This window comes from Balaenoptera borealis (assembly GCF_965194805.1).
Source record: "Balaenoptera borealis genome assembly, chromosome: 12".
In the NCBI taxonomy this organism is placed as follows: domain Eukaryota; kingdom Metazoa; phylum Chordata; class Mammalia; order Artiodactyla; family Balaenopteridae; genus Balaenoptera; species Balaenoptera borealis.
The window spans coordinates 80,341,481-80,413,569 of record NC_138869.1 but is presented as its reverse complement, the minus strand read 5'-3'; the positions used below and the strand labels follow the sequence as shown (position 1 = coordinate 80,413,569).

The window sequence follows — 72,089 nt, the reverse complement described above, 5'->3', positions numbered from 1 at the left end:
ATTTTACGAGTCAGAAGGAAGGGAAGATTTACTTCCCTCTTAACTGGAATGAAAGTGTAAATTGCTTCAAAGGCAGGGCTACTGGGTTTTGTTTATCTTTGTATCCTCTGTCCCTGTCTGAGTGCCTAGAACTTGGAGGGCACTCCAAAAATATTTATGAAGCTGAAAATATCACCAGGTTGTTAATAAAACTTCAGAATGTCCCTCTGCCTCTCCTCTCCCATTTTTGCATTAGAAGAAATATCAGACCAACAGCATGTGAGACAGTTCTGCTTCTGGTTGGGTTAAGTAGCCTCTGTTGAGCCAACCCTCATGAAGATAAAAACTATAAACTGTGGACAAAACCTACTGAAAAACCCAGTTACTTGAAGGCACTAGAAAGTGAATAAAAGCACGCAGAGACTGGAAGAGAGTTGATTCATGCACAAAGTGGATAGCACTGGGTACACTTCCCTTTATTTTTAATTTTTAATTTTTAACTTTTTTTTAATTTACAGCTTTCAGCCTGAGAACAGGCCCCAAACTGTGGCCTGGGAAGGTGAATAAAGCCAGTGGAATACTGTATCCTTCTGGCTTGAAGAACCAAAAGACGGAATCCAGGACAACCAAAGCTGCTGGAAAGTGAACAGAAAATCCTGAAAAGGAAAGAATCAGAGGGGAAAATCCCCAAATTCTGTTTCCAGGCTCTGCCTAAATCACTAAATGATCTCTGAATCATGTGTGCACAGGAAACTGACTTTTAAAAAAAATCAATACTCTTCAGCAGAACATAACAGAATCCAGAGTTTCTATAACATATTTTTCATAATGTCTGAAATATTGATATAATCCAAAATTGATTGATGTATGAAGAAACAGGAAAACATCACCTATACGTAAGGAAAAGCAAAAATTGTAACATTGTCATATGGAGTTTATAATGTATGTGGATGTAATACATATTAGAACTATCATATAAATGATGTGAGTTTCTATACTTTACATGAAAGTAGTACGGTATTACCTCTAGACTGGCTGTGAAAAATTAAGAACGTATATGGTAACCCCTAGAGCAAACTCTAAAAACCTAATGCAATAGGTACAACTAGGAAGTCAATAAATAAAATAAAATTCCAAATTATTTTCATTTGAAACCTCACAGATATGCTTCCCACTGCAGAGTTTCAGGCCCACCCAACAGCAGTCTCAGATTATAACCACAACATAAAAGGGCGCTCCCCAGAGACCTGACCCCCTCTAGCCTTAATGAGAACAGGAAGGAAATAAATAGAATTCAGAAGGGACATCCCAGATTTAGGAACACAAGCAAGACTATGGGCATGTAAACAAAAAAGTGCAGGGTCACTGGAATGGAAGGATGGGAAATGTGTAAGAAGCTCAGGGAGCTTTTATTTTGAGCCTGCTTCCTGCAGCTGGTTGACCCAGGCCTGAGAGAGGGAGATGAGTACCAGCGACAGCCAACCGCAACCGACACTGTGGATGAATTTGGGTAAACAAGTGGCTAAGTATATTGCTAATTATGCTTCCAAGATATTGCAGAGGAAGGAAAAGAGCAAAACAACATTTTGCCTCTCTTCAACCTGGTGTTTTTGCACCTGCGTTGGTGTGTCACAGTGTAGGGACAGTTGCATAACCTAGTTGCCATCGATTCCTTGGTTTATTCCCATACTGCATACTCCCTTAGGCTACAGTTTCCAAGTAGGTGTTGGCTATTTCAAAATCAATAGCTGTGGGGAGATGAAGGTATCAGAGAAGTCCATACTAAGCCAGCCCCCCAATTCTATATTATTTTTTTCTAAACAAGGAATTACAAAGACTGAAGAAGTCTTAGGGATACAAGTTAAACCGGAAACGCCAAACCATCTATGAACATATTGGAAATGCCTTCACATAGTTTTCTGGAATCTACATATCTGACTTAGTTCTAATGATAACCAAGTCTTGCGCCTGTTCTGATTCAGCATCCACAGGAAAAGGAATTGGTAGAAGGAGTAAAAGCAGATCACTTTCCAAATGGAATTATGATTTGAGAGAGCATTCTTTTTTTTTTTTTTTTAAATTTTATTTATTTATTTATTTATTTTTGGCTGTGTTGGGTCTTCGTTTCTGTGGGAGAGCTTTCTCTAGTTGCGGCAAGTGGGGGCCACTCTTCATCGCGGTGTGCGGACCTCTCACTATCGCGGCCTTTTTCTTGTTGCGGAGCACAGGCTCCAGACGCGCAGGCTCAGTAGTTGTGGCTCACGGGCCTAGTTGCTCCGTGGCATGTGGGATCTTCCCAGACCAGGGCGCGAACCCGTGTCCCCTGCATTGGCAGGCAGATTCTTTTTTTTTCTTTTAATTTTTTTTAATTAATTAATTTATTTATTTATTTTTGGCTGTGTTGGGTCTTCATTTCTGTGCGAGGGCTTTCTCTAGTTGCGGCAAGTGGGGGCCACTCTTCATCGCGGTGCGCGGGCCTCTCACTATTGTGACCTCTCTTGTTGTGGAGCATAGGCTCCAGACGCGCAGGCTCAGTAGTTGTGGCTCACGGGCCCAGTTGCTCTGCGGCATGTGGGATCTTCCCAGACCAGGGCTCGAACCCATGTCCCCTGCATTAGCAGGCAGACTCTCAACCACTGCGCCACCAGGGAAGCCCGGCAGGCAGATTCTTAACCACTGCGCCACCAGGGAAGCCCCTGAGAGAGCATTCTTGATGTGGAGCTGAGTGGAAGGAGAGGGCTGAGATAAATAATAAAGTAATGTGGGTCTCCAAGATTTTTAAGGGGGACACAAGAGGTAAAATAGTGGCTGACCATATGGGCTATTGTATCCTCAGGTTCTATACATAAGACGGGTCTGGGAAGCCCTGCGATGGGTTGGAGCTGTCAGACTGCACAAGTGAGCAGCAGCGCTGGAAGTAGGGTCAGGCAAGTGAAGCAGGAAATTTAAGGGAGCACCTAAAAAAAAAAAAAACAAAAAAACTCAGTAATCAAGAATCAAGTAACCAAGATTTTTTCATCAAAAATAAACATTGAATGCAATACTTAATAAAAACTCATGTAAAAATCCCTGATGAACAAAATAGCAAAACTTTACATATAAACAAGCTATTACTATTTTTTTTAATGATCCTGTTATACAGCCATTTCCAATCCGCCCTTGGTTCCTGGGTCTGCACTGACGTTGCGTCCTCTTGGGTGTGTGTATGAGGGTTGATACCGGTGAGCAAACCAATTGGATTATCACCGGACTTTATATATAGATACGTTTTTTTAAATCGTAGAGCTTTCACGAATGTTTTCCCTTGGCTCCAAATCTGGGAGGAGATTTCAATAAGTGTATATAGGTGCACACACTTTTCCTTTGCCTCAGGTTCCAATTGGGCTCAGCCTGATACTCAACTGAGCAAGATGTGCCGTAAGTAGAAAGGAGTAGGGAAAAGCCAAGAACACTTGGACTGAAGCCTTGCTTCCCAGAGGGGCTTTGGAGAACTCAGGATGAGTTGATTCACAGCTGAGGGGCCAGGGGATAACTGGCTGCAAATTCATGAGAATAAGAGCCCAGAACAAAGGAGACAGGTGGATTCCGAGTGGTGATGGAGCCCAGGTAGCGGGGAGAGCTTTGGCCGAGGAATCAGCTACTCGCCCCAGTCCTGCCTCTAACTTCCCACGGTCCGGCCACGGCAAACCCTTTCTAAGCCTCAGTTTCTACACCAGTAAAATAGAGTGTTTTCTGACTTGTTTTAGCTGGGGGCCCTTTCTCCAAATAAATTTAATGTGACAGCCCTAGTTAGAAGTATGGCTGATTTGGTTGAACTTGGGGTGTGAAACCAAGACCCTGACCTGTTCAACTTTTCCTGACTCCACCATCTCAGGGCTCTTCAGAGCACAGTTTGAAACACTGTATTAGGGGATCATTGATGTCAATTCCAGTCTTAGCCTTCTATACAAGCCGAGAAGAAAGCCCTACCTGTATTTGCATGTTGACATTTTGACAATGAAAGTTTACTCACATCAAAAAACCAGAGGAGCCTCCAGCCTTTGGATTGCACTTCTGGGTGTGCCCTGTTCTGTTTCTGGGCTCTTCAAACCTGCAGGGCTCATGGAATTAGCAGAAGCATCAAGAGAATTTAGTCAGCCTTGCCATGGCCAGTACAATTATACAATGAAATGAGGCATGCTGTCAGGATTTTAACATGAAGCAGGCACCCCTGGGGAACACTGACAAGTGACCAGGCATTGTCTACCCATGGCCAAGAGCCAGTGGCAGCCAGCTGGGCCTTCCTTTCTGATAAATATGGCAGTTCCAGACCTGTAAATATTCCAGGATTGAAAGGGAATGAATTCTAGTGGTATTCAAAACAACAACAAGGTCCTTGTCATCTTTACTAGAATTGTTATCCTTTTGATTACTGTGGCTGTTATCCAAGATGGAACTCCTCAGGTCTACCTCTTACTAGCTGTGTGATTTCGGTCTGTTTTTTAAAACTTGTCTGAGCTTCAAGTTTCTTAGTTCTCCAATGGAAATAAAGTGCCAGTAGAGCTGTAGTGAGCTCCATCGATTGAACAAAACTCGTACAACCTAAAAGGTTTGAGTTATGCTTTATTTGGGGACCTTACTGAGAGGACTACAGCCCAAGAGACAGCCTCTCAGATGGCTCTGAGGAACTGTTCCAAAGAGGTAAGGGAGCAACCAGAGTATATAGAAGTTTTTGCTGAAAGAACAAACAAACAAAACACGTAAAAAACAAAAAATAAGCCATGTAGTCAAACATCAAGAGATTACTGCTAATCACGGAAATGCCAGGCACTTTCTCCTTCTCCTCTTGGGATGCTCATTCTTGGAATCCAGAGTAGGGAGGAAGCCCAGTAGCCTCCCAGAGAAGCCATGGGTAGGAGTTCCAGCCAACAGCCAGTACCAACTGCCAGTCAGGATGAGTCTTCAGATGGTCCTGGTCCCCAGTCAGGTCACTTCCGGTTTTCAGGCTACCCCAGCTGATACCATGTAACACAAACTGTCTCAGAGAAACCTTGCTCAGACTGTAGATTTGCAAGGAAAATAAATGTTTTCAGCCACTTAGTTTGGGGTGGTTTTTAATGTGGAGCCTGAATCCCTCTTCCCAAGCCGGTGTATCCATCTTCCAGCTACTGTGAGCGTGGGCTACTAAGAGCTTGCGGCCACGCCCTTCCACATAGACTTGCCCTGGGCTGGCTGGGGTCACAGGGGAGGTTATGTCCACCACCCTGCAGCCAATGACTGATTGCCGCAAAAGGTGGTCCCCTTGCCTCAAGGCAGCATTGGTTCTGGTACAATTCACACTCTGGTGGTCCCTGTGGGATTAGGCTAAGGCTAGATCTCCAGTGAGGCCACATCCTAGGCTAGCTCTTTCCCTGCCCCATCCCCTTCTCTCCCCACCTTTCTCCTGAGAGTGCCCTCAATACTTCACATGTGTTAGAATCCCTGTCTCAAGCTCTATAGCTAGGTACCTGACCAAGAACAGGCACTAATGGATGTTTTAACTAGTGTAGGGGAGAAATCTTTCCATGCCATCTCCTTGTGCCTCCACTACCCAGAGATGTTAATATTTTGGTGTACGTGAAATTATCTAATACTAATGATAGGGCATTTAGTACATTCCCTGGCAGACAGTAAGCCCTCAATAAATGCTAGCCATTATTATCATATCCCCCAGTGCTTTTTTCTATATTTAATAATCGCATTTTTATTGAGCACATATTATGTGTCAGGCACGGTTCTAACATATTTCATGTATAACACACTTAGTCACACAGCAATCCTATCTAGTGGGCATTACCATGAAAAACGAGGCAACTGAGGCCCAGAGAAGTTTAATAACTGATCCAAGGATACACAGCAAATAAGCGACAGAGTTGGATGAGTTATATATGTCTACATTATATTTTAATTATCATTTCAATGATTACTTCTTTGTGGCAGATTGCTTCAGTGTGAGGCTGGATACTTTGCTGCGTTTTAAAGGATTCAAGTATGCATAGTAATTCACTCCAGCTGTGACTGTCCCCTCCCTGTCCTGGGAAGTACTCTGCTCATAATTTCAGATGGGTCTTTCTTCCTGGAATGGCCTCACCTCTTCTCTAATTATCCAGATTCTAACCTTCCTTTAAGAGCCACATCAAATCTTATCTCCCCATGTAGTTTTTCCTGATCTCTCGCTGTCCTTCACCTCTTCAGTTACGAACTCCTACAGCTTTTATTGTATGTCATTTCTGCTCCTAACAATTTCCTGCCACCACTGGCCCTGACACATTTCCTTTCAATAGAGGTTATGCTTCCAGATGGGTCTGTTTCCATCAGCTAGACTGAAAGCCTTTTAAGGACAGAATCGAGACTTCTTTGCTGTTTCTCCAGTATCTCCTGTAGTGCCTGGCACAAAGGAGATTCTTCACAAAAATTTGTTGATTGGATGAATGAATCAACAAACTATTTCATGTATGTGTGTATGTTTCTTGTTTTTTTGTCTGGATTGTAAGGCGCTTAAGACCCAGACCCGGTTTTCGGTTTCTTTTAAGACCCTCATGTTTAGCAAATGGTAGGACCAGGACAGAAATATTCATGGAACTGAACCAGAATAGTCTGTCCTAAAGATGGGTCACACTGTGGTCTTGCTCTGGGAAAAGGACAGCTCTCTATCAAAGGGAAGCAGTCCCATGTGAAATCTTACATGGAAATAAGACAAATTTTTAATCTCTGAGTTTGGTGCGTGGCCGGCCCATGTTGCGTGCTGTTTCCATAACTCTGCATGTGACCGAATGTCCTTGACTTGACCTTGTGGGAATATGTAAACTGTGAGATTCAAGGGGGGGATGTTTGTGGGAGGAGGGGACCATGTGATGTAGAGCAAATTTTGTTTGTAATTCCCTGACTCAGGAGTGACTTCTGGGCAGTAGCAAGAGGTGACTCCACGAAGAGCCTTGCCGGCCTCTTCAAAGACAAGACGTTTTACAGAGAAGGCCCCCTGCCAGCCTGACCGGAAGTGGAGGACAAAGGGGCAGCTGACTGCAGGTCCCATCCTGACCAGCACCAGCTTTTCTAGGTTCAGTTTTAGCATGAATTTCTCCTTCAGGAGGGGAAAACCTGAGCTCAAGGAATACTGCTGTGTCTCTTCGTCCTGCAAGACCAAATTCATGTATCTCTATAAATAAAAACTAATTTTTAAAATGCATCAAAGAGCTGGCAAGTCAAAGTACCCCAGTGCACACTGTTCCAACATGGACCATCTCACCCTCCCCACTTTGCAAGTTTATCTATTTTGCAAGCATACATGATCACATGATCAATGTTGGGGCTTTTTCAAAGACATATAAATTTATCTTTAAAGAATAGGGAAAAGGCCGTGAAGTACAGGGGGTTAGGAAAGTTCATTATGCTTTGGAGAATATTTCAACCTTGATCTCAAAGCAGTGCCCAGAAAGCTTCACATTCAACCTCAAGGTCACTCGCTGTACCACGCTGCTTTAGGCCAGAGAGGATGAGAGCTCCTTGGATTGGGGTCAGGGTTGGGATAGGGTAGGGAGAAATTCTGGGCATTCACAGCTGTAGGAAGTGCTTTTTTTCTCTTAATTTTGTTTTGCTTAAGAAGAGAAAAGAAGTTCACGTCTCTTTGAAGCCCCATGGGGCTGTTTTCACTGTGAAGGCACAGAGAAAGCCCATGATTGTTCCTGGAATGCTGGTCTCACCATTTATTGTCCTTGGATTTAATGCCTGCTTTGCATTTGGAATAAAGATTCATTCATTTCTGTGCCAAGAAGTAAAGAATTCTATTGTCTCCCTGCCCAAATCGTTTCAAGACCATCTTTTTTTTTTTTTTTTTTTTCTGAGGCTGACAGGGCCAGATAGCATCTTGCTTGGCCCCATGATCTGGTCTCCAAAGGAGATGTTGTGCCCTTCTTGGTCTAAGCTTTGCTACCATAATAATGTTACACAGAGCAGATCTGTCCCCTCGGTACCAGGTACCTTGCCCCTTTCACGAGGATCCTTAACAACCTCTGCGGGTTGCCAAACCAGACTTACACTAATTCTCCACCGTAAGGACAGCTATGTCACTTGAATTAGCAGGGTGATGATGAGCTTTGGGTGGCCGCTAATTCGATCCATGGGGAGAAATGAGTGTAGCGGATTTGCATGCTGTAACATGCTCCATCCCAGAATATTCTTTGATGACTCACCAAAATAAAGGCCAATTTCATTAAAACGAACACAGAAGTGTGAAAACATAAAGGGCAAAAGAAGTTCCAAGGAAGCTGGTTATCTCTTCGGAGGAAAACTTCCTCTAGGGGCTGTAGCCAAAATAGTTTTTAACAGAGTGTTCTTAGGAAGTTTAATTCCAAGCATCATGACAAAGGTCATGTTGCCTCTTCCACATCTGCTCTCCTAAGCCTTCCTCCCTCCCCTCAAGCCTCCTCTGCCAGCAAACCTCCTGGCCTCTAGCCTGGGGGAGAAGATGAAGCCACCTGGAACCCTACACTTGGCTCTTTTCCTCCGGTTTCAGACAAAGGCAGCCTCTCTCCAATTTACTGCTGGTGTCTCCTGTTGTGGTCTTCATCCAAATGTCTCCTCCAGGAGCTGGTTCCAAGGTATGTCTGCTCTGCACTGAAGTGTCCTTTTCTTAGTCACCTGGCTCCATTTCCATACCCTATGAAGATGCTCAAGTCTCTCTCATCTTTTAAAAACACCCTCTCTTAACCTGTCTTTCTCCCCATCTCCCCCGATAGCTTCCCTTTCTCTTCCCTTCCCAGATAAGATCTTTCAAAGGATGCTTTATATTTAACACCTCCACTTCTATCCACACTTTGCCTGCTTCACTCTTCACGACTATGGTTTCCTCCTTAAACCCTCAAACTCCCTGACAACAAGCTTCCCACTTCCAGGCCCCAAGGCCACGAAATGATTGGAAGAAGACACTAAAGACCTAATTGTCAGAGGCCAAGAGCTCATTTTACCCTCAGCTTGTTGGATTTTATGTAGCAGTTGTCTCCATGGTCACTCCTTTCTTCTGGAAATTCTACTCTCCATTTCTAAGACACCACCACCTCCTAATTCTCCTTTTCCCCCTCTGGTGATTCCTTTCCACACCAACCCTCAACTGTTGAAGTTCTTCAGGATCCTTGGATCTTATCCCTTCTTAGTCTCTCCTGGTAATTTCCCTCATGTCCATGGTTCACCTCCTACCTGCATACTGGCGACCCCTATGTTTGTATCTCTACCCCACGTTTTGCCCTAAGTTCCAGCTGCTTCCGTCAAGATCTCTTCTCCTGGAATACCATACAGACAGCTCAGACTCAACATACTCAAAATTGCACTTATCTTTCCTGTAAAACCTGTTCTTCCTCCTGTACCCCAATCCAGGGAAGAGCACCACCATTCATCTACTCACCCGAGTCAGAAACCTGGGCGCTCATCCCGGCTTTCTCTCTTTCTCTCATCTCCTATGGCTAATCGGTTACCAAATCTTGTAGACTTGACCTCCACAGCACCTCTGATATGTATCCACTGCCCTCCTTTTCCGCCGTCCTTGACTTTTCCCTGGATTATTAAAATGCTCTTCTTGCCTCCCGTTTGTTTCGTCTGCAGTCTACCTCCTACAAAGCATCTGGAGTGAACTTCCTTCCGTGGCTCTCTATTGCTTTCAATATGAGGCCCGTACTCTTTAGTGGGACCAAGAAATCATGCAGCCCCCACCTACCACTCAGTTCTCTAGTTTCATCTCTCACCTAAACCTCTTGCACTCCACTCCCCACAGAGACATGCTAAACATGCATTCTCGGGCTTCCCTGGTGGCACAGTGGTTAAGAATCCGCCTGTCAACGCAGGGGACATGGGTTCGAGCCCTGGTCCGAGAAGATCGCACATGCCGCTGAGCAACTAAGTCCGTGCGCCACAACTACTGAGCCTGCGCTCTAGAGCCCGTGCTCCGCAACAAGAGAAGCCACCGCAATAAGAAGCCCGCACACCTCAACAAAGAGTAACCCCTGCTCTCCGCAACTAGAGAAAGCCCGCGCACAGCAAGGAAGACCCAATGCAACCAAAAATAAATAAATAAAATAAATAAATTAAAACAAAACAAAACAAAGACATACACTCTCTTTTCACTTTGCCCAGAATTATGCTGTTCCTTTTCTGACTTTCCCAACTTGCTGTTGGTCCATTTCCCTCCACCCTAAACCCACTGCAGTGCCACATTATCTACATATCTGTTTCAGACCCAATTCCAGACTTATTTCACCTCTAATCCCTAGGAGACTTTTCCTGACTACTAACCCATCCCTCACCTCCAGGGGCCACCAAGGGTACCTTCCTTTGAGTTTCACAGCACTCTGTACACGCTTTCACATGGACTCATAGTCCTTTATTACCAGCATTGCTCATTTCTGTTTCAGCATTTATCACAGTGCCAAAACTGAATGAATGTTTCTCTGAGTGAGTGAATAAATGAATGAAGGAACGAATGAATGAATAGACTCTCAACCATTTCCAGTTGGACAGGTGTAACTTACAGGTCTCAAGTATTAAGCACTGAAGAGCTTTGCCTGAGAGGATGTATGCTATGAGAAAGGAGATAAAGCCATTTGGCTTATCCAGTATTTTTAATAATCAAGAGTATGAATTTTCTCCTCCTTAGCATTTGTGGAGTGTTTACTGAGTGTTAGCTAGCACAAAACATTCCCTGCTGTTAGTCAAACATTAAAATGGCTAAGCGCTTTTAATGCATTTTAATATTTTGAAGATAAAATTACAGTTTTGGGTCAGGGAACACTTTCGCAATTTGGATTTATGACTTTTGCAAATGGATTTGTATTTGACTGTCATGTACTAGCAACACAACTAATTTGAATGTGTGTTCTGCTATTTTATTTTTCATAAGCACAGGCTCACTGAAAGCCTGTGAGGCTGTGAGGAATGCATCTTCAGGTTCATCCATATGAAATATTTGCCTAAAGTTGGCAGCGGAAAGACACATCATACCTGCGACTACTTACTGAGCATATATACTCTGCATATACTCTGTACCAGGCACTTTCATTCAATCATTTCAATAGCCTTGGGATGCAGGGGTTCATTTACGAAAGAGGCTTTACACATGCCATTAGGTAGAAGGATTCCTGTTCAGCAGTGGGTTTTTAATCCAGAGCCTGCTTTGCTTTTGGTGATGTCTTTGGACAGAGTGTGGTAAGGAGGCAAAGGTGCTTATCTGTGAACCCTTGCCAATCAATGGCCTTCGGTACCTGCCAATCACCTTGGGTATTGCTCTGCCCTGAGACCTCCATCCTTCTCTAACCACCCAACATAAAGACCTGGTTGTGTCATTCTACCCTGCTTCTTTCACCACTGGTTTCCATGCTTCCTGATGACCTAAATGTCACTTTGTTTCATCCTCTGAAATTCAACACCTCTGAAATTCAACTTGAGCCAGATGTTCTTTTCAAGATCGAATAAACTTATCTTCCAGTCTTATAAACTAATCTATGTTAACGGGTAATGGGGGAGGGTTAGAGAATCTCTACCTTTCTCATTCATATAGAAAATTTGTATTAAATGCCTTCTTGAAACGATGTCACACAGTGTCAGTGTCATTTAACCAAAGGATGAGTCTTTGAGTAAATTTCAAGGTATGAAGTGGGAAAGGGTCATGTCACAGTTGGCTGGAAGATACACTAGCGTAAGGAAAGTGTGAGGCCTGGAGGTGAGAAAGTGCCTCAAATTAGCTAGAACAGTGCTGTCCAATAGAAATATCACGTCAGACACAGTCACCTATGGAATTTAAAATTTTCTAGGAGCCACATTGCAAAATCGTAGAAAGAACCAGGTGAACTAACTTTTAATAATACACTTTATTTAGCCTAATCAATTCAAAATATTGTCATTGCAACATATAATCAACACAAAAGACATTTATGAGATAGTTTACATTTTTTTACTACTATGTCTTTGAAAGCTAATAATATGTATTTTATACATTGGATGAGCCAGATTTCAAGTGCTCAATGGTTAGTGGCCATCCTATTGGATAACACAGCTCTAGAATCCCAGGGCAGAAAAAAGACTCAAAGTCATTAAATCCTACAATTCTTTGAGGTTCAAAAACCCCTATAGAGCATCCAGGTGAAGTGTCTGTTCTGTCCATGGGTGAGCACATTCCGTAACAGAAAACGGCACTTTCCAACATTGGGATGTTTTGGCCTTTAGCAAGTTTTTGGACTCTGATCCCCCAAGTTCAGAGAAAGGAGAAGGAGAATCTTTCAACTACCTTAAGGCCCTTGTGATCCTTGAGTTTGTGCTTTAGGTTAAGCTTTCCTAATGTTTTCAACTGCTCTCTGTATGAAGGGGAGGATTTCCAGAGTCAGAGGAGGTAGGGCACAATGATCTCTTAAGTGCTTTCCAGCTCAGATGTTCTATGACTTCAAATATTAAGCCGCCACCTTAAAGACTCTGCATAAAGTAGAAGTGAAAACATTCAAAGGAAGAAATAAGGCAAGTCAATGGATGAGTCATGTGTTCCTGTCCACATGTTATAGGACCTAGAACCAATTAAAGGGGAAAATTGTGATGTTTCTGACCCCATCAACAGGTTGAATCTAATTCCCCTCTCCTTGAGCATGGAATGGTGTTATGACTCACTTGGAACCCACAGAACTGGGTAAGAGTGAGTTTGCATGGCTTTTATTTTTTGTTTGTTTTCTTAAAAACTTGATACTACATTTGCCTTACATTTTAAAAATTAACCTTTTTATTTTGAGATAATTATAGGATCACATGGGTTATAAGAAACAGTACAGAATGATCCAGTGTACTGTTAACCCCTAAGAGTAACATCTTGGAAAACTATAGCTCAATATCACAACCAGGATATTGACATGGATACAGTCAAAATATAAAACACTTCCATTGCTACAAGGGTCACGCGTGTTGCCTTTTTATAGTCATATACACTTCCTTCCCATCCACACGTCCTCCTTAGCCCCTGGAAACCATTAATTTGTTCTTTGTTTCTGCAATTGCGTCATTTCAAGGACGATATATAGATAGAATCATACAGTATGTAATTTTTTTATTGGCTTTTTTTGTTTTTGCTCAGCATAATTCTCTGTAGATTCATCCAGGGGTTGTTGCACGTATCAATAGTTTTTTCATTGCTGAAAATAGTCCATGGTATGGGTGTACCACAGTTTGTTTAACCAGTTACCTGTTGAAGAACATTTGACTTGTTTCCAGTTTGGAGCTGTTATGAATAAAGCTGCTATGAACATTCATATACAGTGCTTTGTATGACCATATGTTTATACAAATGCCCAGGAATACAACTGCTTTCATATGGAAATACAACTGATTTTGCATAGTGATCCTGCAACTTTGCTAAACTCACTTATTAGTTGGAGGAGGGGTGTGTGTGTGTGTGTGTGAGTTTTAGCTTCCTTGGGATTTTTTAATGTAGATAATCACATTATCTGCAAAGAGGCACAGTTTTAGTTCTTAGTTTCTGATCTGTATACCTTTTATTTCCTTTCTTGGCTTTTTGCGTTGGCAAGAAGTTCTGGCACCACGTTGAAAAAGAGTGATGAGAGTGGATGCCCTTGCCTTGTTCTAATCGGAGAAAAGCGTTCAGTCTTTCACTACTAAGCATAATATTAGCTGGAGGCATTTTGTAGATGTTCTTTGTCAAGTTGAGGAAGTTCCTCTTTATTCCTAGTTTTCTGAGAGGTATTTTAAAAATCATAAATAGATGTTGAATTTTGACATGTTTTCCTGCACCAGTTAATATGATGGTGTGATTTTTCTTCTTTCGCTTTGTTGACGAAAAATTAATCAGTGGATCTAAGAAAGAAATGGAAAATTTTATTCGAGCCAAATTGCAGGATTATAACCCAGGAAGAGCATCTCAGAAAGCTCTGAGAACTCTTCTGCCCCTTAAAAGTCAAGGCACAGTTCTGTAAGTTTTTTGAGACAGAGGGCTGTACATCAAACGACCTATTACTGACAGTTTATATCGTCCAGATCTGAGCGCCATTGTGGTGGGTCATGTGACCCCTTACGAGATCCAGAAGACATGTTATCTTTAAGGAGTTGTCTTACTGATGCTAGGAGAATGTTGGTCTTTATGGTTGAGCAGGTATTTCTGCCAACGGGGGAGGTTTGGTCGATGCCAAATGCAGATACACAATGCACAGTGGGGGGAGGGGGGAGACCAAAGGGCAGAGAAGAATTTTTGTTTAAATTTTTCTTGTCTTGCCATAAAAATATGAATTTTTGACTACTGGTCACTGTCACCAGGGACCTTCTCCTGCAGCGTCTAGGCGAGACCTGGAAGCACATAGGCCTTGCCTGGTTACAGATAGGGTCAGGACTCTTTGATCACAAATCTCTCCCTCTTCTCCAGCCAAAGGAAGTCTCCAGTAGCCTCCTCTGTCTGTGTCTCATTCCTCCTTGAGATTTGTCACCAGGTCCGTATTAAAGGAAGCAGAGAGCTGGCTGTCTCTCTCAGCACCCTTCCCATTTACAAGAAGTCTAAATGGCTGGGGCTGTCCTGTCCTTGCTGGTTATTTCCTTTGAGACAGAAGCCAGAGGAAGGAGTGGGAGTCAAGGCAGGCAGGAAGAAAAATGTTGTTGAACACAGCCCAGCTCAGCAGATGAAAGCCTGCAGGCCTTTGGCTGCAGATAGCATAGAAAGGGACAGGCAGAGCCAGAATTCAATCATTCCTTCTCAGTGTTTACATCAGTGAGCTCTGGGCACTGCCCTGCTGGCATCCTGGGTATTAGTAGTTGTTGGCTCGTGGCCTGATTGGAAAGAGATTCCAGATTTCGGAGGGAGTTGAGGGAAACACGAACAACATGTCCTGTTCACTCAGAGGGTATGGAGGCCTCTGGGGTGGTTGTATGTACAGGGCACTCAGCTGGAGGGTGATGTAGCGTCCAACACCCAGGGCCACACATGCCAGGAGAACCCCAGATCTGGAGCTGGAGGAGGTCCTACGTTCGGATATGGTTCAACTCTCTAACCTCAGCTTGGGAAAATGGGAGCTTGCCCAGTTTACAGATAAAACAACCAAGGCCTGGCCTTATCTTGGGATATACAGCTAGAAAGTAGATTGAGGGAGAAGGATGGTAAAGTAGAAATGCAGTCTGTGGTCCCCTCTGTCCCCTCCTGGGGACATTCTGGCAACCTGGCCAGCCTGGACCAGCATGAGCGACACTGGGGAAATAATGCTTGCCTGTCTGCCCCATATTTACCCCAACCCATCCAAATGCCACCACCTCCTTTTCAGGCATTGCCTGCATCTAATAAGCCTATTATCCAAGGCTTAAGTGTGTAGTGTGGGTTACTTAGGGGAAGTCATTCCCGTAAGAGCTGGAGTAGTCGGGGAGAAAGTAGCCAGGGAGAAGAGAACTTGATTCAGGCTTGAAAGTTGTCGACTGAAAAAAATGCACACTCTAAAAGTTGAGAATTATGTTTGATTCACAGACTTGGACTTGCTGAGGACTTAAGCCCAGGAGGCAGCCTCTCAGATAGCTCTGAGGGACTGCTCTGAAGAGGTAAGGGAGAAGCCAGGATATAGGAGTTTTGACAACAAAAACCAGGTAGTTGGAACATCAAAAGATTACAGTTAATGAAGGAAAACCAGACATCTCAAGTTAATGAATTTAGTACTTTTCTATGTACCGGGAAGATACAAGAGTCTGGGCTTGTTGAAATCATTCCTTTGATATGCACCTTAATTATCTAAGGCCGGTATCCTGTTTTTCTCCATCCTGAACCCCTCAGGGTACACAGCCCGGGTTGGTTGCAGTGGCTGATGGCTTGATGGCTGCAACATCCTTTGTTTACTGATATGGCAGGTGACATTCTTCATCCACAAAGTCTCCGCAGGACTCGAGGAGATGGACAAGAGGGAAATGGGCATCCAGGAAGCTACTTTTTAAAAGCATTTATTAAATGTTAATCATTAACAAAGCACTCTACACACATTATCTCATTTAATCTTCACAACAACCCTATAAGGTAGGCATGAATTTTTCTAGGTTTATGAATGAGGCTGCGGGAGGGAGGCAGTGAAATATTTCATTCAGCATCATCAGATGATTAACCCAACGGATGTCTCCCTGAGTCCTTATTCTTGACGCCTACCCTATACTGCTTCTCATGGTGGAACAGGAGAGACAAGGGGGTGTCCTGAGATGAAATGGGGAGTGGAGATTGATTGGCAGAGTGGGTGCAATTGACATACATTTTCTGTGATCAGACATGGGTTGGGTGCTCAGTACTCTCTTGGGCATCTGCTGATCTAACATTTAGCCATTATATTAATGCTATAGAAAATCCTGCTGTAACAATGTAAACGGCATCCTCCAAATTCAGGTTCAAGTGATGTAGGGTCAATTCATTGGGAGGCTAACAAAATGACCTGGATGAATCTGCTCATCATCAATCCTATTAGACCCGAATTCCTGCTATAGGTGACGCGGTATCACCCTTCTGACTATTTGTTCGTGCCCTTTTTTAAATTGTATGTTCCTTGAGGATGAGGATTGTTAGTATTTAGCTCAGTAAGTCCCTCAGTAATGGAAGGAACTCTCCATTGGCTCTCAAGTTGAATTAATTAAATCAGATTATTTAGTGGTAATAATTTCACAATATATGCGTATATCAAATCATCCCATTGTACACCTTCAACTTACACAATGCTGTATGTCAATTATATCTCAATAAAGCTGGAAAAAGAAGAAAACACTTATTTTCAGCCATATGATTTTGAGTAGAGTTACAGAGAAGTTAGACTCAAAGCCTCCATTGTCTCCTTCTCAAATGGTCGAGCGCCTTTTAAGGATCTAAAATCCTTAAAGGATCTAGCAATTTAAATTTATATTCTGGGACCCAAATAAAACCTCTGAAGTGATATCTCTTTTAACCAATAGGTCCACAAACTTTTATGCATTGTGCATATTGGAGAGAAACTTCATCCATTGAAATGTCTCAAGACTTCTTGTAAAGTTTGCTTTTAACCATGTACTTAAGGCCTTGTGATTCCTAAATTTGGACAGAGAGGCACTAAGGCATGATTTCAAGATCAATCATGAAAAGCTTAGGAACCCAAAGGTGGATAGACCTGACTTCCAGGGTCAGCTTTTCCACTGATTGTGTGACCTTGGGTGAGCTGGCTAAACTTTCAAAGCCTTGGTTTCATCCTTGTGCAAGGGAAGAAAAAACAGAACCCATCATAGGTTGTTGTGAAATTTAATTGAGAAAATATATCCAAAGGATTCCCTGGCACTAGGCAGTGTCCCATAAATGTGAAATTAGAAGGTGAAATAAATTAGTGGTACTGCCTCGGCTATTTTCATTCAGAGACTATTTGCGTCTCCTAGGAAGGGGTAGGTGGCAAAGGAGGCTGGGTGGGTGGAGGAAGTGTTGTGGTGTGTTTGTTGTGGGACAACGGCATGGAAAACCGCTTTAACGGGTTGCATGAGTCGTTGGGGGAAGTGCACAGATGCTGTTACGCCTGAAGATATTCACTGCCTCCAGTCCCCAAACCCCGCCCCAGAGAAAGGGAGAATCCTCACATTTTTGCCGAAGGACAATTCTCCTTGTTCCTTAGTACAGAAACCTGTTCTGTGAATCATTACACCTCTTTCCCAAAGGCCACCCAAGATGGTCTACCCTCAGCCAAAAGCTTCTTTTCCTTGGATTTTGTTTCTGGCATCTTGTATGCAAGCCAACACCTGAAAGTGCCCTAATGTCTAGAACTGATATGAGTACCTCTCAGTGTATTCCCCATGCCTAAGTGGTCCCTCTGAAAAGATGTTGCCCTTGGAGACCTCTTGGGATGCTGGATCATGGTGAACACAGTAATGATGCTTGGTGAGTGAATCTGAAGGGTCCAGATGTTGTTTAGCTAGTCAGAGTTGTTGGGGGCAGTTGGACGTAGTGTTGGGCCCTTCATGTGCTGTGTGGCCTCTGACTGAGGTCGTAGGAGTCATCTGTGGGATCAGGGTGGCTAAGATGACGCAGGTGAAGTGCCGGAAACTTTCCATACCATTGACAAAGGATAGCAGACTTTTGATCTATTGATGGCTTCTGTGTTATGCCTGTACCTCCTTGATTCTTGTCTATTTCTGGTGGGTTAACTAGATGGGTCTCAACAAAAGAGTATAATTTTACAATTTTTAAAGAACGTGGTAAAAATCATGTGGAGCCCTGGAAGAGCAGCATGAAAAATCTGGAACTGTAGACTCTGGGCTGGACCGTCTATGGCTAGTTAGCTTGGTGCAACAGTTCATTTTATGTGTCAAGTCAAATGGGAGACAGCGTCCCCAGATATTTGGTCAAACATTATCCTGGCTGTGTCGATGAGGGTGTTTGGGGATGGGATTAACATTTGAAGCGGTAGACTGAATAAAGCAGATTGCCCTCCCTAATGTGATGTGTGGCTCTCATCTAATCAACAGAAGACCCGAATAGAACAAAAAGCCTGACCCTCCTGTGAATAGAGAGAACATCACCTGCCTGATTGATTGAGATGGGACATTGGTGTTTTCCAGACTTGGACTGAAACATCTGCTCTTCTGGGATCCTGAGACAGCCAGCTTTTAGACTGGAACTTACTTACACCATTGGATCTCCTGATTCTTAGGCCTTTGGACTCAGCCCGCAGCTACACATTGGCTCTCCTGGGACTCTGGCTTGTCAACAGCCCATCTTGTACTTCTCAGCCTCCATAATCACGTGAGCCAAGTCCTTATAATAAATCTCTTTGTATCTATATAGTTGTATACATATTTCCTATTGGTCCTGTTTCTGTGGAGAACCCTGACTAATTACACTTGGAAAATTATGCATGCTTTTGTCTGGCTGTGTTAGTATCTTCAGGCATTCAATGGGTCACTTAAATTTGCTTTCCTGCATTTAAGTATCTGCACCCCAAACCCTGGCCTGCTGCCTAACAGTGAGCTGCTGTTATGTGAAGGAACCAAGAAAGGGAGTATGGATTTATAAAGATCAATTTAGACCTCCTCCTAAAAGCTTCTAAATTTATGTGGATTTTTTTTTAAAGTTTTTGTTACAGGGTTTTGCATATGACAAATTACAAATTAGGTCGCCAGCTTGCAAAGTGTAAGCATGAGACTGTGTCCAATCAAATTTATGAATAAAGGCATACAGAATATATGAAAGAAGCACTAAATTGGAGACTATTCTGCATAAGAGTGTGCTTTGAGGTCTAAAAATTAAAGTTAAGGCAAATTAAAGGAACTCTTTTAAGAGGGGTTTAAATTACTTCCATGAGATGCTGCCACATGCTGAAGACAAAATAAGTTCAGCAAAGGGTTAAAAATTTAATATATGATAACACTGTGATGGTTTACTAAAATAAGCAGGAAAACCAAAAGTTAGAGCCCCAATCTGTGGAAGATGACATCATAGGGCAAATTGGCTGTCCCTCCACGTGGAAGTGAGAGGGGACCCACAAGTGTGGCATAGCTTAAGGTTTTGATTAAGTTCTTATGATATTGAGGTTATTATTCTGCTTGTTGCTTTTATTGAATGTAAGCAGGTAACAGGCATTAGAAATGTTCACTGTAATGTATAACATTGTTCTCAACTTTTTTAATGCATTAGTGCTCTTTCCCATGCAAAACTGTCAGCTCCTTACATCCTGGGACCTGGTTTATTTCTTATTGTGTCTCTAACAGTATTTAGATATTAGTACTTTGTGCCAGGCTCCATGCATAGAGGGTCTCGGTAAATACTTGTTGAATAGAATTGAGTTTATCATCCATTCAAACAGGCACGGAGACACTATAATTCAAAGTAGGAAGAGTACAGATGTAAACCAAGGAAGGCATACCTTGTATTTCTACAGCATTGTTCTTGCACAGAGCACAACTTCCTTGTTATACCTTACAGGCTCAGATATCATGCTAAGAATGTTATATATATTCTGAGTAGTATTCCATTGTATGGCTGTATCTGAATTTGTTAGTCCCTGTGCCTATTGATGGAGATTTGAATTGTTGTCAGATTTGAGCAATTATGAATAAAGCTGCTATGAACATTGCATACAATTCTTTGTGTGGATAGATTATTTTAATTTCCCTTGGGTAAATAACTAGAAGTGTATTATGAAGCTACAGCAAATAGTATTGAGCTGGTTCTTGAGTACATTCAGATGAATGCAAAGAATGTAAAATCCATAAATAGACACAAAGAAACATGGGAATTTCGTACTTAATAAAGGTGGTACCTCAAATCAATAAGGAAAAGATGAATTATTCAATCAACAGTGTTGGAACAAATGGGTAAATAGCTGGAGAAAAAGTTACTAGCTTTAATTGCTTTGGCTGGTTTAGACTATGCATTATAAGAAAAAGATGGCTGTTCTCAAAAAGGAATAAAAGGACAAAAAAATAAGTCCCCAAACTCCAGGATCTGTCGCACAGAAGATGTGACTAATTCCCATTTCTAACTGGAAAAATATAAAACCGAGATGGCCTTTGAGTGATTAAGGCCAATTACTACTAAGCCTCATGACAAGGAGCAAGTCAAGGGTATGACCATCAAAACCTTTTGCTTAAACATTTGGAATAATTAAGGTGGTTCTAAGTAAATCCTTTCAGTTGGACAAAATTGCTCCGGGAAAATAGACCAAAGATACGGTTCTCCCACCAAAGCCTGATATGCTCAAGATACCTGCCTGGAAAAGAACTGGGGCATAACGATTGGCACATAAAGCTAACTGAATAAAATAGATAAAAAGCCAGCTACGTTTTTAAGAGAGTTGCACTGTCAAGAGAGCCACTAGCTGTGCTAAAAGGGGTTCTAACTTCTTTATCTAAGACCACAAGTTTATTCAGCATATTATTATCTACCAGACAAGTTCTCACAAAAGTTTTACTGCATTACATAGATTGCCTTCAATTTAGTCTCCTGTAACAGTTTCTTTGCTGCCCATTAGCTAGACCAGAAGCAAATGCCATTAATTTTCAAATTTCTCTTATGGAAGTTTTTGCCCCACTCTTGGAACTAATTTCTGTATTAGTCAACTAAGTCAATGGTGGTAACAATGAAAAAGAGTGAGTCACTTATTATATACATACAAAATATTTTCCCAAATAATTATGTATATTTGGATGCTATTTATTGTGGTTTTTTGCCATGAAGAATCCCCCCCACCTTTTTATATAGTCAAAAAATGTTTGGTTCTCTTTGTCATTCTGTGTTATGGTTTTACTTTGAAAAGTTTTTGTCATTAAATCAACAAATTAAGGGATATAAGAGCAACAGCTCCTTGTTTTCTTCTAGTATCTTTATAGTTTCATATTTTAACATTTTTAACCCGGATGAAACTGATTCATGGTAGTAACGATTTCAGATGCTTAAAACAAAAAAGGTTTATATTTTGTGCATATAACATATTTTAAATAAATAGAAGCCACGACACGTATTGATGGACTTTTATATTGCTTCCAATTGTCACATATCACAAGTAATTCTGCATTGGACATATTTGTACAGATATCATTCTGCACGTGGGCAAGTATATCTGTAGGTTCTATTTCTAGAAAATAGAATTGCTAGGTTAAAGGATATGTACATTTTAAAATTTGGCATAGACTTATTGATTTATACTCCCACTAGCTATATATGAGACTGCCTATTTCCTCCTACCTGCAACAATAGTATTAACCTTTTTGATCTTTGCCCCACCTGAGAGGTGAAATGTAATATTTCATTAATGTTTTATTTTTCATTTTCAAGTCTAAGTTAGATTAGACTTTTCCTTGCTTTTCATATATTTCAGAAGTCTTTTTACCTCTTTTTTTGTTTTTGTTTTTCATATCCCTTTGTCCATTTCTCTCTTTGGTTGTATTAACAATGATTAAAGAAGACAATTTAGTTGATCCAAACAAGCTTTATTTAACCCTTCATGAAGTAGACAGTCTCCATTCAGAGAGGTGCAAAATGGGGCAGAAGGCAGGAAGCTTTTATATGTAAAGAATAAGGAATAAGGAAGAGAAAATAAAAACTATCTGATTGACTGGGGCTGCAGAGTCTACCTTGTTTGGGGTGAAAAAGAACAAGGAAATAAGGTAGAGCCCAGAGCTGGCTTGGTGTTTGGCTAACTGGATAGACTGCGTTTCATGTCAAGTGGAGCATTTACAAGGACACAGAAGTCACCCAAGTTTGAGTTTGCTGATGTGGCATTCCAGGCAGATGTGGCTCCATTTTGGGCCCAGAAATTTATTTCAACAGACATAACTTTTTCTTATAGATTTATAAGAACTATTTACATAGTCAATAAAAGACTCACTTATGACATACATTGGAAATATTTTTCCAAGTAATTATTTATATTTGGATGCTGTTTTTTGTGGTTTTTGCCGTGAAGAATCCTCTCCCACTCCTTTTTATATAGTCAAATACCAATTGTTTCTCTTTGTCATTCTGGGTTATGGTTTTACTTTGGAAAGGTTTTCTCATTAAATCAACAAATTAATGGATATAAGAGCAACAACTCCTTGTTTTCTTCTAGTATCTTTATAGTTTCATATTTTGTTTTAACATTTTTAACCCAGATGAAATTGATTCTGGTGTAAGTTGCTAGAGAGGGATACATATTTATACAATACCTAACTGGTGAGGGTGGGTGTTTTTGTAGATGATGATCTGTGAGCTGTGGAACAAGAGTTGTAGAAGACTAATTTTCCAATGAATATATTTTTGTAATTTTGAGTTTTGTACCTCGTTCATGTAAAATCTACCAAAAATTCATTGAACTAATTAAATTCTTTGCTGTGATGAAAGAAAGCAACAGGAACATGGACAGTCTCTGCTCAGCTTCAGTTAAATGTCACCAAGGCAGAAATATGGAAACAGTATTGTCAGACCTGCCCATTTTTCAAAAGAAGCTGAAATCTGGATTTTCATGTGAAATCCCCGGATGTTTAAATGTTAACAACTAATTCAGAGTTTTAAAAACATTGCCTGGGCCAAGCAAACACATCTGTGAGCCAGATGGGGCCCTCAGGGTGCCCGTTTGAGACCTGTGGTTTAGACATGTTTTCCTCTTTCCCTCAAAGATTCATTTAAGTGCCTCTTCTAGGAGCAGCCATAGTGTGGTTAGCCCATATCACAAAGGATTTTAATTGATTGTTGGTGGCCTAGTTTTTCTATTAAGCTCAAGCCTTTCTATTAAATTATAAAGTTAGAAATATTTATAGATTTTGAGATCCCCAGGGCCTAGCACAGTATCTTGTACCTAGTAGACATTTAATATGAATGTATGTTGAATGAATAAATAGATGAATGAATGAACTCCACTGCAAATAGAATCCCTGCCAAATATTTGGACAAAGTAGCTCAGGTTCTCAGAGGTTACCTCCCTCCCACCCCCCAAGTCCCCCAGTGCACTCGTGGCAAGCTGAACGTTTGTACCCGATTTTGTTTACAGGTGGCCTCTTCCACGTTGTGAATCTTGGCCACTAGATGTCTCACTTTGCTTAAAAGACATTCTGGAGCCCTGGGTTCAACTTGTGGTTTGCTAAAAAGAAACAATACTTAATTAAAAAAGAATGCCTTAATCTCAGGCCACATCTTCTACATATGTTTGTCCTCTTGAAGAAGCTGAAGACAGCCACAATATCAAAGAAAAAATGCCTAGGGATGGAATCAGATTTATTTTGTTCTGGGAGAATTTTTTATCCACAGGAATGCACCCTTGGGGGCACTGAATGACAGTCTGTTGGGTTTTAGCCTCTAATCCAGCAGATTCATGAGCGTTCTCCAGAAGTCTCGTTGGTGTTACTTTTCTCTGCTGCTTTCGGCTGGTGGAGAAATGCATCTTACTGGTAAGGGTCTGGGACTCTAGAACCTGTGTAGTAAAAGCAGAATTCTTGTAAGCTGTATCAGGACAAACTTCTCCACTGAGGCTGCCCAGATGCTCATCTGAATTCCTGAGTATCACGTGAACACAGGGGATATGTTGGTGCCTGTTGTTGTGTCTTTCATGTGCCCAGTGAGGGTCTGCTGAGCTTGGAAAGGTGGGCTGCTTGGTGCTGTATAATTCTTATTTCTTCTTATTATTATTATTTTGGCCACACCCATGCAGCCTGCAGAATCTTAGTTCCCTGACCAGGGATCAAACCTGGGCCCTGGCAGTAAAAGCACTGAGTCCTAACCACCGCCATGGAATTCCCTTTCTTTTTTTAGTGCTCTGTAATTTGCATTTTAAAGACAGGCAGAGTAAGGGGTAAAAAAAAGCTCAATACTTTTATAGTCCATGGCTTTCTCTTCTCAGTGTTACCTCTGGCATTCAAACACAGTACATTCTGAACTGATTAAGGGCAGTGGATGGAAGATTGCCCAACCCTGTTAAATGCACCCAGAGTCTTGAATTTAATGACACTTGAAGCTACTTGAATAAAATGGAACTGTGGATTCTGTGGGGCTCTGGTGGCTCTCTGACTTATTATGGAAGGTTCAGATGGTAAGAACGCTGTGTCTCATTAGCACCTGAGACATAGCCTTGCCTTTATCTTTTCTTTGGTTATTTTGCAAGTGTTTGACACTTCTTTTTGCATTTCTCATCTGTCTTAGAGAAGCAATGGAGTGTAGGTTCAGAAAACAGACTTTGAAGTCAGGCTGTGTTAGTGTCCTGGCCCATCATTTCCTTCACTGCTCTGTGCCTCCTTTTCCTCATCTGTAAAATGGGAATGATAGTGATCACTGCCTCACAGGTTGCTGAGGATATAAAAGCACATGGAAATGACTCAGAACAGTCCTTGGGACATAGTTAGTGCTCAGTCAAGACAGCTGATACTTAATGCTTGACAGGTCATCTTGTTTTCTCCCTTGCTGTCCAGGCCGGCTCCCAGGTTTGTAGATTGTTACACTTGTCTCTGATGTAGTTGGGAAAGGAGTTCCTACCGTTTTGTGAACCCTCCCCTTGTTTATTTGAATGTCCTTTATTTTAATGCTAAATAACAATTCAATTATCATGCAATAACACTGCCTACCCCCAACAGTTCCCCATAAGTCACACTGACCAAGTTTTGTCCTCATACAGTCCAATAAGTCCCCAGCTACCTCTCTTTAAGTCCTAGTTCTGAGTGTTAAGAGACTACATCAATTTTGATTGTTTTACCATATTTGTAAGACTTACCATATTACTCACTGTAATTTACTTTTTTTTTTTAATTTTTTTAAAAAATTTTTATTTATTTATGGCTGTGTTGGGTCTTCGTTTCTGTGCGAGGGCTTTCTCCAGTTGTGGCAAGCGGGGGCCACTCTTCATCGCGGCGCGCGGGCCTCTCACTATTGCAGCCTCTCTTCTTGCAGAGCACAGGCTCCAGACGCACAGGCTCAGCAATTGTGGTTCATGGGCCCAGTTGCTCCGCGGCACGTGGGATCTTCCCAGACCAGGGCTCGAACCCGTGTCCCCTGCATTGGCAGGCAGATTCTCAACCACTGCGCCACCAGGGAAGCCCTGTAATTTACATTTTACAGTCAACTCTTCCCCTCTTTACTTCTCCTTTCAGTTTCTTTTTCTAATTATACCTGAATTTTTAAAATTGCATTTAACCCTTTCACAATTATGGAATAAAGCCACTGGAAACAGTTCAGGACCTATCCCTCCCTTGAATCACCATGTCATTCAAGGTGGCCCTTTGTGTTTGCAGCCCCTGGATCAGAGCTTCTCAAAGACCAAACGCAAAGGATACCCAGCACTTCTGATGGAAGGACACTCCTCAGCGTGGGTACATGTCCTTCGCAGGTCCACCTGCTGATCAAATTCAGATATTTGTCTGAATCCTTCAGATATTCAGATATATGTCTCAACCCCACAGCTGTCACTCAGGGAAAGATTGTTGAGGTCATAAGAGTTAGATAACTAGTTCCAGTAACACGATTCTGTTTGCTATTTCCTTTCTCCTAAGCCTCAGTCTCGTTGCTGCTTATTCCTGTGACTCTACTCTTTTGCTGGGAAACCAAGCCATCAGACCAAAACAAACAGATCAAGTTAGGAGGCCTGAAGCTCTTCCTCAGCCCCAGGTCTTCCTTCTTGTTCTTCTTCAGCATTTGCAGGATGCTGGACCCAGACTCGCCAAGGAAGCTCTGTGGTCAAGTTCACCAGAGAAAAAAATGTCAAGTTGACCAGATGGACCAAAACGCATTGGTTTAGCTGCCTTTGTACCCTCAGGTGAACAACCTTGTTTCTGCTTCATAGGTTAGTGAGTGAGATTTGGGGGTAGAAGGAGCATTACCATCACACCAGAGCAGCAACACTTTCTCAGCTCTGCCTTCGCAGAAGGTGGCTCTTCTTGGGCTCATAACAAAGACATGTCACAATGTCACCACAAGGCTCAAAGCATGCTTCTTCCTTTTGCTCTTTGTCCTCTGCAGTGATGGGGGAGCCCCATCCCCTAACCAGGAAATATTGAAAAATTCAGCATCGCGTGTGTTAGCATATTACTAGGAGGAAGCTAGAAGGGGTGATTAAATGGCTTGGTGGTGAGTCATCGGTAACCCTTTTTGTGAAACCACCTAAATATGGGGCATACTATGATCTCCTTCTATAAAATATGGAATTAGCTATTAAACACATACATTTATTTGAATTCAGGGTTTCACCAAAATCAATGTACTCATGAAATCACTGATGTTTATTGGTTGCCTAATTTTCTAGTATCTGCTAAATGGTTTTGATCTAATAAGAAACTGTAGGGGTCCCTTTGGTTCTGAGGGCTATACACCAGCCCCTAGGAAGCTGCTGGGCTTCATGATAAAAAGAGCTGGAAGTGAATAACAGAGCTGCCATACGAGCTGCCAGCCCTCACCACGCTGAGCTCCACACTGATCGGCCACTTAGTCTGCTCTTCTGTCGTTTCCTTACCCCTCCCCCTCGCCCCCCACCCAATTCCATAGCTACTTTCTCCCTAAGTAATTAATAAATTATTAGTCCATTTTATAGACACATTCCCACTGAGATGTCAGTGACTTATATGTTCCTACAAGCTCCTGCGTTTTCATACAGACAATAGGAAAAGGGCAGCACTGAACTGAAAATATGGTACCTAATCCTAGAATGTTAGACATTGGATCAACTGAGTAAGAGTATATAGTTCTAGAAGTCCTCGACCCTTCGTATTGAATGGAAATTTGGTCTCCACGTACCATTGGTGGATCCTGAAAACAGACAGAACCCTTCAGAAAAAGCACATGAGGAGAAGAGAATTAACTTGACTAAATTATGAGATCAGCTTTATTCCACCCAGGCTGGTGGGGGACACAGGAGAGATGGTTGATGCCCTTGAACTATTGGAGGTTGTCAGAATGGCTTTGTTCTCTTGACAGCTCTTCCACTGGACCAGATCTAGACCTGGTCATGAAGAGACAGGATGAGGACCAAGTGGCCCAGATGGTGTTGGAAACAAGAGGATCACATTGAGTTTAGGCCTGATTGGCACTAAAGGTATTCAGAATGAAAATATGGACCCTAATATATTGGGAATATTGTTCACTCTAAAAAAAAAAAAAAAAGAGAGAGACTTCTGTTAGATTTTAGTGCCCTGAAGACCATTTTGTCCTTCCTGAGAAAATGTATGCTTCCTCTTTTCTGATAATAAGAACAATGTATCTGACTAGCTTCCTCATTTCATTGCTAGGAAGCTCTGTCCCTAGAGTTACATTTTAAATTTACAAAACACTGTAACTACCTCATAGGTTTTTATTTACATTCTTTTTCTTAGTTGACTCTCTTTTTTTTTTTTATTGGAGTAAAATTGCTTTACAGTGTTGTGTTAGTTTCTGCTGTACAATGAAGTGAATCAGCTATATGTATACCTATATCCCCTCCCTCTTGGACCTCCCTCTCCCCCCCATCCCACCCATCTAGGTCGTCACAGAGCACCAAGCTGAACTCCCTGTGCTATACAGCAGGTTCCCACTAGCTATCTATTTTACACATGGTAGTGTATTTATGTCAAACCTAATCTCCCAGTTCATCCCACCCTCCCTCCCCCCCCCACCATGTCCACATGTCTGTCCTCTATGTCTACGTCTCTATTCCTGTGACTCTCCACTCTTATAGCTTCCCCTTTTTATAGTTCATGTACATACATATAGTTTATGTATAGAACTTTTATAGTTTATGTTTCTTTATGTCTATTCTAATGTAATTTTATGCATTAGTATTGTAAGCCGCCTCAAATCATTTGTAAGTTATAGAGTGGTTTAAAGTGTCAACTACCTCAAGTCATTGGTAAATGTGGAGTGTCAGCTTTCAAATCGGATGACTCCTTAGAAAGAAACTTATGAAAGAAGTTAGGTTTAGCACGAGGTTTTCTAAGGACAAAGAACATACCGAAAGCATTTGCCCTGGGCATGCACGCCGTCGCTCTCTTTTGCCCACCCCCATTCCATAGTATTCCACCCAGAAGTCCGAGGTGCCTTTGTCTGGGAAAGTAGCAGGTTGATTCTTCAGCCTTGAGTGAGAAGGTGGGAAAAGGAAAAATAATATCTACCTCTCCCCCTCCCCTTACCTCACTGGAAAGACCCACCTCTCCCCAGCTGAAATTTATGCGTGAAAGGCTACATTCCTTCTGCTTTATGGGCTATGACCCTGGGTGTCGAGAGGCTGGATGTGAAAGCTTGACAGAGTGGCATCGTGTGACACATGAATCTAGGACAGAAGTGTCCTGCATTCCCCTAGAGCATTTTCCTCCCACTTTCCTTCTGTGATTTCTGTGTGCTGGGAGAATCATTAGGTCTTGGGCTCTGAGCTCTTTCCTCTTACCAGGCCTGATAGGGACTTAAGTGGGAGGGAGAGTCAACATAAAGGTATTTCTCCCTTCCTTCTTGAAGGGGGTGTGTTCTGGGCTTGTCTGCCTACTGGGCAGCAACGTGCTGCAGGAGTTGCTGGTGAATCAGTGGCCTGTACGCCTGCCAGCGAGCTCCTGTGGCTCAGATATTACGATTATCTTTCCAAACAGAACAAGAAGTGATTGAGCCACGGTTACCCCAGAGGAAGGGCTCACTGGGGCTGTGATGTGAAGAGAGGAGGAATCACAGGTAAGCCCCAAAGCTGTGATTTGATTCCTTAGAATGTGTCTTACTATCATCCTTACTACCTGTTAATCTGAGATGAATTTTCCCCTCCCCATGGGGAAAACTCTGATTTCAATATCTCATTTCCTAAAGAAGGGTAACTAAAGGAACAGAGAGTGGAAAAAACAATGAGCAGATACAACAGAGTTCAGCTTCTCGGTAATTATATAAATCGAGATGTTTGGTGAGTCTCAGACTAGAGGTTTGCTGACTCAAAGCACAGCCTTCTCTCTATCGATTGCAACACGGTAACCCCTATTCTTGGGGGTGTGCCTGGGAGATGGATTGACTGGAATAAAGAAGGCTCGGCCAAGGGTAATTGTTAAAAATGTCAATCTCGCGGCTTCCATGAATTAGTCATAGATTTCCCCTAGCCATCTCTTGAAATAAAAATATTCTTGATAAGATCAAGTTTATTTTCACTTTAGGATGAATTAGTTTAAGCTTTGACCTAATTGGTATATTTCCAGGAAGTGCTTCCCTTCCCTTAACTCCTTCTCTGGACTCTAAAAAATCCACAAACTGACCCTTTTAATCCTTTCCTCTGCTCCCTCCCCAAATAAATATAAAGCGATACACTATATTTTCTGACAGTCCTTGAAAATTAGTCATTTTTCTTTTCCTTTTTCTTCTTTTTCATGAAGAATTAATTTATGCAAACCTGATATTCTATGTACTCCATCCAGGCCAGATACTAAATAATGAGAAGTTACCAAAGGAGGTATAGAAAGAAGGTCAGGGTGGAGAAATGTGGAAAAATGATGACTTTGGCATTTCCATGGAGAAATCCATTAAACTAAACCTGATAATAACACACATAGGCTGGAAATTACAGAGACAAGAGAAGTAACAAAAACAGATAAAAGTACATTCTATAATTTATCAGAGTATTAGCACAAGCCTTTTGTTATGTTCTTAATAAAACCACTATTAATTATTCAACCATAACCCAAATTTAAAGGGATTGTATATTGTATAGCCACATATAGTACTTTATTCAACCATTAACAAGTAACATAACCTTGAGCAAATTATTTAGCTTTTCTTATTCTGGTCACTTGATTTGCAAAATGGTAGCCATGAGCATGAAGTGTTCAGATGAGAACCTGCCTGTGTTGAGTCTTAGAAACTTGACTTTCAAACACTCCTATTCTGTGCATGACCGCAAGTTGATGGAAATTGTTGCCGACAGGCCTCAAAGGTACATATGTCTTGCTTCTCTAAAAAGACAGTGTATTTCTTTATTCCTTTTTAAAAGCAAGGACAGGGTTCCCATCACAGGGTTTATCTCTTGTGGCGCTGAGGGTTAGGCGAGCACAATACTGTGGCATCCATATGCCCTCTGGTGTCATTCATTCCACAATTAAAGGGATACAAATATCCTCCTAGGAAAAGTAAGTGAACACATTCATTCAAACTAGGGTGTCAGTGACATTTTTTAGCACTTTGGCTGGCAGCAAGTGTGAACTGGATGAAGCAAGAGGGTACTGGGTACGGAAGGACATGAGCAGGGGCAGCGGTGTGTCCCCAGGGTGAACGACCCAGAAAGTAGAGGGATGGCATCCCTAGGACAGTGTCACTGAATTCAGAGTTTTGCTTACGGCCGCTCTTTAAGAAACCACGTTCTACCCAATCTAAACATATGTCTCCGCCACTTTCACAACAGTCTGCCTTGTTCTCTTTCTAAAGGTCTTTGGCAGGGAATACCCATAGCTACATAGAGTGTGTCTGAGCAGAGACATGCTTACAGGATGTCAAGGTCTCCATAGTTCTGGACTGGATACACGGTCTTGAGAGCTATGAAAATAATCTTAGGAACCTGGAGGGATGGTGCAAAAGATCTAGATCATCATCCTCTCTCCCATGCCCAGCTGGTTCTAGCCTTGCTGAATTCCACCACTGTAGTACACAGAACCGGGCGGGGCGGGGGGGTGGGCGGGGCTCCTTACCACGCCCCCTCCCCAGCAAGCCACAGATAATCTCATCAAGGCTCCAGTTCGACGGCAGCTGAAAACCTGGGCTCTGGCATGTTGAGGCCAAAAATCCATAAGAATTAATAAGTGTGAAAGTGCCCTGGCATTTCCTAGAATTATAGTAAATTTCCCATGCACAGTCGGTTGAAAGAATGAAATGCAAAGAGGTGAACAGCCATGAGGTATGTAGCCCTAAAATGTGCAAAATATAGTTAAATCTTGTTGAAGGTTATCTGGTCTTCATCGTGTCTCTGGGTTCTCAGTGAGAACGTCAGTCTTTAATCCCCAGAGGCCCACAAACCATGGAAACGCTAGTGGTTTTTTTTTGTTTTGTTTTAAAGAAAGTCTTTTAAATTAAAGACTTTAAATAAAGTCTTGAAGATAATTTCCTTATCAGTTGCTTCTTTCTCATAAGACAAAATTTTTAAAAACCTGATCATAAGAATTCCTTTATTATTAGGGATAAGCAGGCATTTACTCTAAATTTGTGGTGTTAGGACAGCTTTGTCACAACAGAACAGATTCACACCTGCAAAGTTTTGGGTAAAGAGGTTTTGTATTAAGCAGATTATATTTTCCATGACGACCTTTCACACTTGTGTTTGTACGTTAGCCTAATTTCGCTTAAAGACATTCCTATGCTTAATCTCTTAAGAGAATCGGGCTAATTATTTCTAAGAAGAGAAAGACATATTTCTTAGGCGTATAACACTCTTCTACATTGTCGACCAAGATGCCAATTAAGCAAGTAACTAGCAAAAGAAAAGACACAGCATAGAATTTTAAAAATATTTAGGTTAGAATTTTATTATATGACCATGTGCACCTTTAAAATTGATAAAGAATTTTACAGGTGGTCTTGATAAAGAATGGTTTAGTCAAGGAATGTAGTTAGTGTAACTGGTTATTCATTTGGAGGAAAATGAAAGTAAACCCCTATTTTATACTGAAACCTAAGATAACTCCAGAAGGACTGAGAATTTAAAAGTATATAACAAACAAATGAACTAACTCCCTTAAAGAAGTGTTAGAAGATAATATAGGAGGATATGTTTACCATCTTTTTATAGAAAAAAAATTCTTAGCCTGACCCCAATTTAAAATCCATAATGGAAAGGATTGACAGAGACATTCATTGACGAATGTCTTAAACTTTTGTGCCGAACAGGACAACGTAAAAAGTTAAAGACCAAAGACAAATGATAAGGGCTTCCCTGGTGGCGCAGTGGTTGAGAACCTGCCAATGCAGGGGACACGGGTTCGAGCCCTGGTCTGGGAAGACCCCACATGCCGCGGAGCAACTGGGCCCGTGAGCCACAACTACTGAGCCTGCGCATCTGGAGCCTGTGCTCCGCAACAAGAGAGGCCGCGATAGTGAGAGGCCCGCGCACCGCGATGAGGAGTGGCCCCCGCTCGCTGCAACTAGAGAAAGCCCTCGCACAGAAATGAAGACCTAACACAGCCAACAATAAATAAATAAATAAATAAAATTAAAAAAAAAAAAAAAAAAGTTGAGCAACATTCATCATGGCCCTTTAAAAAAAAAAAAAAAAAAAAAAAGACAAATGATAAGCACATATTTATAACACAAGTGACAAAGAGCTGATATCCATGCTATGATGAGCTCCTAGAAGCAGTTCTTAAGAAATAGGTGAACATTCCAATAGAGACACTTAGGACAATGACTTAAATAGTCAAGCCAGAAAAAAAAATATATAAATGACCACTAAACATCTGAAAAAATGCTTCATTTTATTAATAATCAAAGGCATAAAAATTAAAGCAATTAGATAAATATTTGCCTGTCAGTTTGGCAAATATTAAAAAGATGTTGGGGCCAGTGTGATGAAACAGGCATTTCTACACCTTACCAGGGACTGTAAATGGTACAAATTAGGAGGGCCATTTGGCCATGTCTATCAAAACTCAAAATGTAATAACCTGGAATTAAAGATGCACAAGAAGAAGGTTAACAGAAGGAACATTTGAGGCAGATTATAGGAGTCTAAATAACAAATTTGCCCTGATAATGTGTTAGATTTTTGTCTGTACATAACGTGAAGCCCAGAAGGTTTTTGAGTGTGGATTGGCACGATATTTGCAGGATAGGTAGAATGCCAGGCAACTGGCTTTATTTCTAGAAAAATCATTTGGGGAACATGATTGGAAAATGTGCTTTTACTTATTAGGAAATGATGATGAAAACACTGTTAATATGCTTAGGGAAGCTTAAAGAATGAGTGTTTTTTGGTAGATTTGAAACAATTGAGGTTTAGCAGTGTGAGCACTGAATGAAAAGTCAGATATTGTTTTACTCTTATTTAAAAATAGATCACGCAAGAACAGTTTGTAACGTCCTTAATCTGACCTTTCACCCATGAAGACCCCACAAAACCTGTTCTGTAGGTTCTTTCCAGTAGGCCTGACGAATTGTGCTTTCTCCCTTGAAGAGCTGAGTTTCCTTGGACACTGGTGACACTCACATTGTTAGGAGGATAGCTTTGAAACATATATTCTTCTTTTTCCTGAATAAAGAAAGCTTAATTGTCAGGAACTCAGATGGGGATCATGTTAATAATCATGACTCTATTAAAATCATGGCCCAAGCAACAAAATGAACTGGGCCCAGAGTCCAATAGAAATAACAGGTTCTTTGGGGGAGAGAAACTTAAGGAAATAGTCAATACATTCTTTTTATTTAGAATTTAGGTTTACCCTCCTCATTTTACACAAGTGTAAAACCAAAATAATTCCCACTTAATTGCCAAAATAATTAAAGCAATACATATGAAAGCATTTTGTAAATGAGAAAGAATTATCCTATTTCTTCTTATGTAAATATCCCCGCCCTTGAGTGCGGTTCTGGTACTTTTTTCAAGCAAACAGTCCAAGAGGAAGGTCAAATTCTCTGGGCTTTACTGATTGTCAGTAAGCAAATTCGAGTGGGGAAGCTGGGAAACAATGACCTGGGGATTCCAGGAAGGCTGGGTCCCCAGTTGCTAAGCTGAAGTCTTGGCTGAAGAAAGAGCTTGGCACCTTTTCTGGAATGCCGTTAATCACGCTTTAAGGGCTTGGTGGTAACTTGTGTTCTACTGAACCATGAGTGACAGGAGCAAATCCTCAGTTACAGGGGGTTGGAATAGAGCCAACCCTTGAGGCTGGCGGTCAGGCTTTTTACAACAGAATTGAGCTAGACTTGTCTGTGAGTGATAAACTCAACCAGTACACCCGAAGCAGTATTGGGTGACGAGCTAAGAATGACAAGTCATTCTGTATCTCTTCTAAGAAACAAAGCAGAGATAAATGAATTTAAAAAAACCAGAATCCTTGTGAGGAGGAAGCAGACAGCTGAGCTAGGCTGACAGCACCAGCAACAGGAGAAATGCTCTCTAGCTGAAGTTCCGATTCGTGGCAAAGGACAGAGGGCCTCGTCAAAAATGTATCTCAATTTTTGGATGGAAAAGAATCAGATAAGAGGCATGGTCACAAACTGGACTCCGAAGGGAGATCCATTCAATGAAACATCGGAGAGTTTAAATAGGGCCCTTGGAACAGAGAGACTCCAGCAACCCGGCAGTTGTTTTCAAAAGTAGGTCTGATCATGGCTCTTGGAGTTTCCCCAAGTGGGTGGCACGAACACCCTGCCTGGGAAATTGGAGGCGCTCAATACACAAGGCTCTCGATACACAAGTGATTGGACAAATCAAAGTTTAGCAGATTGGTAAAGTGTCGCAAGGAAAGGGACAACTTAGCTAAGTAATTCCTTTTGTCTCTTCCAGCCTTATAACTCCGTAGTTCTTAAAAAACCTACCGCTATTCTCAACCGAAGGGCTTAATTCTTATCAGGTTCTCAGCCCATCTCAAAAGATGTTCAGGAATGAGAATAATCAGTGTGAGGAGGACACAGGAACAGAGTCCAGTAAAAAAAAAATTTAATCTTTCTAGGCTCAGATGTGATGACTGGCAGACACTAATGAAAAGAACAATTACATATACAAATAGAAACTGGGAAATGGGCATATAATAATGGAATCTGAATGTGAACAGATCTGAGTGCACCCTATTTTCTTGCTTACTTTATAGAAAAGGAAACTGAGTCCAGCAAGTTTTCTTTTTAACTTTCACAAATTCTAGCAGATAAGGGACAATGCTGAAGTTAGGGTCTAATTCATCTAGGTCTCTTCCCACTAAGTTTATTCAACATGAACACACTAAAAACATGCTGAAATATAAAATATGTGTTTAAAATTTTACTGGGAACACATGTTTGTACAGACACTCACTGAACTTTTAAATAACTTTAGAGTCCTTCCAAAAGAAGTTGGTCTAGCTCATAAAAATTACCAAACCACCAAACATTTTTCCATATATGACACTGGTTATCTTTTCTGTCTCCCACCTATATTCCCACCTGTCTTCTCTACCATATCTGCCTACTGAAAGGAATGCAAAGAAACTCTTCTCAAAGGCAAATGGCCCAAGGACTCCCATACAAAGGCAGATCCCAATGAAAATGTGACCAAAAACTTATAAAATAAGAGGTAAAATAACACCAAGATTTTAAAGGTCCTCTGCCTATTAATCAGTTCTATTTGAATCCTGATTTCTTTCAGATCCCAGCTGGAGATCTGTTCTTTCCATTTGTGTGTGTGTGTGTGTGTGTGTGTGTGTTATGCATGTGTGCACATGTGAATCCAAGGCAGAGAGGAGGGTGACAGTTCTACTGGGAATTCTTCTATTTATAGAGGAAGAAACATAATCCCATAAATATTGATGCCAGGAAAACAGCCCAAGAGTTTAACTCTGCCTAAGAATAGAATGTTGCTAAAAATGCTGGAAAATGTAGGTGAGAGCAGTGCCAGTTAAGCACCACTGTTGATAAGGAGACAGCTGTTGATATAAATAAATGATATTTGGATCCATAAATACATAACTGGAAGATTGAGGAGACAATGGGCAGCTGTCTCCAGAGGCGTAATAGCAAATTCTAATGATTGTTCTCTAAAAACTGAAGGACAGGGATTATCAGGAATGAATTCACTTGAATGAATTCAAGGAAATGAGGGGAGTCCCACCACGGCCAAGCCTTCCCATGGACGCCGGGGCCAACACAGCTGTAGGTCAGGCTTCGCTGGCCCCCAGCTGCACAGAGAGACGTGTGTTGTAAGCAAGCACACACACTCTGATGACAAAAACAGCTTCTCGTCTATGGCAAGGGAACATGGATTCTGAGGATATTTTTTTAGATAATCAGGACCCTTCCAGCTTAGAAGGGATGTGCTGAAAATACCACGGGGTTTGCCTCTAGTGAAGGCAAAGTTAAGTTGGATTTAAGATTACACCTCCTCAACACACACACACACACACACACACAATATTTCTTGACCCTCTTTAGAGTCAGATAACTGAGTTACTGTAAAAATGTATTTTTACTACCTCGAAGCTGGGATCCCTCCATTTATACAGTGCTAGCCGTCAACCCAGGAGCACCTTTTATTTGATCAGTTAATTTGACTCAGATTGAAGTCAAATTCTGACACAATCCAACAAGTAACTACAAAAACTGGTGGTGAGATTGAAATGCTAGTCGTACTAATATTAGCAGCTATCGATCGTTGAGGCTCACCACCTGTCAGGCGTTGTTCTGAGTCCTCTATACTCAATTACTCATTCAATTCTCCGAAAAACCTCTGAATTAGATACGACTTTCCCCATCTTATAGATGAGCAAACCGAGGCATAGAAAGCCTAAAAAAATGTCAAAAGGCATCTGGTTGATAAACTCCAGGACCCGAAGCCTTTGCAGGCTAGCCACGGAGCCTGTTTTGACCCATGACCCTGGAGATACGATTTTCCTCCTTTTGATTAGTTGTCAAATACAGCCCAGTTAAATTCGAATTTCAGAAAAACAGCTGTAATTCTGGACAATGAATAGTGTCCCAAATATTGTGTGGCACATACTTACACTAAAAAATTATTTGTTATTTATCTGAAAGTCAGTCTTCCAACCCTACCCCAGAGGGAGCTGAGTGCACCAAGGAAGCAAAGAAAACATTTTGATAAATTTGACGTTTGGTCCCAAACTCCAAAGGAGAATTCAAGTCACAGTATTAGCCTCGGGGCAGAACTCTTTTTCCCTCTCCTAGAAGCAGTCTAGAATAACAGCTCTCAAAGCTGTCTGGGGGTCAGCGTCACTTGGGAAGCTTTAATAAAGCACATGGCTGTGCCTGATCTGCATAAGATTTAGTAGGTTTACTGTGGGATGGGGGCACCATTATTTTCAAATGAGCCCCTAAGTGTTTCCTCATCTCCTTCCCAGCTCCTCCTCCTCCTTTTTCATAGCCCGGCTATTCATGACTGGGAATCACTGGTCTGAAACCCTGATTCTAAGTTCCACTTTACCATTTCTAGCCAGTCCAAGGAGACAGCCCAGGCTCCACCCTCCAGTATGGGAAGAAGAGAGAATAAACAGGCTGAGAGGATGAGAGTTTCCTCACAAAGCTTGGAGCTGTCACCCAGGCCTCCTCACGTTGGGTTTGCAGCCTCAGGCCTGGATGCCACATGCGAGAAGGAGATTTTTCAAAGAGAGAGAGATGGAGAGAAAGAGCCATATGAGGGCCAGGCCTCCCGTTTGGAAGCAGGCCCTGGCACAAGAGAGGGGGTAGATCATGTTAAAAAATGGTCCCTGGAAGTGGAGGAAAACTGAGAAAGGGGCTGGAAAGAGCACAAGCTCCGTCTGCAATGTGGCTGCACTCCAGGAAGGTACTGGGAAATAAATTCAGCAGGACGTGGCAATTCACCAATAAACAAACAAACAAACAAATATATAAATAAAAACAAATAGAAAATATCCAAAGGGCACAGAAAAAGAAGTTCTATTTCACAAAACTGTTCAGCTATTTTACATATATATAAAATTTTCATTATATGTGAGTGTGTATATATATATATATATATATATATATACATAATACAGATATATACACATTTCATTATGTGTGTATCTATATCCTCATCTTATAAAATATGTTTCTTTCTATGGGGTCAAAAATATTTGAAAAAACACCACTCCAGAGCCAAACATCCATCCCTTTTGGAAAGCAGAAAGCACAGACTAGAGGGAATAGGGCTCAGAGCAGGTCTGGGGAAGCAAGATGGGGAAGAATGATCTGGAGACTGGACAGCTGCCCAAAGAGAGTTAAAGCAGTCGATTTAGGGGGAGTCTTGGCAGGCAGGTGGGTGGGAGCATGCAAGGACCATTCACTAAGGGGAGAAGGTAAATACAAAACGGGTATGTGTCTCATGGTTTATTTTTCATGCTGCCCTGGAAAGCCCTAGAAAGAATCTCTGCTGACATGTAGGCCACATCTGTGGGAGTCGTTACCCTGTCTCTAACGCCTTTTCTCTTTTCTTTTTTTTAATCAATATTTTTTTAAATTGAAGTATAGTTGATTTACAATGGTGTGTTAATTTCTGCTGTATAGCAAAGTGATTCAGTTATAGGTATATATACATTCTTTTTAAAAATATTCTTTTCCATTATGGTGTATCCCAGGACATTGAATACAGTCCCCTGTGCTATACAGTAGGACCTTGTTGTTATCCATTCTATATATAAAAGCTTACATCTGCTAATCCCCACCTCTCACTCCATCCTTCCCCACCTGTTCTCTTTTCTTGTAGATCAGAGAGCAAAGCCTGAGGCCGTACTGCTGGGATGGCAGGGCGTGTGTGAAGTTTAAAGTGCACCCAGGAAGCAAGGTAAGGGCTGGAGAACCAACCCTGGGCTTCTGTGCTGCTGACCCCAGGCACTTGTTCCCATGGTGGGTTATTGAGCTTGGGAATCATAGCTCTTCATCTTTTCCTATGGAGATGTAAAGAGAAAGGGAATTTTATGACCATGACTATGGACTTTTGTCTAAATTATTCTGAGATAACCATGAACTTGAGGACAATTTGTTGCTAACCACATCAACTATGAAGAAGGCCACAGGGAAGTATTCCTTCATGTTCTGTCAATACTGGCCAATAAAACTTTAAAAAAAATTTTGTTAACAAAACCCTACACAACATAAAACGTACCACCTTAGCCATTTTTAAGTGTAAAGTTCAGCAGTGTTAAATATATTCACACTGTTGTGCCACAGATTTCTAGAACTTTTTCTTTTGGCAAAATTGAAACTCTATACCCACTGAATAACAACTCTCCTTTACCCCCTCCTCCCAGTCCCTGGCAACTGCATTCTTTTTTCTATTTCTATGAGTCTGACTTCTTTAGATCCTCATATAAGTGGAATCATATAGTACTTGCCATTTTGTGATTGGCTTATGTCATTTAACATAATGCCCTTAAGGTTCATCCATGTTCATAGCACGTGACAGAATTTTTTTCTTTTTGAAGGCTGAATAATATTCCATGCCTAATAAAACTTTTGGCAATGATGGAAGTGTTCTGCGTCTACACTGCCTAACATGGTAACCACTAGCCACATGTGGTTATTGAGCACTGGAAATGTGGCTAGTATGACTGAGAAATTGAGTTTTTCATTTCATTTTATTCTAATTAAAATTAAATTTATTCTAATTAAAATTAGACTGTCACATGTGGCTAGTGGCTACTACATTGGACAGAACAGTTCTAACTCGTGATTTTTTTCATTGCCCCCAAATAACCTGTCTGTAAATGATTAAATCTTGTGACCATGACTATGGGCTGAGTTTTGTCTAAATTCTTCTAAGATACCCATGAACTTGAGGACAGTTGGTTGCTAATTACATGAACTATGAAGAAGGAAATTTGCTGGATTGGTTCACTATTATTTTTATGCTGAAATACTCAGAGTCTATCTTTATATTAATGGTTCTAGGGTCCTTGGTTGTTTGAATGCTTGTCTTTACTGAGATGAAAAGAAAACCTCAGTGAAATATAAAAGCCTGGATATTAAATGCACCCAGCTGCAAAGTTAAGCAAGCCATGATTTTAAAATAGCCTGTGTTGAGTCAAATTTGATCACTTAGATCAAACTTAAACTTAGAAGAGAGTTCTGGAGAAATTTTCTAGTAGGTTTATAAAGAGAAAAATTCACTAGTTCTGCAGTGGGAGTGGAAGTGATGGTGTCTCTGGTGCAAAAAAATAACCAAATGCTCAGGGCTTCTGATGAGCCCAGCTAGGCTTTACCTCCATGTGCATTTAAAAATTTTGGCTTGAATGACTTGTTTTTGTGCCTCAGCCTTGCATGGCGCACACGTCTAGTCACAGACTGTGACTCCAGCTGTTCATGTCCTGTCCAGAACCAGGAGGGACCAGGGGAAGATGAGAGTTCCTACGCTCTGGCTCTTCTCCTTCTTCATGATCACCGAGGGCTGGAATGGCTTTCTGGGGGTGAGTTTGTGTACGTCCCGTTTTCTTCTCTACCACCTCCCCTCTGTCCTTCTGGCACTTTGAGCGTCCGTCACTCTCTAGGCAACTGCAATGACAAAATTTCATAGACTTGGCATCAGAAGCGCTGGGTTCTTGTCTCAACATTACCAGCATTAGCTGTGTGGCCTTGGATGAGTCACTTCATCTCTTGGAGCTTAGATGACCTGACTGCAAAAACCAGGATCTTGGACTAAGCCATACTGGAGATCTTTTCTAACTCAGCGCATCCTCTCCTATGGCCTCTTTGATGGAGAAAAAGCATATAGATCGACATTAGCAGTCCTTGGCCTCTTCCCTACCTATACTCACTTTCTTTTTTTTTTTCCCAATAACCTTTTTTTAAATTGAAGTAATAATTTACATATTTTAGTTTAGTTTACATAGTTAATTTACAATGTTGTGTTAGCTTCAGGTATACAGCAAAGTGATTCAGTTTTACATATATATATGTATACATATATATATTCTTTTTCAGATTCCTTTCCATTATAGGTTATTATAAGACTTTGAGTAGAGTTCCCTGTGCTATACAGTAGGTCCTTGTTGTTTATCTGTTTTATACATAGTAGTGTGTATCTGTTAATCCCAAACTCCTAATTTGTCCCCCACCCCCCCTGCCCCGTCCCCTCTGGTGACCATAAGTCCTTTCTCTAAGTCTGTGAGTCTGTTTCTGTTTTGTAAATAAGTTCGTTTGTATCATTGTTTTAGATTCCACATGTAAGTGATATCATATGATATTTGTCCTTCTCTTTCTGACACACTTCCCTTAGTATGATAATCTCTAGGTCCATCCATGTTGCTGCAAATGGCATTATTTCATTCTTTTATATGCCTGAGTAATATTCCACACCTATATCACGTCTTCTTTATCCATTCATCTGTCGATGGACACTTAGGTAGATTCCGTGTCTTGGCTATTGTAAATAGTGCTGCAGTGAACATTGGGGTGTATGTATCTTTTCAGATTAGAGTTTTCTCTGGATATATGCCCAGGAGTGGGATTGCCGGATCATATGGCAACACTATTTTTTAGTTTTTCTAAGGAACCTCCTATTGCTCTCCATAGCGGCTGCACCAATTTACATTCCCACCAACAGTGTAGGAGGGTTCCTTTTTCTCCACATTCTACTCACTTTCTTGATGCTTTCATCTGGGGTCATGGTTTTAATGTTCTCTGCATGCCAATGACTCCAAACTCTGTGTCTCCTTCTCACACCTGTCCCCCGAACTCCACACTCACGTATCTACTACCTACTTGGTATCTCCAGTTGGGTGCCAATATCCCCTCAGCTTAGTATGTCCAAAATTAAACTCTCAGGTTTAATTTTGCCCATAAGATTGCCTCCTTGCCCATCTCAGCAAATGGTATCACTGTCTCTCCAGCTGCTTAGGCAGAAAACTTATTATTACGCTTGACACTTCTCATAATCCATGTCTAAACCATTAGATCTTTTTTTCTGGTTTTCTCTTTAAAATATATCCAGACTCCAAACACTTCTCACCAACTCCATGGTTACCATCCTGATCCACACCTTCATCATCTCTCACCTATATTATTTCGATAGCTCCTGAAACGCTCTCATTGCTTCGGTGCTTGTCTATTCCCAACACGGCCGCAGGATTGAGCCTTCTAAAAAGTGGAGCAGAGCACACCTTTCCTCTGTTCAGAACTCTCCAGTGGGCTCCCATCCCACTCAAGCAAAAGCTAAGCCCTTGCCACAGCCCAGAAGGATCTACAGAACCTGCCTCCCCAGAGGTACTCTCTGACGTCACTTCCTGGCCGGCCTCCCGGACTCCACTTAGCTACTCTGGTCTTCACGTGCCAGGCATATTCTTATCCCAGGGCCTTTGCACCTGCTCTTCCCTCCTCCTGGGAAATTCTTTCTCAGGGATCCTCACTTTCCTGCTTCCTTCAGGTTTGTGCTCAAAAGGTGCCTCAGCGACGTCCTGTTTTGCCCCCTCCCCCACCATCCCTGGCTTGCATTTTAGATCCATGATTGCAGTTTATCTGGGAGATCCAACAAGGCCTTATGAAATGCAATATGACCAAGCCTCGCTGTAATTATTCTTTTTTTTTTCTTCTTCACAGAGTGATGATGGCATCAAAACAAAGCAAGAACTCATTCTGAATAAGGAAAAGCCTCTAGGTGAGACTCCCTCAGATAGCATGGTACAGCACGCACTGGAGCCCAGAGAGCAGGGTTCAAATCCCAGGAGTGCTTCTGATGGGTTTTATGATCTTTGGCACATCGTGAAGTACCTCAAATCTGTAAAACGATAGTTATATTAATTCCTTGTGAGGATGAAATAATATAATAAAGGCACAGTATCCTGTCCCGTAACCAGCCAGTAGCTGCTCCATACTCTTCCTTTCCATCTTCATCTTGATCTCAATAATGTGATGAATGACACAGACTTCAGTCTAGGAATGAGTTGTGGTCTGAAATTTGATTTGCAGGTCTGATGCTTCAAGCATTGTGTATATTTCCTCCTGGAAACAATGGTACACACAGATGGTGGTTAGATTCCTGGGTCAGTCCTCAAAAGCCTTTTTACGGTGCCGTGAATCTGCTATCCAACAATGTGCTAATAGGGCCATAGACCTTACCACATCGTAGCAAGGCTACAATTCTTTGGGAAAATGAAACCAGAATTTCAACTTGGAATGCCATGGAAAGGTAAAAGCACAAGTATACATTGAACTCTTACCAGTGCCAGGCCCTATTCTAAGTGCGTTAGATGAATTAAATCCTCACAAAGATCCTCTGAGTTAGGTACAATCGCCATCTTTATTTTACAGATAGTGAAACTGACAAGGCCGGTGGGTAGGTGGGGCAGGATTCAACGCCCAGTCAGTCTGGCTCCAGAACCAGAGCCATTAATCTTTCCCCCATCGGTTTCACTGCCGATGATAACAAAATGAGACCCAGGAAAAAAGGATGTTCACCTTTTGCCTCTTTTTCTCTGAGGCCCTTCACATTCTTAGCCTGGGGTCCACAGAGGACCTTGGGAGGATCCTGAGACCCCGTGGAACTTCATACAGAGTTTCATGTGAATGTGCCTAAGTGAATTCTGGGTGGCATTCCTCTTCTCTCCCAGCCCAAAACACCTAATGGTCTCTTCTTAGGGAAACAAAAGGTACTGCTCAGAAACGATAAGGTGGAGGTGAGGGTGCATCAAGGCTCAAGTAAGGTTTGGTTTGGTTTTACTTGTGCATTTCATCTCAGTATCAAACTCAGCTAATCAGTGGAACATTTGTACAGGAGAAGGAAGGGCTCTTTGGAGAGGAAAGAGGAGACTGGGGGTTTTATATCAGAGATAACGTCCAGGAGACCAGAGCTGGGGGAGGAGGAAGGGAGAGTGACCAGGACTTTCTCACCTCTTCTCCCTTCAGTCTTGACCTTGAAACTTGACTCTGGATGTGACCTGAGAAGTATGTAAAGTCAGGAGGGCGATGCTGGGGTGAGTCAGAGAGCACAGAGCAGCTGGCCTGGCAGAAGTCAGAGGAGAGAGGTGTCTTAGGCACCTGTGGACGGTCTGATGCTTTGCTCGGGATGCTCATTTTTAGTCCATGTCTGGATGAAGTGACCAAGCCATGTCCATGACCCTCAGGCTGAATCTGACAATTGCTCCGAGGTCACTTGCTCTGCAGTATCTCCCTCCCAGCCTGAGAAAAGAAGGCTTTGACAGTCTCTCTTTCTCTCTAGGTCCATTCCAGGAATACGAGCTGCTGCTTCAGGTGGCCTATCGAGATTCCAAGGAGAAAAGAGTCGTGAAGAACTTTCTGAAGCTTTTGGAGGCTTACCCTCTTTTTTTACCTGGGCCGGTGAAGATTATCAGAGCAAAGGCCACCACGTGTGAGTCAGTCTCTGGTAACTGGGAGTGGAGATGGGGAAGGTGGTGTGTGAGTCGGGAGAGGTTAGGTTATGCTGGGGAATCAATCATCCGCCCAATATCCGTAGCTGAAAAGAATAAATGCTTGTAAAAAATATCTGGCCAACAGCACTAATGACCACCACAATGGGGTTAGGAGAAGTTAAATGATTTATCTAAAGCAAGAGTCCTCAGAGTGTGGTACCCAGACCGATAGTAGCAGCAGCCTCAGGGAACTTAAAAGAAATGCAGATTCCTGGCTCCATTCCAGACTTACTGAATCATAAACTTTGGGATGAGACCCCTCCCAGAAGATTCTGATGCATGATCACATTTGAGAACCATTTACAGCACACCATTGGGCATATTTTCACAACAGTATCTGGTGACTTTGCCCCTTTTTTTGTTTTTGTTTTTCGTCTATTGAAAAGGAAAGGTTTTTTAGTGGGAGTTTTAGGTCCAACACAAGCATACAGGATTGGTTAATAAAATTTTTCGTCATGACTCTCAACAAAAAGGTCTCTCTGCCTTTGCCATATTGCTAACAGGGACTTTGGGGGAGTGCTGCTAGGTGGATGGGAGCATCCAATAAGACAGTGGACAAATACCATCTAGAACCCTTTAAATAACTCTCAGGTTGACATATCCTCTTCTGCTTCTTTCTCCATTTAAGTGGTACCTACTGGGCACACATCCTTTTTTTGGATGCTAGCCCCAGACATTTGATTTTTATGTTGGCTGGGTTTCTGATCCAACCTCAGTATCAATTGAGTGGGACGTTTCCTTAACCTTAAACATACTTGTTTCCATCTTGTTTTCATCCTTTATAGCTTTTGGAAAGAAATATCTCTAGCTTTTGGTTCAGATTCTATATCAGAACCAAAGATGAGAACTCAGCCATAGCCAATTTATTAACCAGGTCCCGTGAGACCAAGCTCTGTTTTTTGTGCAGACTGTGGCATCCAGAACGGGGTCCTGCGCTGTGCCTGTGACGACGGCTACTCCTGGTTTCCCCCCTCGTGCCTTGATCCCCAGAAATGCTACCTTCACACGGAGGGATCTCTCCAGAGCTGTGATTGTCATCTCAACAACCTCACCCAGAGTGTCCATTTCTGTGAGAGAACAAGTAAGTGTGTAAGGATACCAAGAGGGGAGCTGGGGCCCCTCCCACCTCCACATGTGACAGAGAGGGAAGGACCACTGGGTCTGTGCCCCAGTGTTTCTCTTTGCCTCCCAGAGAAGGGCCAGTGTTTACAGGGAGTTGGAAGGGCAGTGATGACGTACCCTGCTAGGCTTGGCTGGACACAGCGAGAGCTTCATAAGTGCAGAAAATTCAGAAATGCAAGCTGATGTTGGGCACCAGCTCAGCCTGGGGGTACATCCAGCTCACCTCGACAGTTCTACGATTCTTCTGAGATTTAGGGAGATTCCCTGAAATTCCAAGTAGGGGAACAGCTTGAGTAAATAACGTTTTTCTTCCCACCTTCTTTTGACTTCTTTGGCCGACATCAATTTCCAGAAAATAAAAATGTAGTGGTGCACAAGCAGGGAGGGTTACCTAGTGATTATATTGAAAGAAATTCTGTAAATTGCCAACAAATATGTGTGTTGAATGAATTGCCAAAACTAAACAAAAGTTGAAAGTCTAGTTTAGGAGCCAGTGGATGCTGGGGGAGCTACTGCTGACTTAGGTTGATGTTCAGGGGATGATGGGGTGAGCCGGATGATGTGGGCTCCAACAGCTTGAAGGACTTTTAAGAAATGTCCCCAAAGATGAGTCCAGTTATCTTGAAGCTCCAGCTTTTGGTAGAGCGGAGCAAAGAGTGAAGGAGGACCTGAAATAGCCCAGCTTTCCTGGGTCTCCCTGGGTCCCTTTCCCAGAACCACAGCAGTTCAGGTTAAGGTAACACTTATTTATTTATTTTAAAAATTTTATTGAAGTATAGTTGATTTACAATGTTGTGTTTAATTTCTGCTGTACAGCAAAGTGACTCAGTTTTATATACATCTATCTATCTATATATATATATATACTTTTGCATATTCTTTTCCATTATGGGTTATCAAAGGATATTGAATACAGTTCCTTGTGCTATGCAGTGGGACCTGTTGATTATCCGTCCTATATATAATAGTTTGCATCTGCTAATCCCAGACTCCTAATCCTTCCCGCCCCAAGTAACACGTATTTATTAAGCACCATCTTTATACCCAGATCTGGGGCAAATTCTGGGAGGTCACCATGAGGCATTTCTCTTGCTGTCAATCAATTAGCAAGCTACTTGAGGAGGCCAGGCTGTTAACACATGAAAGAAGACAATGTGATCTCTTCAACAAACTTTGATGAAAGCCTACACTTTGAAAAGTGGTCTAAGTCTGATCCATCTTTGGGGGATACAAAGATGGATCAGACAGGGATTACACTGACAAGGAGCTTCCTAAAGTAGAGTGGGGACGTACATGCATGAGGTGTGTTCACAGATAGATGTGTAGGTGAAGAGGCTGGAAGGGAGGTATGGATAAAGTACTGTAAGAATTTAAAGGAGAAGAAGACTCTTTTCATCTGGGGCCCAGGGAAGGTCTTGCTAAAGAGGCGCATTTAACGAAGTCCTGAATGAAAGATACACAGGATTTGTCCATCCAGAGATGGGGAATAACCTGTCCCAGAGGAGAAAAGCACCAGTGATGGGTAAGCAAGGGGTAAGTTGCAGTTAGCAAGTAGTGATTTTTTTTTTTTTTTTAATTTTTAAATAGGGACAACGTTTAAGCTCAGGGCCTAGACTGGGATAAGTGACTGCCTTTTATAACCACATGTGAGTGGCTACTCATTTACCTGCTTATAAGGTCATCTTGATTATCTCACTTTCCCATTATGTTCCAAATCCACAAAAGAAAATTCCGGTTTTATGGATGCTTCCTATATTCCTTTAGGTGAACATTCATCATAAAAAGAAATTGACAAAAAGAAAGGAGAAAAAAAGGAGTTGGAGTACCACTGTCAAATAGATGGGCTGAATTAGACTTCTGTAATTTTAAGCTATAATATATCAAGTGAGTAATTTTTATCTCTGTAAATTTCTTTTTATTTTCCATAGAGGTTTGGGGTACTTTCAAAATTAATGAAAGATTTACAAAAGACCTTTTGGATTCATCTTCTGCTCTATACTCCAAATACACCACTGGAATTGAAATTCAAGTAAGCACCTTCTACTTATTACAAAAGAAATCGTTGGCTAAACATAAGTTCAGATGTTTGCAATTCAACATATTTATTTAACACATATTCTTAATTATTCATTTTCAATGAGTTATTACATAGCAGTTAATCACTCTGCCCACAAGTGATGTCCTTTGAACATTTTCTTTCAAGGAGCGTTAAGCAGTTGACTTCTTCCCATTTCTTTAGTGTTTAGTTTTGCTCATTTGTTAGGGTAATATTAAACCAAGCCATCTTGATTATTTTCTTTTTTCTTTTCTTTTTTTTTTTTTAAGTACTAAGGATCTTTATTCTCAGGTCTGATATTGAATCTGTGGCTGCAGATAATGTCACTATTTTGAGAATAAAAGGTCCCATTATCTTCATTCTTTGCAAGTCTTCAGCCACAAAGTTACACCTTATTCTCATAACAAGATAAGTGAATCAAGCCTTCTTGATTATTTTCTGATTTTTATTTGTCAAAAGAAAGTTTTCATGATCTAAGCTCAATTGTTAACATTTGGGATTTTTTCCTTAAAGAAGCCTCTCTTGTTAGAGGCTAAAGAGAGTTACTGACCAAAATTTTGGACTACATAATGAAGTCACATAAAACTACCTCTACCTAGGATGGTGGTTCAGATGTGGTTCTAACTGAAGACATGCACAAACACTTCGCAGGTAGATTCAGTTTAAGCATCTATTGAAATCAATGGCTTATTTAGGGGAAGGAGAAAATAGATTTTGGGTGAATTTATTATATTATCTGGCACCCGACCCAACCTCTAGTCTAAGCAGTTGGTTCTACATTCTTTATTAGCAACCTCAAAATTAAATTATATGTGTGTGCACAGGCGTGTGTGTGTACATTCTCTGCTATCATTTTAAATGTATTTCTATAACATGCAACTACCTCTCGCCATATCTCTTTCCTTTTCTTGGTGCTTCCGTTGGTTATTTATTGTCTGCGACCATTTTTTGCTCAAATGTCTCTCTTGTGTGGGACAAAGATCAACATATTGCTCTTTGCTCTCTTTGTAAAGCTGAAAGAAGCGTACAAAAGTATCCAAGGTTTTGAGTCAGTTCAAGTCACCCAGTTTCGGTAAGTAATACCAATGGTCTTAGAAGGGCATCCCTGGAATCATGCACCCGTCCTGCAAGATGCCTCATGCTGTTTCCAAGTGACCTTGACAGAAAATAAGTCAACTGCTCTTTGAAGTAGGATTCTTACTAAAACTGGATAAAAGTCTGTGGTGCTTTAAAAAATCTTAAGAGGAAAGCCTATATTCTCACTTAAATGCCTTTGCGAATATAAATATTAAATGGCATTCTCGAAGCTATGGATCAGAAACTAGAATTGGAAACCCGCATGGCTTGGAAGGAAGCAGGAGGACGTGGTGTGCATGCATGGGAAGGGGCGAGTGGGGGTGACAAGGGTTGTGGGTTGCGGAGGGATGGGTTTTCCCCTTCCATAAACACAGAGGGTGTGATGTTGTATAACTGGGGGCCAGAAGGGGCTCCTTGGGTAAAATATTATATTTTTGTGTAGATATCATGCATGTACCACAGTTCAAAGTCCAGTAGTCATTGTCTACAGCAAATAAAGAGATATTTAGTAAATTAGCCTTTTGTTTATACTTTAGTTCAAAAGTTATTTGGTTAGTTACCTGTGTGTGTATTGATTACCAGCTATTTATAGTCTGCTTGATAGAGGAAGTGACTTAGAGGTCAGAGAACTTAACTTCTTATATACTTTTTTCACAGCTAAAGAATAGCTATAGGAAATTTTCAGTAACTTTTGCTATAAACATACTGTCCTGGACAGTATCCTTTAAGCCCTCTCATGTACCCATAAAAAGGCTCACATGTATAATATTCTTTAAAATTCAGTGCTAGGAAAAACACTGCTTCTTTTTTCTTATATCAAGGTCTATAGAATTAATCTAACTTCTGTTTTTGACTTTGCCGTCATTGAATTCATAGACAGCATTGAAACTCAATCAACAGTTTTGTATTCAATATTCACATGTTTCTTTTCCTTGGTCCTGGTTTTCTATTTATATTTCTAATTTATATTCCATTATGTATATATATATATATATATATATATATATATATGTATATATATCTTACAAACTGTCTCCAATAATTTGGAGACAAAATCACAGTAAAAGTAGATAAGTCTATAAAATACAACTATTTTGGTTTTACTCTTTACATACATGATCTAAAGTAAATCTTAGTCTCTCACAGTCTCAATTTATTTATCTGTCAAACAGGACTGTTAATACCTGTGGAATTTAATTTAACCTCATTACATAAAATGAAATAATAGAAAAATACTTTTCAAACACTATAGAAGGGCCGTATCAATGAAAACACATTGTGATCATCACAGCATAAAAGGGTATTTGGGTTTATTTATTGTGACTTCAATGTAGTTCAATGTTAGTTCAATGTAGTGATTAAGAATTTGAGCTTTAGAGAGCCAGAGGTTCATATCCATCAATTAATAATTAATGACCTGACCCAACTTCTTTAGGACTCAGTTCTCTTATCTATAAAATGAGAATAACCCTAACCCTAACCCTCATGGAGTTGCAGGATTAAATTAATCCATGTTATCTCACTTGCTTTCATAACTTCAAATACCGTCTGTATACAGATGGGTTCTAAATTTATTACTTGACCTCAGTCTCTCCCTTAAACTCTGGACTCCAATATTCAATGCCTATTAACATCTCCAGGTGATTTTCTAGTAGGCATGTCAAATGTAACATGTCCAAAATGGGAGTCCTGCAACTCCCCCCCGTCATAAGCTTTCATCTCCTTCTCCCACTGTCTTCCCCATCTCATTTCCAGAGATGCTGTTCTTCTAATTGCACAGACCCAAATCTTAGAGTTATCCTGTCTTGATTTATTTTACAATAAATTATACTTAATTATTGAGGTATAATTTACATACAGTGATATGCTCAAAACTTAATTGTACAGCTTTATTAGCTTTGACAAATACTAATACCCGCCACCTCCTATCAAGACAGACCATTTCCATTCTCCCCAAAGTTCCCTTGTGCCCCTTTCCAGCCAATCTCCATGCACATTCCTACCTCCCTACCAGAAATAACCACTGATCTTATTTCTATCACCATAGGTTGGTTTTGCTTATGCTAGAACTTTACCTAAATGGAATCATCTAGGATATAGTTTTTTTGTGTGCCTGGCTTCTTTCACTGAGCCTAAGGCCTTTGAGACTCATCCTTGGCTTTTTGAGTATCAGTGATTCCTTCCTTTTTATTGCCCAGTAATAGTCCATTGTATGAATATACTACAATTTGTTTTTCAATTCTTTGGGGTCGTTCTTGCCTGGTTTCTTTCTCCCACACCCAAAATCTGCTCTGTTAGCAAGTCTTCTGGCTCTATCTTCAAATACAACGTGAAACTGACCAGTTCACTTCTCCCCACACACACTGCTACTCAATCAGTTCAGGGCACCACCCTCTCCTTCCTAACTAGTTTTCCTGCTTCTCTGCTTCCTCCCTTCACCTGTTTTCTACACAGCAGCCAGAGTGATGATCTTAAATTATAAACCTGATCATGCCATGCCTTTTCAAAAAGAATAAAACCTTTTAATAAAAGATGAAATTCAGACTCAAAGGCCCTATTCCATCTGGCTCCTGGGTACCTCTCGAGGGTCATCTCCTATCCATCTCTCACCTGCTCATTGAATTTTAGTCACGTTAGCCTTGAAGTTTGTCAGACTCACAGGCATTTTCTTGCCTCCAGCCCTTCTCAGGTGCTGGCCATGCTGTACCAATTTTCTTTGCATCACTGGCTGTTTCTTTTCATCCTTCAGGTCCCAGCTTCAAAGACACTCTGCACAGAGAAGCCTTTCCTGACCAGTCTTATTTAAAGTGGGCCTCACGTCTACTTGATATTCTTTTTTTAAAAAGATCTATATGAAGAAAACTTTATTTTAAAAGTTTTATTGGTGTATTGTTGATTTACAATGTTGTCTTAGTTTCAGGTGTACAGCGAAGTGAATCAGTTATACATATACATATATCCACCCTTTTTTAGATTCTTTCCCCATATAGGCCATTACAAAGTATTAAGTAGAGTTCCCTGTGCTGTACAGTAGGTCCTTATTAGTTATCTATTTTATATATAGTAGTGTGTATATGTCCATCCCAATCTCCCAATTTATCCCTCCCCCCACCTTACCCTCTGGTAACCATAAGTTTGTTTTCTACATCTGTAACTCTATCCCTGAACTTGTCTCTCATAACACTTAACAAAATTTGGAATTATATATATATATATATAATATATATATTTATAATTATGATTATATATATATTTATAATTATGATTATATATATATATATATATATATATATATATATATATATATTTAGTGGTTATTTGTTTCTTACTTGCCTTGCCTTCTCCACTGGCACGTAAGCTCCAAGAAGGCAAAGACCAAATCTATTTGATCTATTCCCACAGACCCAATGCCATTCCCACACAGAATAAGCCTCGAGTGACTGAATGAATGAATCTCATTTTTCTTTCCACGTCATCATCGTAGAAATGGAAGCATCATTGCTGGGTATGAAGTTGTTGGTTCCAGCAACACATCTGAACTGCTGTCAGGCATTGAGCAGGCGGCGAAGAAGGCTAAGACAGGCCTGCATCAGCTGTTTCCACTAGAAGACAACTCTTTCAGAGTGTTCGGAAAAGGTAACACTGGATTCCCATCCTCTGTAGGCAAGTAGATTAGGGGAGCCTAATTAGTAGATTGTATTATATATTGGAGATGTTCCCGAAACAGAATTGTTCTAAGACTGACTTTTAGTAGAAACAAGCAGCTGTTTCCCCTCCCAACCAGGATGAAACTCAATTTCAGCTCACTATTTCAGACTGTTGCTCATGGGTGAGCTGACCTCCAATTCTTAGTGTAAACGTCACACAAGACTGATTCACTGCAGGCGCTGATGGAAATGATTCAGCAATAGTTTCCTGGTATACATGCTGGAAGAGCCCTGGGGCTGATGAAATTCCTAAATCATAATCCAAGGGACCCAGGAAAGAAAGCATTTTTTCCAGGTCATTCACATACACCCAGACACACAAACACACACAGATATACATAGACACACACACCCTACTTCTTTTCTTCAGATGTTTAAAAAATTCTTTACATTCAGCTTTAAAACTCTCTTACCAAGATTTGTGCCACTTTCAACATTTATTCAACAAATATTTACTAAGTGTCCAAAGTGATTAGGCACTTAAGACACAGCAGTGGGGAAAAGAAACAAAAATCATAGCCCTTGTGGTTCTTCCTTTCAAGGCTTCCTCTATCCCAGTCCCAACATGGTAAGAATATATTATGAAAGGCCAGCTGCAAGAGGAACTAGTGGTTGATCACGATGTGAGAAGCCTTTAAAGGGGTACAAAGTAGGACATGTCACCCCCAAATGGCAACTGCCTATCTTTTAACCCTATCATGCTTTGTCCCATAGTGTCTTGAAGATTTTCTGGTTTTCTAGCATTCCCTTAAAGAGTGAAAATATTTCCTTGGAGGGATCACACCTTGTCTTATTTTCACTGAATACTTAACTATTTGATAGCCCATTAAATTCAGATTGTTGGCATAGATCAGACACCTGGAGGGAAAGGAGGCCAGCCTTGGGGAGGGTAGGACATCAGGAAAGAGGAAAAGGGGCTGATGGGGTGAAGCTGGGCATCAAAGACAAACTTCTCCTACTCCTGAATTTTGCCTGGGTTTTGTCTGAAAACGTGACTTAAAAAGCACTGCTTTATGGTTTATAGAGAGTGTCAAAATGTTCAGAGACATTTTTCTTCTTTGTTTCCCTTCTTTTCCAGCCCAGTGTAACAGCATAGTCTTTGGATTTGGGTCTAAGAATGATAAGTATACTCTTCCCTGTAGCAGCGGCTACTCCGGAAGCATCACGGCCAGGTGCCAGCCCTCTGGGTGGCATGTCCTCAGGGAGACGTGTGTGCTCTCTGAGCTGGAAGAACTGAAGAAGGTAAAAAAAGCATTTCCACCTTGCAGATTTGCCCTGGTTTTGAGTTTCACAGTGGGTGTCTCCCAGTGAGTATGACTGGGTGGAAGGTAAAATGTATCAATTTGTCTCTTTGGTCAGAAGTCAGTGACATCAGACCCTGGGAAACCCAGGGAGTGTAGGTGTGAGTAGTGAGTCTAGGTAGCAGCCGAGAACCTCAGAAACGTCAGGTTGGATGGTTTTGGGGGGAGGGTGCTGCAGAGGTGTGAATCAATGCTGAAGAGAGCTGAAGATGGCAGAACAGCAACTAAGCTGGCCTCAGAAAGCCTGGGAATCAAAGATCCAAGTGAAGGTATAAGTCAGAAGCTATAACCTTAGTACATTTGTCAGAAACCGGGGCAGGGAGTGAGTCAGCCATATAGAATGATAGAACTTCAATGGCTCTCCAGGGCCATGCGCCTCACCAACTTCCTTCTATAGATCAGAAAAGGGGAGACTAAGGGGCTAGTGGTCCCTCTGGTAGCAGTAGTGTTGAACTAGAAACATGGTCACTTGATTTCCAGCCCAGTGCTATGACCTCCACATGATGCTCTCTTAGGAAGTTTCAAGTACTTAAGATGTAGTAGATAGAAAGATGGAAGCAAATGGTGAGGAGTTAAAACTCAAGTCATGGAAGAGGAACTCCAAGACCAGTTCACAGACACTATCCTGCAAATAGTTCATAGTGAGCAGAACTTCAGTCCCAGCCAGAGACCCTGCTTTGGAAGCAGAGAACCCCACAATATTCACCAAGGGGCTGTGGAAGCTTTACTGCTCTCTTTCTGGACCTCAGTTTTCTCATCTGTAAACTGGGGAGGAAGATTGGAGCAGATGTCTTCTGAGGTTTATCCTTGTTCTTGCCTTCTTTGGCCCAGTTTCTGGACACGAATCGTAGCTGGGACTGGGTCACCCCAGGGTGTGAGGACAGTCAGATCCCAGGTGCCCTAGGCAGAAGACAGCTCTGTCAGCTGAGAAGAGTAAAAAGGAAAACAGGGGGGATCTGGGATCCTGGGTTGATGTGCTTTGAACAAAGGGAATATCCCTCTTGGCTGCCTTCCAAATTAGCTCAGTGTCGTGGAAGCAGATGGGAGCCTCAAGGAAGAAGTAAAACCCCAAATCCAGTGACCAAGTGTAGCAAAATCTCCACGTATGTCCCTCTAAATCCTCTATAGGGATTTCTCAGCATAGTATAATGGATATAACATAGGATTTAGTGCCAAGTAGACCCTACCTTTCCACTTCCTAGCTGGGTACTGTTTGGAAAGTCACTGAATCTCACTGAACATCAGGTTCTGTATAATCAGGGTAACAATTTGTATAAAACTGCTTCTTAGTGAATCTCTTCAAGTTTCAGTTTCCTTAATCATAAAATGAAAATAATCATGGTACCTCCTTTAAAGGGTATTGTAAAGATGAAATCAGTGAATCCCCAGTAAAACGTTTAGCACGCTGTATGGAAAATAAAAAGCACTGAATGACAGCCATTATATTGTTGTTAACATTGTTATATGATTATCCTACGTTATAATGCACCATACAAATGCTGGTTATTCGTGGCCATGAAATCTGATTTAAGTCTGATGAAGCACAAACATTTCATTGTTTTCCAGAACATAACCATTTCTATTCCTAGAATTTCAGTGTGATTGCCAGCAACGCCACTGAGGCAACCGTGTCATCCTTGGTGCAGAATCTGTCAATGGTCATTCAGGAAAACCCATCAACCACAGCCGGGAATCTGGCTTCTGTGGTGTCAATTCTGGGCAATATCTCATCCCTGTCCCTAGAAAGACACTTCAATGTGTCCATTTCGACAATGGAGGTAAGGTCTGCCTGAGTTTGAATGGCTCACTTTAAATGCTCAATCTTGCAGGAGGAATGGCAGAAGCCCCAGCTGATGGGGTGCTGCTGAAAAGGACCAAAGAGCCATGTAACAGTCTTGATGTGAGCTTCACTGCTTCCTCTGCAGTGTACAAGCAACCCCCGGGATCAATTATGTGAGTTCAAAGTAAGAGGGCGCTGCCTCCAGGCAGACTGCCTGGACAGCATCTGGCTGAGGGGAAAGCGTGAGCCTCTGCCCTGAATGACGCTGAATGACGCAGGTGCCAACTTTTTAGTATTTAATATTGAGTCGGCAGTTGTTCCTTCCCGTGGCCATAAGCTCTGACTTTAGTATATCATATTTAGTATATTTTAAGAACTCCATTTTTTCGACTGGGGAATTCATGATTTAGTTTGGATATTTAAAAATTAACTTAAAAAATTACTCAAATGAGACATGCTCACTCTAAGATATGCAAATAAACAAAAAGAAAAATAAGTGATATGTAATCTTGTCACCCTAGAATAGCCACTGCTTACATTTTACGTGTCACCTCAGTGCCTAGAAAATTGACAAGGGACACGTAGCAGGTACTCAATAAATATTTGTTAAATAAATATCCTTCCAAACACTTTGGATGTGTGCATTGTATATGTTAAAGCATATAATATTTTACAAAATTGGGTTATATAATGTATACTGTTACATAATCACACAATCCTGCTTAACTGTATAAGGTGAACATAACATCAGAGATGACATTAAGTGTGAATAAGTTAAACCCCCTGAATCAAAGATGCTCAGATTTGTTTTTTTTTTTTAAAGTCTGACTATGCATTGTTTACAAGAGACCAACTAAAACGAGATGACACAAAAAGGCTAAAAATAAAATGAAGGACAAAAACAGAGCAGCAAACACAAACAAAAAGAAGGCAGAGGTTGCTGGGGCAATAGGAGAAGCTCACTATGGGATTCGGGCCAGAAGCCACAGAGGGCTCAGTTAGGGTAAGAGTCAGCCAGAGGGATAGACACCCGCAGCAGATGCCTGGGAACCAGACCCGTAAGAGTGAATGAGGGTCCTGGGTGAGAAAACGCTGCCTTTCAGGTACGTTTGGAAAAGGAACCTGGTTTTTGTTGTTGCTATTGTTTTTGTTTGTTTGTTTGGCCTTAACTGCTTGAGGGATCTTAGTTCCCCAACCAGGGATCGATTCTGGGCCCTCAGCAGTGAAAGCGCAGAATCCTAACCACTGAATTGCCAGGGAATTCCTTGAAAAGGAATCTCAAACTGAGACTGACCCTTAAAACCCACAACAATTCAATGCTTCCTTGTTGCATGCCCAGTGTTTAAGGATTTTTGCTTTATATTCTCCTCTATTAAAGAAAAGTCATAAATACAAACGAATTAAAACTTGAACATTCATGACATGAATTTAGAACTTCTGATATTAGCAAAAAAAACATGATATGGGAAAGCAATTACAAGTAACGTCTCACTGTTGGACCCTCAGCCTGAGGAGTCATGCAGTCCCGTTTGCCATCTCAGAAGGAAGAAAATGCACACTCTGCAGCACCCATTGCAGGATTCTCCTCCTCTAGGCTGAAGCCCCAGTCGGAGTATGAATTCCCAGGGGTGATCACCCTGGAACTGACATGATTCTGCTGACCCTCATTTCTTAACCCAATGCTTCCACCGTGTGGAGCACCAGAGCTGAATTTCATTGCTGAGTTTTAATGTGGTCCTCAACTGAGCCAATTCTCTGGGCAATTTTCCTGAGCTTAAGACTAATGACTATCCACCCGTAGTCCTCTGACCTGTGTACTCAAAATCCAAACTGACTTTTACCCTTGTATTTCAGAATGTCATCAATATATCTGACCACGTCCTTAATTCTGCCTCGGTAACCAACTGGACGGTGTTACTTCAGAAAGAAAAGAATGCCGGATCCCAGTTACTAGCGTCACTGGAAAACATCAGCGTTCTGGTCCCTTCGACAGCTCTGCCTCTGGAATTTTCTGGAGAATTCATTAACTGGAAAGGGATTCCAGCATCCTCGAATCAAAGCAAATTGGGTTACAACTATCAGACTGAAATGTTCCCAGAAAATACCTCCATTCCCATCAGAGGCCATGCATTAATTAGGTCAGACCAATTCCAGAAGCCCCTTCCAGAAACTATCATCAGCATGACCTCTTTGACCCTGGGGAACATTCTACCTGTTACCAAAAATGGAAATGCTCAGGTCAATGGGCCCGTGATATCCATGGTTATCCCAAACTATTCCATCAATGAAATTTTCCTGACTTTTTCCAAGATAGAATCAAATCTGAGCCAGCCTCATTGTGTGTTTTGGGATTTCAACCATTCGCAGTGGAACAATAATGGCTGCCACCTAGTGAATGAAACTCCAGACTCGGTGACGTGCCGCTGTACTCACCTGACCTCCTTCTCCATGCTGATGTCACCCTCTGTCCCCACTGCCATCATTCCCGTTGTGAAATGGATCACCTTTGTGGGACTGGGGGTCTCCATCGGAAGTCTCATCTTATGCCTGACCATCGAAGCTCTGTTTTGGAAGCAGGTCAACAAAAGCCAAACCTCACACACGCGTCACATTTGCATGGTGAACATAGCCCTGTGCCTCCTGATCGCAGACATCTGGTTTATTGTCGCTGCCACCGTGGACACCACGGCAAACCCTTCTGGAGTCTGCACAGCTGCAGTGTTCTTTACACACTTTTTCTACCTCTCCTTGTTCTTTTGGATGCTTATGCTTGGCTTCCTGCTGGCTTATCGGGTTATCCTCGTGTTCCATCACATGGCCACGCCTTTGTTGGTGGCTGTTGGGTTCTGCCTGGGCTACGGGTGTCCTCTCATTATATCCATCATCACCATTGCGGTCACACAACCCAGCAATGGCTATGAAAGGAAAGATGTGTGTTGGCTTAACTGGTCCGATGGGAGCAAACCTCTCTTGGCCTTTGCGGGTCCTGCCCTGACTATTGTGGCTGTGAATTTGGTGGTGGTCCTGCTAGTTCTCACGAAGCTCTGGAGGCCCGCTGTTGGAGAAAGGCTGACTCAGGACAGCAAGGCCACTGTCGTCCGCATGGGCAGGAGCCTCCTCGTTCTGACCCCCCTGCTAGGGCTCACCTGGGGATTTGGCATAGGAACAATGGTTGACAGCCAGAATCTGGCCTGGCATGTTATTTTCGCATCACTCAATGCATCCCAGGTGAGAGCGATAAGGACCACCTAATACATCATCGGGTAATTGGAATAATTGCAGAGAACTGAGCATGGGAAGACCACACTGGGGGCGATCTCATTTCCCTGCCTCTAGCAGGACTATTATAACCCAAATTGCCTGGCAACAGTGAATAGAAAAAAATTAAAAAAAAAAAAAGATCCAGTCTTCCCAACAGTTATTCTCATACTGAAGCAGAATATTAGGCTTCTTCAGTAACCCATTCCAGGGTTTTAAATCCGTTAGAGTTCACATAGCTAACGCTAATCTCTCTTGCCGTTGACCCAGTCCTCTTTGTCTTGTGCTGATGTCTGTTAAAGCACACAGGGAAAGGGAAATAAATCCAGAGTGCTTTTTGAGTCTGAATGGTGCAAAGGAAGTCCCTAATGTGCCAGAAAGCAGGGCCTGGCCAATGGTAGGCAGCACTGTCTTTGTAAATAAAGTTTTATTGGAACACAGCCATGCCCATTCGTCTACCTAGGGTCTGTGGCTGTTTTCCTTACACGGGCAGAACTGAGCAGTTGTGAGAGTCTGGATGACCTGCAAAACCATTGAAATATTTACTCTCTGGCTCTTTACAGAAAAAGTTTGTCGAACTCTGCTGCCAAGGATGGGTTTTACATGCCACGATCAGAGAGTGTTCAGAGAGTAGGTGGGCAAAGCAATCCTTAGGTTTTGGTGAATCTGGAAGAGAGCCTTCAGTCCTGGTTCAAGAAATATTTGCTGGGTCTCCTCTGGACAATGACTCAGGGTAGTGGGGGTTAAACGTTTGAGCTCTGGAGTTAAATAGCTCTGGGCTCCAATATGTCATGCTATCCCACTGTGTGACTGCTAACAAATTATTTAAATTCTCTATACCTTAATTCTCTCGTTTGGTACACAGGGATAATATTATTACCTGTATCTTAGAGTAAATGTGAAGATTAAATGAGATCATTTAACACTTAGTGCAGTGCCTGGCACAGAGTAAGTGCTCAGTAAGTATCTCCTGAATCCAGTTGGTTCTCCACCTACTGCAACAAACCAGGGTACATTTAGGTGGTGGCACAGAGGGCAGTCATAGAGAGCACACACCCAATGGTGACAGATTTAGGGAACTTCTGTCCAGGGCCCTTGGTGACATGCTGTCTGAACAGGCACCAACTGAGGGTCCTCTGCCTGGGAGGAGGATTTCAAGGTCCAAGAAAGACTCTGCCAAGGGTTACCCAAGGGCTGGATGGACCTGATGGAAAGGATGCTGATATAGTCAACTTCCTCTACTTGGCCTTGGGGTTGGACTTCAGTGACTGCTGACATCATAGACGCTTAGTTAACGTTTGTTTAATGCCTAAAGAAAGACTAAGACATAGAAGCAAATGGAAGTTCTTTGTTTTGGGTTTAGGATGACACAAAGGGGAAAATGATGCTCTACATGTGTTTCAGACTTTATTCACGCAATAATTTAATTATATGTTCAACCAAAAAAAAAAAATGTTTGCGTACTTTGTGTTAATCCAGGCGTCGTGGCGTTTACACAGTATCCTTACCTTCAAGGACCCACAGTCAACAGGGGGACAGACAAGGAAATAATTTCAATGTTAGGGGATATAATAGAATAGTAATACATATAAATGCTTTCTTTACTGGAAAAGGAAAAGATAATACATGTGCCTTATTCCTTTTTTTAAGGGCTTTTTCATCTTATGTTTTGGAATGCTCTTGGATAGTAAGGTATGTTTATTCATTTCTCTCTTTCTCCTTTAACCCAGGCATCTAGTCCCTCCCTTTCAGTTCTAGGGCCTTTATTCATATATAAGAAGTTAGACCATGGGTACCTGCATAATAAAATTCTATAATTTCACAAAATGTAGGTTCAATCAGGAGACAAAGAAACTAAACACTCATTGCTGATATTAGAGCTGTAGAGAACTAACCACAACATATAATGTGAACATTGTAGAAAAAAAGGGGAAACTTGTTTTTACTTTTAAATTATGATTTGGCATAATTAACCAGCAGAAAAACTTTCCTTAGGGGTGAATTCCTTTTTGCTCCTTTACTTAATTTATTCATTCACTTAGAATATGCTGAAAGGCCTATCTGTATGTTTCTAGAATTTTATATAGTAAATATTACATAGCCTCTAACATTAAATAGAATTCCTAATGAAGGATGACCAATGTAAGTAAAAGATAATAGAAAAAAACTTAACCTTCTTTCATTATTTTTCCAAGCTTTGAGCCATTCTGCAGAGAGAGGTAAAGACAATAAGCTAATAAATGTAGCCTCTGTTTTAATAAGAAGATAAGGATATTTTATAATTATCATAATTGTTGCACATGCCTCCAAACCCCTGTTTACAAAGAATCAATTTGCCTCCTTCTTGATTGGACTAAATAATTCCATTGTTTGCACCATTCACTTGATGAGGACACTCTTCACTTCAAAGATAAACTTCAATTTAGCCATTATTGCCAGTTACTAATGTCTAGAATCTGAATTATTATGGTTTTTGGTACTGTTGCTCTTTGTTTCATTCTAGATTTGTTTATAGGTAAAGAAAAGAAATAAAAGAAAAGAAATCCTTTCATCAGATCCACGTGCTTATAGCCTATTAAACGCTTCCGGGAAATACTACTACTAAATAACAATTACACTCTGCAGTTTTGTTCTTGATTTGCCTCTGTATGATTGCCTATGTGTCGTTCCTCACTATTTCTTTTTTGCCCTATAGCTGCGACAGCTGCTACTCAACAAGTTGTCTCCTTTAAGCTTTTGGAACCAAGCATCAAAGGTAATCATCTCCTGCAGCCGTGGAGGCAATTCATGAAGTTCCAGTTTTGCACTTTTTTTACGCAGTTCAACGGCAAGCCCACTTTTGTGTAAACCCCTTGAGTTTCTGTTACGTTATATTCCTGGTATCTGGCACAATGTCCAGCACATGGTCAATACTCATTAAAGAGCTGTTGAATGAATGAGTGAATGAGTGAATGGATGAATGGATGCGAAGGTGTGGAAAGCTTCAAGGATTCTCAGGCATGGGAGTCTGTGGTGCTCTTGAGAGCAAATACATTTCAACAGTGTTGCTTGCTATAGTCTGACTTGTCTCCCAATATCTAGAATCAGTAGGGTCCTTTGCTCTGCCTGCCTGTCTAGATCTCCTGCAGACCCCTTTTCCTTCTCCAGAAAATCAGAGGGGGAAGTCTTCATTAACTTCTAATATGTAAAATGATCTTTATGAATTTTCTCTTATGCTGGTGTACCTGACTTTGTCCCTTGCAATTTTAGCTCTTCAGTCTACAAACTGACAAGTTTGTATGGAAACAAATCATTCTTGTTTTCATTCTTCGCCACAAAAGTGCAATCCATGTAAGGAACAGTATAGTTAGGAACAAAAGTACTTGCCTCTCGGTTTTGTATTTTTGACGTTAACTCAGACTTTTGTCTTTTAGCAAGACATGGAGGGCCTTTCAGAAAGGGTTCTAAAGCAGAAATTTCTGTGTGTGATAAAAATCAGCTGATTTAAGTGCATGAAAAACTACATGGATATTTAGAGATTTTTAACAAGGGATAATATAACGTTTTGAAATTAAAAAAAACAGTGAGGAAATTAGCCTCTGGCATTTTTATAAAATAATTTTCCTGGGTCTGCATTTCATAGGAGAGGGCTGTGAGTTAGGAAGCTGTGACCCAGGAGCTGGCAGACCTGCCCTGTATTTCTGACTCAGTAACCAATTGGCTGTGTGACCTCAGGAAAGTTACTTAGTACCTTTTGGTTTCAGTGTTCTCAAGATGTAAAAATTAAGTGTTAGACTAGTTACTCAAAGCAGAAGTTCTAATATTCTGTGATTTTGATTTTATGTCTTGAAGAACTAAAATCCCTTGAACCAGAAAATGTGAAACTAATGAATCATTCTCTACTCTTAAGAAAAGGAGGGAGTTACAGCATGTGTGACTGCATTAAAGTCAAACCTTTAGTTAGTAAAGCAAGACAGGACACTCCCCACCCTACAAAGCAGGAAGTCAGAATTTTTCTCACTGGAAGGCCAAAGAGAGAAAAACACTGAAAAGTAAAATACACCGAAACCAAAAGTAAAGATGCCTGACAGTGGTTTATCTCCCTGTTTTTAATGTAAATTGTTGACCCTTTTCAGAAGGCAGCAGTGGTCAGTGAGGGCTTTGCATCTTCTGGATTTGTACCCCTTCTCCAGTTTCACTTTCAAATTAGGTGACAAAAATGAGATTTTGTTTTCTGGGTAGGTGGCTCATTTGCTTTAAAGTAAATGCACATTTGGCAGAAGAAAAAATGAGTGTTTGTAATCTTCTGAGGGAGTTTGAATGAAAAAGCAGGCACCTAAAAGAATACTTTGAATGCCTAAATGACTTGGTTTTCTTTTGTGCAGCAAAACTCTTCAGATTCATCTGTCAAACCCAGATTCGAAAAGACTTTCAACCCATTCCAACACGAACGTGAGTTACAGCAAACCAAAGGTTCTAAGGGGTAGGAAGAAAGAACGTGAATCCATCATGGGCAACTCACTTTAGAGTCCAATCAAAATTCTTTGAATTTCAGATAAAGTTCAAGTGTCGGAACTTGAAAAAGCATATTTCTCTCCCAAAATGCTCAATGTGCTCATGCAGAAGCTTTGGGTCCTGTTATCACTGCCACCAACCGGCCTGAGGGCTTTTAATAAATCTCTTTACCTTTTTGGACCTTTGTTCCTCATCAGTAAAAAGAAAAACTAAGAGATCACTAAGTTTCCTTCCAGCAGTAACACTCAGTGATCTCAAACCAATCTCATTCCCCAACGTCTGAAAATACGGTGCTTCTCTTCTCAAATGAGAGATGTCTGGCAAATGTAAGCTTCTATGGCATTAATAAAATGCTGTACACCCTAACCTCTTCCTAACACTGTCCAGAATTGTAAGGAATTGCATAGGCTTATTTTCATTTTGGTCTTATGCTTGATTCCAACATAGTAGTAATAATTCTTATCCTCTTTTTCCTTTTTTAGGCAAATATGTACTTTCTTATACTGGAGAGTCCTCAAACGACATCATGCTAACTCAGTTTTCATCATCTGAATAAGGCCGGGAACCCTAAAATCAAGAAAAAATTTTTGGAGCAAATTGACATTAGAGCTAAATGTCAGTGAAGAAATGATGTTCAATATTCAATGGATTTTTCTGATTTCGGAGCCTGAGAATATAATAAGGAACTCACAGCAGTTTCATGACAGCCATCTTTATCTTCAATTAAATGGAGAGATTTACTTCCATGGGGTTTGATTCAAAGGAATTGCTTCATAAATGCAGAAGATTAGGTTTTTGTCGGAAATTATGTCAGTTGTACTAGACTCTCACTGCCACAAACTATGGTTTCCTTTTTTCATAAAATAGCATTATTCATGTGACATTTCTAATCATCTGAATTGGAGTAAGGAAATGTCATGAAATCACTTTAGATACATTGATGGACCATGTTCACTTTCTTATAAAAAAGTCACTGGTGAAATTTCCTAGAGAAAAGGCGTTTTCCTCCAAAAACTTCCAGTTGGATTTTATGCTTGTTTTTTAGGTACAGTCACTGAACTTTGAAAGTTAATCAGAAACAAAATGGAAGTGTCCATTTCAGATAGCTTCATAGCCGTTACTTAGGAAGTATAATGCAGTATTTTATATATATATAATGCAGTATTTTTTCAGTTTACAAGGCACTTTCATCTGGTCCCCCATCCAATGACGTGAGGTGTCCAGGCAGATCTAGTGCAGAGATGATGAAATAGAGGCTTGGACAGGTGAAGTGACTTCCCAAAGTGAAGCCAGTAAAGGGCGCTTTTAGGACTTTTGGTTCCTAGTCCATTTCTACAGCCTCATAAAGTCTCCTAAAAATCTGCTGTGGCATTTTCAAAGCAAGTGTTGATTTCTTTCAATAACAATTGCAATGATGATGATGATGATGGTGGTGGTAAGAAGTCATAAAAGAAGAAACAACATGTAGAGAGTGCTCACTATGTGTCAGGCATTATTCTAAGTGCTTTGCATCTATTAACTCATGTAATCTTCACAATGAGCTTGTGAAGGGGGAATAATATTATCCCTGTTTTACAGCTGCTGAAACTAAGGCACAGAGAGGTGAGATGTGAGCAGGGCAATGTGGATGGCAAATGGCTATGCCAGGGTAGTAGTTATGGAAGTTGAACTACAATAAGAAGAGGGTTATATAAGTCAGCCTAGCAGGATTGGAACTGCTAATTTAATTGTAATTAGAATCCTAGACTCCTTGGTCTGCAAGGGAGCTCAGGCATCATCTAGCTACTATTTTACAAGTAGCCTTGATGTCCTAAGTCTCAGCAGCCTGTGATTACAAAAGTAAGTCAAGTCCACATTTACTGCTATCTGTAGGACTATATTAGTCAGCTCAGACTGCCATAACAGAACATCACAGACCAGTGGTTTAGACAACAGAAATTTAACTTCTCATGGTTCTGGAGTCCAGGAAGTCCAAGCTGAAGCTGCCATCGGGCTTGTTTTCTAGTGAGACTGCTCTTCTGTCTTGTCTGTGTCCTCACATGGCCTCTTCTCCATGCACATGCAAATAGAGCTCTCTGGTGTCTCCTCCTCTTCTTATAAGGACACCAATCCTATCAGATTAGGGCCCCACCCTTATCAGCTCATTTCACTTTAATTACTTCCCTACTGACCCTGTCTCCAAATAATCACATTGGCAGTTAGAGCTTCGACATATGAATTTTGCAGGGACACTATTCAGTCCATAACAAGTAGCTAGAATTTTTATTTGCCTGTTTAATTGAAATTAGGGTCTTTTAAAAGTGTGTTGGATCACATACTATATATCATGTTTGTCTAACCCATTGACTACATACACATTCAGCTCAGCTCCCTTCCAGAATGCTACTGAAACAACAATAAAAGAATTAAAAAAGGAGAAAGACATTGGAATATTTTCTATGGCTGTGTAAAAAACTGCCACAAACTTAAGGGTTTAAGACAACCTGCATTTACGTTCTCACAGTTTCCCTGGGTCAAGAGTCCAGACACAGCTTAATTGGGTCCTCTGCTCAGGGTCTCACAAGACTGAAGGAGCTAGCTGGTCTACATCTTTATCTGGAGCCTCGACTGGAGAAGTATCCACCTCCAACTCATTCAGTTTATGGGCAGAATTTATTTCCTTGCAGCTGTGGGAAAGAGAACCTTGGCTTTTTGTTGACTATTGGCCAGAGGCTACTTTGGGACACTAGAGGTCACCTACACATCCCTGCCACTGGGATTTTCCAAAATGGCCGCTTATGTCATTAAGCCTGCAAGGAGAGTCTCTTAGTCCAGTCTGCTTTTAAGACAGAGTCTTGTACAATATAGGGTACTCAGGGGAGTGACATCCTATAACTTTTTCCATATTCTATTGGCTAGAAGTGAGTCACAAGTCCTGGCCACACTCAAGGGAAGGGGATTTCTAAAGGTGTGAACAGCAGGAGGAAGGGATTACCAGACCTGAACTACTAAGGATAAGGAGAGAGAGAGGAAGCAACAGCAACAGAACTTTGGAAAGCAGGTGGGGTGAGTGCAAACTGACTTAGCTGGCCTAAGAAAGCTAAATATGAAGCCAGAAGCAGGGGAAGCCAAGAAGCAAGCTGCTTTACCCTGCAGAATCCCCCAAGAGACTTGAGACTTGGCAGCACCAGTGTCCGTAAGAAGTGAAGTGAAGATGGAACTAAACCGTACAGTTGTTCAAAGTCAGTTTAGGAAACAGACTCTCAGATGCCTCCCTCACCCCAAGCAACCAAGTAACCATCCCTTCCTCCATCCTAGCAATAGAATATATGGATATGTGGGGGGAAAATGGGATTTGGGGACTGAGAGACTCCAGAAGCATTTGAGGTAGAGTTTACCGTCTCCAAAACAAAGAGATTCAGTGAAAGTTAACATATAACACCAGCAGCGAGGCTTACCTCCTCCTGGCAAGAGACTGGGATGGTCCTTCTCAGGAGAAAACACTGAAAGATACTGACTCTGGGTGTTTGCTAATGAAATGTTCACACAGCTCACCCTACAGTGAAGCCAAGAGCCATCATACGCACTTTGTTCACAGACCTTCCAATCAGCTCTTCAATGTCCTACTCTAAAAAGTATAGCCAAACTGTCACAGCCCACTAGGTTCTCTAGGAAAGCACCCAGTATTAAATGCAGAAGCCAAAACAAACAGAAAGAGCCAGTATGGTGTCACCTAGAATCCAGTTCTATGAGCTCGACTAGAAGACGAAGGAGAAAACAGAGAAAGGCAGCTGTGGCAGGGGCAGGGGGGTGGGGGGAATGACTAGAAAGAGGGTGAAGGGCAGGGATCAATACTAACCTCCAACAGAACATTGCCTTTATGAACAGGGTGCTATTAAAAGGCATACTGGGGCCACAGAAAGGATCTTTGGAACTAAAAATAGAATAACATAACCACTAAAATACTTCAACTGAGGGGATGGAAGATAAAGTTGAGGCAATGACCTGGAAAATAGAAACAAAAGAAAAAGATGTAAAATGAAAGAGAAAAAAATTAGAGGACTAGACCCAGAATTTCACCATTTGAATAGTAGGATTTTCAGAAAGAAAGACTAGAGGAACAAAAGGAAGGGCATCATTCAAGTAATCAATAGAGAACAATTTTAGGTCACTTACGGTCATGAGTTTCTCTACTGAAAAGGCCCACAGAATGCCCAGTATGATAAGTGAAAATAGACCCACAGTTAGACATGCTATCATCTGAATGTTTGTGTCTTCCCCAAATTCATATGTTAGTACTTAGTCTCCAAGGTGATGGTGGTAGGAAGTGGGGCCTTTGGGAAGTGTTTGGGCCATGAGGGTGGATGTTGCATGAATGAGATTCGGGCTCTTATAAAAGAGGTCTCACAGAGCTCCCCAGCCCTTCCCACCACCCGAGGATGTAGCAAGAAGCCGGACGTCTGCAACCCGGAAGAACCTTCACCAGATCTTGTACTTCCCACCTCCAGAACTGTGATGAATAAGTATTTGTTGTTTATATGGCATCCAGTCTATAGTATTTTTCTATAGCAGCCCAAATGGACTGAGACAACATTATTGTGAAATTTCAGGTCACAGAAGAAAAAAAAAAAGAAGATGCAAATATTTTCAGAGAGAAAAAGTAGGATTTACCTGAAGGGTCCAAATCAGAATATTATCAGGACTCTTCACAGCAGCAGTATAAGCTAGAAAACAACGGAAAATGTCTTCAAAATGTTGAGAAGAAAAGATTGCAACCTAAAAGCAATTAAGTGTGAGGAGGAATAAAGATAGTTTCAGATGCAGAAATTCTTGACACGTTTTCCTGCAATACTTCCTTTCCCAAAGGTTACTGGGGAACAGACTGCACCAAAGGCAGCAATAAGCCCAGAAAGACTTGGGACACAAGATGCAGTAGAAGAGAGAGAGAGAGGGAACCTCTAGGGTGGGAATAAGGGGGTCGCTAGCCAGACAGCAGCCGTGGGGCAGGTCCAGGCTGGACCCACAGGGGAGATTGCTCAACAAGGTGATATTGATAGGATACCTGCTATACTTGAGTGTTATTTAGAAGAGACCTACATACTTTGAGGTAGGTTGGGGATGGATTTTTCATAAGAACACAGAAATCTAAGCAAGTAAAAAAAAGTTACACCTAACAGAAATAAAATGTTGTGCAGAAAAGGAAGAGCAATTAAACATACTACCTGGCTCAGCTATGAATACAGCATACAGAGTGCCAATAATGTGAAATGATTTTGATATAACCAAAATAATAACAATATATTGGGAAGGTGGAGAATAGGAAGTATATTTGAGAGGATGGGAAAAGAGATCTAAATACTCATTCTTTGTTTCTGGAAATCAATAAAACTGAGAAACCAAGAAGTAGCATTATAGTCATGTTATTTAGAAACACAGAACTAAATATCAAAAGAATCAACTAAATCAGTTTAAAGAGTTTGTCTCTGAGAAGCAGGGAATTATAGAGTTATTTGACTCTTGAAATCATATCCATGTGACTTTGGTTTAATGTGTGTGTGTGTATAATTGGAGACAGCATGGGACATCCTGAAATAGGAAGTCACCTTGATTGATTTGATTGGCCACAAGCTTATGTAGCCTTGGTCAGCTGCTTCAGGTCTGACCTGAAGATGGAGATGCCTATGAAACCTTCAATTTGTAATGTCCAGTAGGCCACTTGGCATACCAATCTATTGTTCAAGGGAAGATCTGGGCTAGAGATACACTCTTAGGGTCTTCACCCTGGACATTATGGTTAAAGCCGTGGGACCAGATGAAATCACCTAGCAGGTACAGGGAAAGAAGTGAGTAGGTCCAAGCATTGAGCTTTGAGGGTACCCCATCATTTAGAAGTAAGGAGAGGAGGAGGATTCAGTAAAGAGGAAGGAGAAGGGCAGCCTGTGAAGTAGGAGGGAAGCCAGGACAATGAGACCCAGAAGCAAAGAAAAGCATTTCAAGAAGGAGTTCCAGGACAGCAACTGGGTTAACTACTGCTGAGAGTCAAGAAAGATAAAGAGCCCGACTTGCCCATTGCAGTTTGAATGTGAAGATCATTAATGTATGAATATAATAGGCACTCAGAGTAAGAAATTCCACTAGTGGAAAGTTTCACATTGAATACAGAGAATGGAATCGTGTTTAGATGTTGCCATTCCTCATATTGGATAAGCTCTTCCAGATCTGCAACTAGCTATTTTAGAAAGATTAATTTTCTCCCTGTTTTTTGGATGCTTCCAGAACAAATGGAGGGGCTGAGGGATGGTCATTTTGTCGCACCTAGAATGTTTCCCAGCCTGATGCAGATTTTGGTAAAAGTCCCAAATCTATTTCTTTCTAAATGATTCGTATGAGGAAAGACAATGTGCCTTTTGTTAAGAAGGCAGCAAAACTGTGCTGTACTTACCTTTATTAAACTTCAGGGGGCGGGCTCTGACCAAGAAATAAATCCTGGACAAATTGCTCAAAGCTTAAATACACCTGAGATCCAGCCTGGAATGTGGCGAGGTGAAAGGCGTTTTAATCCAACTACTCTAATTAGGAACAATTTACAGTGTTGCTACTGTGTTTTGTCTAGTAAAAGAGATTAGGGAGCTAAGAACATAATAACTCTCTTTGGGGTTGGGAAACACTATCTCTGTTTCCTGGGTTTAAGCCCAAGGGTGCTGACGAACAGTTGAAGGCTGCTTTTAAGCAAAGCAGGAATTAGCCATGGTTGGCAGGGGATGTTCGCCTGCTAGAAAACCAGTGTTTTATTTAAAATGTAGGTTGTCTTAACAGGATATACCTTGGGTAACTTGGGCAAATGCAAGTTAATTCAAGTATGTGGCACCCAATAGATTGGGGATATTCCTAGATTTTTGGATTCATTGTTTACTTTGGGGGAAAATGGTTTGGCAGATTTTGTACAGTTTTGTCATATGTGAGGTGAGCTTCCATGAACGAATTACCCTAACTCTTCAGGGCGGAGGGAACAAAACAAAAGAAACATAAAATAGTGACTTCATTCAGAGCAAAGATTTACTAGGTCCTCAAAGACTAATCGGGAAAGATCAGGGCTGCTTGCAGTTTATTCCTCAGCCCTTCCCTTGCTGCCGGGGCTGGCGTTAGTGTTATGCAGTCCAAGCTCATCCTACTGCTCGCTGCACAGCGGGCCAATAAATCAAGAAACAGGTGTTGGGACAAGGAATAGTGACCTTATTCGGAAAGCCAGCAGACCAAGAAGTTGGTGGCCTAGTGCCCCAAAGACCCATCTTGCCCAGATTTGGGTGCTAGTTTCTTTTATAGAGCCAAGAGGGGAAGGTGAGGAGGTAAAGTAAAAAAAGTGTTAAGTGTTGCAAATATTTCCTGGTTCCGGCCAGACTGGGGGGGGGGGGGGATGTGTTGATTTCTTCTTTCCTGCAGCCATTCCTAGGTGGGCCTGGTCAGGATGTTTCCTGTGAGCCAAACAAAGGTATTTTAGCTTAATCCTCAGGCATGGGAGGCAGGGTTCCAGCAGGATGGGCCATTATGTATACTTTAAGCCTTAGGCAACAGCCCTTTAGTGATTAACTTGTAGCAAAAGCAATAGAATACAAAGATTAAAATAAAAGAGACAGATCCAATATGGAGTCAGATTTGTTCTTCCCTATTACATTATTGAAAGAAAGGGTAGGAAAGGGAACAGAGGTGACCAAAGCCCTCAGGATTCCAGTTTCTGTGTTAGACTCAGCATAGATCATGCCCTTTAGTCCTCAAAACAACACAGTGAGTTGCATATTATTCTCCCCTTTCTATAGATAAGGAAGCTGGGACTCGGAGAGTTTGGGTAAGCTGCACGCAGCAGGAAGGGTCCAGAGCACTCCACTCTGCCTCCCTTCCCTTGTTCAGAAAGCCTCCTGGCTTCACTCTATGCAAGCAGCAACCCTTCCTAATATTTTGTGAATAGAGATTTATTGCTTTGGAATAAATATTGGACCCTCAGGCTGTACCATGAAGTAATTTATCCAGACACTTGACTCCAGATTCTCCTGATAACCCGGGCAAGGTCAGGGAAGGGTTAGAACTTGAGAAAAGGACAAGTGAGGGGGGAAGAGCCCACTGATGACCACAAACTCTTCTGTAATTTGTCTCCATTTCACCTGGCTTGATCCTAAAAAAAATGTGCCCATGTACATTTCCTTGATGGGCTCCGTGGGGCTTATGTAGAGGGTTCTCTCTGGGATGGAGTCCTTGGGAGGCCCACCTCTAGTTTGCCTCAATCACTTCTCTGTGGATCAATTTCCCATCGGTAAAACCACAGATCTGCATTAATTAGATAAGCTCAGAGATCCCTTCCAGTCCTGACTTTCTCTGATTCTGTGTCTCTTCATAGGTAACACCCTGGGAGAAGAGAAATTTATCACCAAAGGGTACCAAGTGGGTTTGGCAAGACCTTATCTTGCTGGGTAGGAATCACAGATAAAGCATTGCCAACAGCTACTTTTATGCCAGCCAGATGGGAGGCAACACCCCTCTGGAATTCTGACCTGACACTTGAAACCAGAGCAGAGGAGTGCCCCAGTGTGATGTGTTGCCAAGGGACACATTGCTTTTATGGATAAGGTTTCCTGGTTCTTAGATCTCAGCCATGTCCCCCAGTAGGGCACACGGCAAGGCAGCTGTGGATCCCATGACAACGCACAGCCAGGCACTGCCAAGAACAACTCTTTGCGGCATGAAAGCTTTGCCTGGTGCTGGTGATAATGTGACTTTGTTTTCCTGAAGTAGGCTGGGTGTGGGGAGCCAGCGCCACCTGTCCTCTATGTCACCTGATGCGGGGAATGTTATGCAGCCCCCCTCCCCATCAGCTTTCAAAGGAGTATGGAAGAAGTCACATT

General features: G+C 41.5%; 1 protein-coding gene across 5 annotated transcripts; it reads left to right on the top strand.

The window, feature by feature from the left end:
• The first annotated feature begins 25,830 nt into the window (after positions 1 to 25,830).
• ADGRF1 (adhesion G protein-coupled receptor F1) lies at positions 25,831 to 65,636 on the top strand. Of its 5 annotated transcripts, none has more exons than XM_082347568.1 (17): positions 25,831 to 26,204; positions 27,359 to 29,074; positions 38,766 to 38,843; positions 40,313 to 40,464; positions 42,593 to 42,650; positions 44,211 to 44,360; positions 45,329 to 45,502; positions 47,472 to 47,572; positions 48,613 to 48,671; positions 52,161 to 52,312; positions 53,462 to 53,625; positions 55,274 to 55,462; positions 57,319 to 58,692; positions 60,373 to 60,414; positions 61,418 to 61,477; positions 63,087 to 63,153; positions 63,699 to 65,636. In XM_082347568.1, the coding sequence occupies exons 4-17, from the start codon at positions 40,396 to 40,398 to the stop codon at positions 63,770 to 63,772; spliced, it is 2,733 nt and encodes a 910-aa protein (XP_082203694.1). In that variant the 5' UTR covers positions 25,831 to 26,204; positions 27,359 to 29,074; positions 38,766 to 38,843; positions 40,313 to 40,395; the 3' UTR covers positions 63,773 to 65,636. The 5 variants fall into 5 exon arrangements, 4 of the variants coding, with proteins under 4 accessions (XP_082203694.1, XP_082203695.1, XP_082203696.1 ...); XM_082347569.1 differs by having other exon boundaries at positions 25,831 to 28,843; positions 28,996 to 29,074; XM_082347570.1 differs by having other exon boundaries at positions 25,831 to 29,074; positions 40,374 to 40,464.
• Positions 65,637 to 72,089: the final 6,453 nt, after the last annotated feature.

What these genes read in the sequence shown, in the direction of transcription:
- ADGRF1 (XM_082347568.1), top strand. Translation starts at nt 40,396, where the DNA reads ATGAGAGTTCCTACGCTCTGGCTCTTCTCCTTCTTCATGATCACCGAG. An exon ending in CCACTGGAATTGAAATTCAA is followed by an intron (nt 47,573 to 48,612) that starts GTAAGCACCTTC and finishes CTCTTTGTAAAG; the next exon opens with CTGAAAGAAGCGTACAAAAG. An exon ending in AGCTGGAAGAACTGAAGAAG is followed by an intron (nt 53,626 to 55,273) that starts GTAAAAAAAGCA and finishes TTCTATTCCTAG; the next exon opens with AATTTCAGTGTGATTGCCAG.